The sequence below is a fragment of the Gracilinanus agilis genome, chromosome X (assembly GCF_016433145.1).
Source record: "Gracilinanus agilis isolate LMUSP501 chromosome X, AgileGrace, whole genome shotgun sequence".
NCBI classification, from domain to species: Eukaryota; Metazoa; Chordata; class Mammalia; order Didelphimorphia; family Didelphidae; genus Gracilinanus; species Gracilinanus agilis.
Genome location: NC_058136.1, coordinates 66,190,267 through 66,262,355, shown reverse-complemented (window position 1 = coordinate 66,262,355; position 72,089 = coordinate 66,190,267). Strand labels below are relative to the sequence as shown.

Sequence of the window (72,089 nt, the reverse complement as noted above, 5' to 3'; positions counted from 1 at the left end):
AGAAGGTGATGAAAGAGGAATTGAAATTGAATTGAATAATTGAAACTGTTTCTACTTTGCTTCCCTACTTTCTTCCTTTTATTCTCTCCCCATCATAGATTTTTACCTTTTTTCCCTTTTAATCTCCCTCTTGCACCCTCTGACACTGATGTTTGTTTTGCTTATGACTAATCTCTCACCAATTAGACCCCCACTCCTTATCCTCGCCTTGTCCCCACCTATTTCCTTGTCAAGTTTAATATAATTCTACACCAAAATCTGTGTTCAATCCTCTTTTGACTAGTTCACATAAAAATGAGGTTCACATGAAGCTCATTCCCCTACCTCCTCACTTTATCCGAGGAACTCCACTTCTGTGAGATTATACATTCTCTCATCTTTTTCCTCCTTTATTTCATAGTACCCTTATTCTCTTCCTTTTCTTTCTTCCCTCAAGACCATCGAAACACAACAAAACAACTCCTTGGCCCTCTTTCTTAGTTAATTTCAGGACGTTCGAAAACATTAGTGTTCTGAAGGGACATTTGTTTCTTCTTCCCTTTATTAGACTATAAGCACTTCATCATCCTAATAGAGCTCCTTCCAAATGCTCAAATCTGTTTTCCTTTCCAGGCTTTGGCTACTTACTATGTTTGCATTTCAAAGTTTGGTCTTTGAACAACTCTGGTCTCTTTACAAGGAATTCTTGAAAGTCTTCTATTACATTAAAAATCCATTTCTACTCCTTCACCCCACCTCCACCCTCCCACACCTATATGATTATGCTCATTTTCTCAAAGAAAGTTATTCTTGATTGAAATCTTGATTGTATGCCTTTTAGAATGTCGTTCCAAGAGCTCTTTTCCTTTCCTGGAATAGTTGTCAAATCTTGCGTGATCCTTACTGTGTTTCCTTGTTACTTGAACTCTTTTTGAGGACTGTTTTACCTATTTTATTTTACCTGGCTGCTCTCGATTTTGCCCATGAAATCCCTGGGAATTTTCATTTGAGGGTTTCTTTCAGGCTACAGTGAGATCAGGTAGAATTCAATTCTAGTGATTTCCCCAACCCCTCTCCACTCAGGGCTTTTACTGAGGAAATCTCTGAGTTCTAAAAGTTGCCCAATTCATTCCTTTTCATCACCATCTCCTTTTACTGACTGGGAGGAATTATGGGGTGGGAGAGGGAAGAAGGAGAGTGTCCAAGAGGTATAATGGATCCTATAGCTTGCTATTTGAGAGACTTAAAAAAAAACAACCTCACCTTCTGTCTTAGACTCAGTCCTTTGCCTTTTGTTCTAAGACAAAAGAATGGTAAGGGTAGGCAATGGGGGTCAAGTGACTTGCCCAGGGTCACCCAGCTGGGAAGTGTCTGAGGTCAGATTTGAACCTAGGACCTCCTGTCTCTAGGCCTGGCTCTCCATCCACTGAGCTACCCAGCTGTCCCCTAAAATGGGAATTATAATAGCACTTAACTTCCAGGATTATTGTGAGACTCAAATGAGATAATTTTTATAAAAGTGCTTAGCCCAGAGCCTGATACATGATAGGCACTATATAAATAATTCTTTTGCCCTACTCTTCATTCCAAGGTAGCAGGTGAGGTGGCCAAATCTCATTATCTCTCACCCTCTCCTGGTTCTCCTTCTACTTGCATTCATGGGAAATCAATTTACAAATGAATTCGAGGGGAGATGTGATGGGAAACACACAGTATTCTTGGGGGCAGGAGATGGGAAGGTGGCCATTCATCCAACTGGCTGCTAACAAGTATTTATAGTGACTCCCTGGAGGGAGGATTCTAGGCTAAGTGAGAGAAAGGATGACTACTTTCCACTGATCAATTAGTTTAAGAAATAAATGGAGCCAGACTCTAAAGTCAGAGGACATGGGTTCAAAATTATGTCTTTGCCACTGAATATCTGTATGAACTTAGGCAAGATGTTTTATCTTCCTAGCTTCTGTTTTCTCCTCTGAAATGAGGGAGTTCAATTAGATGGCCTCTGTAGCTGTTTCCAGCCCCAAATCTGTGACCCTATATATGGCCTCTGTGGCTGTTTCCAGGCCAAAATCTATGACCCTATATATTTCTGGGCCTCAGTTTCCTCCTTTGTTAATAATAATAGCTAACATTTGTATAGCACTTTCTATGTGTTTAACAATTATTTACTTAAGGCTTTACAATTATTATCTAATTTGATCCTCACGACAACCCTAGAAAGTCGCTGCCATTATTATCCCCATTTTAGATGAGAAAATTGAGGCATCCAGAGGTTAAGTATCTTTTCCAAGGTCACACAGCTAGAAAGAATTTGAGACCAGATTTGAATTTGAATCTCCCCGACTCTATAGATCCAGAGCTTTTGGAATGGATGATCCCCAAAGGCCTTTCACCTCTGGAACTGTAATTGTATCTATGGCTTTGGAAAACCCTTCCTTTCTGGGGCTCAATTTCCTCTTCTGTAATTCAGAGGGGTTGGATTCAGTGACCTTTGAGAACCCTTTCATCTCTAGCTCCAAGAGCCCAGGGTCTCTGTCCACAGAGGAAGGGTGACAGATTGACTCAATGTAGTTCTAAAATCGTGTCTTTTTTCCCATGTGGGAACACATTAAAATATCTGAATTGTTTTCATACTAGCTTCCTTGAGATTCAGCTTCATCCATTTTGGGTGAGACCAGGGCAGAAAAGCAGAGGAGGGGGTGGGTAACCAGTCCAGACAAAGACATGAAATATATAATCAGGACTTTGTGGGGATAAACAAGAAAGAAGAGTTCCCTCCCTTTGTGTTCTGAGAGCAGTTTATAAACAGGCACTAGCCTTGAATGTCAAGGGAGCTGGTGATGGATGGGCTGCTGGGAGGAGCAGACCCAGAAGGCATTTCATCTGAAGAGTCATTGCTGACCTCTCCAGGTAACTGCATTTGGGAATATGTGGGTGAAAACTAGATGAGGCTGGCTTAGGGAGATTGAGGAGGAGGAGGAGGAAGGACAGGAAGAGGAGGAGGAGGAGGAAACACCAAAGGAGCTCCAGAAAATCAAGCCCATGCAATAACCCAGGTGAATTAACAAAAACCAAATGAAAGACCAGTGTTTGTTTGGCTTTTGTTGCTAGAAACCCCAACCAGAGTGTGTGAAAGTGGCTTAGCCAGAGTTATTTGGCACTTTTAATTTTTCTTTGTTCCACATTTTCACTTGGATTTCATATGATTTCCACATTTTCACTTTGATTACATTTTCATGAGACCATCATATGAAATCCAGAGCATTTCTGAACCAGGTCAGAATTGAGCACATAAAACAGCAGTGTTTGAGAAAGAGCCATTCAGAGGGGATGATAGTCATGTAAATGAGCCTTAGGGACAGCAAGAAGCTTTAGAACATACCTCTTAGATTAGTGATGGCAAACCTTTTAGACACTGAGTGCCCAGACTGCATCCTCGTGCTGCATGTGAGCCTCCTCCTTACCCCATACAAGGGAGAGAGAAAGTGCTCCCATTGGGCTGCTGGGCACAGGGGTGGGTGATGGGAGAAATGTCCTCAGGCTCATGTGGAGAGGGGGAGGGGAGCAGCCCCCTGTCTTAGATCCTAGGAAGGTGTACGCTGGCTACCTCCATAATATGTTCTGGTGGTAGTTACCATTTGTTAGTACAGCCCCTTAGATATTACAAGGACTGTTGACAGACAGGATAGATAGCTTCTCGTACTATTCATAGATTTATAGCTGGAAGAAACCTCAGAGGACATATGGTCTCATTGTACAGAGAAGAAACTGAGGCCCCAGAAGGGGAAGGGACTTACTTTAGGACATCCAAAAGTGCATTTCTAGAACTGAAATGATGCCAGAGTCTAACTAGTTCAACCCTCTCATTTTATAGAGGAGGAAACTAAGCCCTCCCCCACCCCCGGGCTGGGGTGGGGGGCAACGGGGAAGGAATGGAAGTTGTCCAAAATCACAGAGGTAGACAAGATTTGAATCCAGAGCCAGTGTTTCTATCACTGTGCCACCCTGACTCACTATCCCATAAATATCCGCAATTGACCAACCCTTTGTCCCCCAAGTGTCCCCAAAGCCGTAACTACTACCCTGCTTCAGTTTGTTATTTCTTAGTCAATCCAGCAGGGCCATTTAAAAAATGCGGTTATTTCCCAAGAGGGCTGCTTTATGAAAGGAAAAGGTACCAAATGTTTCCCCCCTCTCTTTGCTTATACCCAGCTTTATATTTCACACATGGGGCTTTTGAGGTATCTGGGCAAGGACGTTGGCTCTTGGGCCAGAGAATTTATGACTTTTCTGATGTATGTCTGTATGACCTAATGTATGACTTGGGCTTAGCTTTTTTGGCCTTCATCGTTAATGAGTCAGGCAACTCTGTCTGATTCTGCTATATTAAGCATTTTATCCTTTCTCTATCCGGAAGTAAAACTTGGTTCTGCTTTCTTTGCGAAGACAAAGTGGCTATTAAATAATTTATCTGACTCTCCCTTAGTGGCCTTTTCTCAAAAAAAAAAAAAAAAGAGCCTGCATATCCAAGGCCAGTAGGCTTAGACCCTCCTTTGATTTCATCAACTTTGAGAAGGTGGGAGGAGATATTGCTGTGCTGGCCTTGGTCAAAACTGAAAAATAGGCTGTGTGTGTCCTTGGGCAACTCACTGCCTACTTTGTTTAGAGGGCTGTTGGGAAGAAAGGCCATGCCACTATATAAATGGCAGTCAGTTTCTATCCCAGCAATTCTCCTTCTCGCATCTTCCTGTTCCTCCTTTGTCAGTTGATTCCCCCAAAGGAATGGCAGGTAATGAATGGCTTAAGAGGCTTTCACTCTCAGAGGTATTTATACTTTTTAAAAATTCTTTTTTTGTTATTATGAACTTGGCCAACATCAGCTATTAGGAGAATTTCTATCTACAGACAAGAACAGAAAAAGAAGGTTATGTATGAAACTTAGACTAATATATATAAAGAGCTTATTTTTAAATTTTAAATTTTAAGTCGATGACAATTTAACATGGCAGTTTCTAGACTGTCCTACTTGGCTGTCTTTTTTCTGAATCTCTTGTTTTCTTCTTTGTATTTTTGGAGATGTTTTATTGATACTCTTTCCTCCCCCCCCCCTTCTCTTTTTTTGAGTATCACTGTCCCTTCTTCCTCTCCCATTCTATAACTTGCCTCCCCCAATTAAATTCCTCTCTTTTAATGAATAACTATAGCTAAGCAAAACAAATCCACATGTTGGCTCTGTCTGCAAATGTGTATCTCAGTCACTTCTCCATCTTCTGGAGCCCTTCTGAGGAGATGGCTACAAATATAGTTTTCAATAAGCTTACTTCGCTTTTTTTTGAGAACTTCCTGTTCATATACTTTGACTACTTCTTATACATTTGAATTCATTCTTTATATATCTTGGTCAGACAAGTTTAGTTTGCTGCAAGAATTTCTTCCCTCTCCCCACATTTAACTGTTTGTCTACTAATGTTAACTGCATTGATTTTGTTTGTATAAAAATGTTCCAGTTTTATATAATCACATTTTTGTATGTTCTTTCCAGTGATCTTCTCTATCCCTTGCTTGGTCAAGAATTCTTCCCCTATCCCTAGTTTCATTTATTTATGATATAACCTTTTATATCCAGGTTATGTATCCATTTGGAGCTTAGGGTGATATATGGTGTGAAATGTTGGTTGAAACCTAATTTCTGGCAGTTTTTCTAGTTGTTTTTTTTCCAGCATGTTTCATTAAATAGTGAGTCCTTACCCCGGTAGTTGGTGTCATTGTCTTTATTGAATATTGTACTACTATCATGATTTGTTTTGGCATGTCGCATACCTAACTTGTTCTATTGAAGAACTTTTCTATTTTTTTAAAAGCAGAACCAAATGCAGACGATGATTGTTGCTTTGTAGCTAGCTAGGCTCCTTTCCTTTCCTCTTTTCATTATTTCCCCTGACCTTTTATTCCTCCTGATGAATCATTATTTATTCTAGAGCTATAAAGGAGTCCTTTGATGCCTGGCATTGAATCTGTAAGCTCATTTACATGGTATTGTCATCTTTAATCTCTCTAGTTATTTAAGTCTGTCTTTATTTGTGTCAAGATTGTGTTGTAGTTCTATACCTAGAATTTCTCTGTGTTTCTTGGGAGGTGACCTTCCAAAGGCAGAATGTCCCCAAAGCTTAAAACTATGCTGAGGCTTTGGGTGCATCCTATTTATATTTATATATGCTCTCCTTTTAAATAGAATTTCTTTCTCTTTCTGTGGCATTTAGTTGATAATATGAGGGAAGGCTAATGGCTTCTGTGGATTTGTTTTATAGCCTCCTACTTTGTTGAAATGATTGTTTCAATTAATTTTTAGTTGATTCTCTAGGGTCATCTAAGTAAGCTATCATGTTATCTACAAAAATCAATAGATGATTCGAGAATTTCTAAAGCCTTTCTGACTCAAAGGATTGTATTCTCATACTACAGGAGATCAATGAAAAAGAAAAGGCTCCTCTATAACAAAGTATTCCAAACAATGCCCTGTGGAAATTTTAAAAAAACCAACAAAGTGTGGAGACTGAGAGAAAGTGGCCATTACATAGGGTACCATGAGGCAAAAAAAAAAAAAAAGAATCACAAACCAAACCAAACTGGGTAAATCCACTCTCAGCAGCTTTCTAGCTCATTCTCTTATATATGTCTGTCTGTCTGTCTGTCTGTCTCTCTCTCTCAAAATTCAGAAGGAAAGGGCCTAAGGTCTGACCTGAACTGGGCACATTCTGGAAAATTATTCCAATAACAGATATTCACTCATTAGCTCTGCTCCCACCTCAGCTTTCTCTATGGAATTCTCCTGTCTTTTTTGGGGGATTAAGTTCCTCTCTCTTAATCCTATTCCGTATATTCACTAACTCATAGTAGAAGGCTTTATGGTTTTAGTAGCAGTTTAAAATAACATAGCAATGTGAATAACCAATTAAAAAAATCAAACTTCCAAATGCCAACTGTGTTGGCTGCTGCCAATGGGGAACAAATGGCTTTTCTTCACTTTTCTCCTCCCGCTGGGTCTGAGGGGAAATAGGAAGCGAGTGGCCAGACAGGTAAACAGACAGTGGCTTCCCCCATCTAGGGAATAACATGCCTTCTGTTCTGCCTGGTCTCACCACCTCAGTCCGCTCCCAATTGCCACTGTTCCACTGTCCTCAACTTGTGGTTGTCAAGTGAGCCATGACAACCGGCCATCACTCGGTTCCCTGCTCTGTCAGCCACAATGGAGTCCCAGATCCTCGTCCAATTCTCCTCCTGGCTGCTTCAGCGTCACTAAGGAGGTCCCTTTCAAAGCCAGCCAAATTTGGAAATACCTGCAGGTTTCTGAGTGGCCCGTGATCTCTCTAGCCAGTGGGCCCTTTCTCTGTCTCAGTGGCATGTCTCTAAGGGCAGGGCTATAATTTCAACCTAATAAATAATGAATCTGAGGACCTCAGAACAAAATGGGAAGACTTCAGTGAACTTCCCTGGGCTTCTGTTTTCTCCTCTGTAAAATGAGGGGCTTGAGTTCGGTGTCTTGTGAGGACGCTCCCAACCCTAGATTCCCAAGCTTAAGAGCTTTTCCACAAAGAAAGTGGTTATAATAACATAAATTAAAACCCCACTAAAAGGGGGCAGCTGGGTAGCTCAGTGGATGGAGAACCAGGCCTAGAGACGGGAGGTCCTGGGTTCAAATCTGGCCTCAGACACTTCCCAGCTGCGTGACCCTGGGCAAGTCACTTGACCCCCATGGCCTACCCTTCCCACTCTTCTGCCTTGGAGCTAATACACAGTATTGATTGCAGGAGAAGATTTAGTGATTTGGAGAGGGAGTGTATTGGGAAATGATGAATTTAAAACCCCCGCAATAAAAATGAGTGGGAGGGTGGGGGGGACCTGCAATGGGAGGATTCAAGGCGTCTATTAAGTGAATTCAGAGAAGATATATTTAAATCTACCTTGCTAGTGCCGCCCTCTCCACTCCCCAAATCATTAGCCATTATATTGTTGCATAAGAGAAAGTCTAGGAGACTTAGTCTGGCTCTGCTTGGCTCAAGTCCTAGCTGCTCCATTTATTAACTATATGACTTTAGCCAAGTCATTTCACTTTCCTGGGCCTCAGTTTCTTTGCTTATAAAAGGAGAGGAGTGGATAAAGTAGTCCCTTGTGACCCTTTGTGCGAATGACCTTAGACAAGTCCCTTTGCCTTCTCGGACCTCAGTTTCCTCCTTTGTAAAATGGGGGTGGGGTGGAATAGCTGCCCTCGGAGGTCCATTTCTAGCTCTAGGTCTATGATGTTTTTTGTGACCTTCCCCACTCTGGGCCTCAGTCGAACCAGATGGCCTCTGAATCCCTTCTCGCTCAAAAGATATGATATTATGGTACCAGGATTTTGTTCCACATATTGTTTTTTTCCAAGTCGATTTACACAAAGCCAGGATGGCTTTAGTGGTATTTCCAGGGAGGATAGATTTCATGAGGCTGCTTAATTGTACCCGCTACATCCACGTGTAAAAGGTACAGGTAAGACTGTAACAGACCAGATATGGAAAAAGAGATAAAAAAGGCCATCAAGGTAAGCCTTGCTGCCCTTCAGCCAGCAGGTAAAACATCTGTGCAAACAAAGAAACTGGAGACGGGCAAAATCCTATAGCTTATATGTACCCAGAAATGTTCTATTCAGGCCATGGAAACAACCTTTCCTTTGATAATCTCTCTATCAGAAAACATTGCAGACTAATCTCAAGGTCTCTGGTCCTTTGGTCTGGCTCATCACTTAGAAAGATTTTTTGATCTTTTTTTTTTTTATTATGAACTTGGCACAGATCAGCAACTTTGTGCATTTCTACATGCAAGGAACAGAAAAAGGGGATGGAAGGTGAACCTCTGAATCTCTATTATGTATAGGGTTTTTTTAAGTGTCTTAAGACGGTAGTATCAGTTGTGGCACTTGACCATGACATCGTCTGAAATGTGGGAGAAGGTTTTAATTTTAAGGTGTATCTTCGGGTTGCAGTTTTCTCTTTTCCAGCTCTACTAAATCTATATCATTTGGTTCTTTCCCCCATCCCATATAGATATAGCAGTTTCCCAAAGTGCTACCCAAGAGCCTTCCCAGCTTTGGGTTCAAAACGACTCATAGGGGGCAGCTGGGTAGCTCAGGGGAGTGAGAGTCAGGCCTAGAGACAGGAGGTCCTGGGTTCAAATCCGGCCTCAGCCACTTCCCAGCTGTGTGACCCTGGGCAAGTCACTTGACCCCCATTGCCCACCCTTACCAATCTTCCACCTATGAGACAATACACCAAAGTACAAGGGTTAAAAAAAAAACTACTCATAGTAGGACGCTAGAGCTCTGATCCACTGAGTTTTCTATCTCATGATTTCAAATCAGGATGAAAGCAAAGATAGTTTCCTTTAAATAGGACACGTAGTATGGGATGGAAGGTGGCGAGCCAGGGCACTCCTCCGGTTTCCCTGAAATGTCAGTAGAAAGAAAGGGAGGAAGGCCTCGGGCACATTGAGTGGAATTTCTATAATGCACTTTTGGAAACACATAGACCAGAATCACAAAGGCCGGAGAAGCATGGCTGGATTGTATTCTGCGCCATTGGGAAGAACTTCCAAATTGACGGGATCACAGATCCATTTGGGTATTTTAGTATGTGAAGAAGTACCCAAAGGATCTGTGATTTCGTAAGTTTGGACAGCCCTACGTGGGGAATCCTTTTCAGTCAACACCCGTGTCTTCGGAAGGAAGCTCCTTAAGAGGTGAGTGGCTTGCCTAGGGTTATGAAGCTCTCTCCTAAGTGTCAGAAGAAATGTTTGAATCCACAGGCTTCCCGATTCCCAAGACCAGCAATCAATGCACTGTGCCAGGCTGCTTCTGGAATGCCAAGTAAATATTTGACAAATTCATTGACAGAGAACACTCCCAACACGAGTACTCCCCAAACAAAACCTCAGGCATAGAAAGTGTTAGTCTCGAGAGACTGTATGTTGAAAGGACCCTGGGCTTCCTCCTTGATGCGGCACTAGGCAAAGAGCCCGCCGAGGTCATCTCTTCGGTGGCCTTTCTTCTCAATGAATTCTTTCTCCGTAGACCTTAGATTCCTAGAGCAGCTACCAACTAGAATCTCCCCAGTATCTCACAGGATTGCCAGAGCCCAACTCTGCCAGAGTTCACATTCGAAAATAGTCGAAGGGAAAGAATAGTAGTGATGGCAACACCTTGGGTCAACGGGATATGGTTTGTCAAGGGCCCCTAAGGTGATCGTTCTTTTTTTTTTCTTCTCTGCTGCTCCCATCTTCTCTTCCTGCTCGTTAATTTTTTTTTAACTTTATTTTTTATAAGCCCTTATCTTCCTGAGCATCCACACTGTGTATTGGTTCCGAGGCAGAAGAGTGGTGAGGGCAGGCAACGGGGGTCAAGTGACTTGCCCAGGGTCACACAGATGGGAAGTGTCTGAGGCCAGATTGGAACCCGGGACCTCCCATCTCTAGGCCTGGCTCTCTATCCACTGAGCCACCTAGCTGTCTCTTCCTGTTCAGTTTCAAAGCTGGTGCTTCTCCTCTTGAATCTTCTACCCCTGCCCCCTTTGTTTGGATTTCAAAGTGCTTCCATCCACCTTGCCACTGAATAGTCTCCAATGATAGCGTGAGTTCAGTGAGAACAAGGCCTGGCTCCTTTTTTCCTAGTTATGGTCTAATCACTTAGCACAGTGCTTGGCACATAGTAAATATTCAATAAGTGCTTTATCACTCACCGATTCATTCTTTCAGGAGTTTGGCCAACAGGTCAACACTGAGGCTGCATCGGAGGCATCCATTAATGGTAACCGCTGAAACACGTAACCCCAAGATCTTCGGGGCTTGATCTCTTTTTCTCACATCATCTTATCACAGTGGAAACTTAAATAAACACCAAATATGTTTCCTATAGCCTTCCTCTCCCAACTTAGGGGTGTTCGATGTTGCTTTTTCCCTTGATATTTGGGAAAATGTTCGTTGAGTAATTCTTGATGCCCAGTGGAACATGGAATAGCAGGGCATTTAGTCGGCTTTTTTACGTGCTAAGCACTGAGAGGTAATACCAGCATCCTAAGTAGTGGAGACAGCATATGTAACAGGAAGATTGTGCTAAAGAGTGGCTCATGTGCTCCTTAGGGCCCAGTGGCCCAGCCGATGGTCCTTGCTGTGGGGAAGGAAAGGTCCTGGTTGGATTTGGGGGAGTAGAGTTCAGGGCGGAACTATTGGAGCAGGTTACCTCGCTTGTCCAGTAGGCTCTGCCTTTCAGTCTTTCACGTTGGTCTGTGCGTGGGTAGGGTTCAAGGTAGGGCAATGGTGAACACTTAAGTAGGTACTATAAGAAACACGCGGCCCCTCTCTTCAGTGAATCTAGTTGGAAAACCAAAAATGCCCACATAGAAACGTTAGCCAATAAAAGAGTGCACGGCACGGGGTCAGAAAGTAAATCGTCCAGGAATTCTGAGTTCTCTCTGGGGATTGGGAGTGGGGAGCCCCCTCCAGGGTTATGATCCTTGAGCTGAGTAGGCAGACAGTAGATGTGACGCGTCAGGGGTTGAGGAAGGAGTGGAATTGAGACATTCAAGGCGAGAGGAATGTAGGAATGGTTTGGAGGTAGGAATTCACCAGGAATGTCCCAGAGAGTTACCAGAAGTTGGGTTTGGATATTCTGTGGAAGGTAAGGTCAGAAAGGTAAGTTGGGGCTTGAAGGTAATGGAGAGCCCTTGAGTACGTGCACGGTGATGCTACTTAGCTGAATCACATGATTTTTATGCCCAATAAACCAGCCCAGTGGGATCTCGTATTTACACCTTGGGTCAATCGTGTGCCTCTCCAGATGCCTGCTGTAAAATATAATTTGCAAAAGCCAAATGTCCCTACTCATTGGCATTAAAGATGTCCTTGGCACACAAGTAAATGGTTGTTATAAATATTTTACAGAGTTAATAAAATTCGGCATACGAATCAATAGCTTTTCCTATATTCTTAATCATATTTCGGGGTAGTAATAACATCACCCCCCCCATCATTTCCTGTCTTCCCAAGGGAAATGGCAGGTGTGAATGGACTAGAGTGTATTCAATTCAATTCAACCAAGACTTGAGCCCCAGAAGCATTGTAAAAGAGGTTATCCAAGAAAAGAAGGTCTCTAAGATTTGTGCAGATTAGACTGAAAGACCACATGTTGGTTGGGATGGTGGAGAGGAGAGAGAAGAGGAGGGAGGACGGGGTGAGCAGCGGAGTCAGTGAGTTGATAGGGATGAGGACTGAAAGCTCCCCAACACATCTGGTGATTGGGAGATCATCAGTACCTTTGGAGAGATTGATTCTGATTGAATGATGAAGTCAGAAGCCACGTTGAAAATGATAAATGAGCAAAAGAGATGTGAAGACAATGATAATGGATGACTTTGGCTTAGAGAGGGGGAAAAAGAGAGATGGTGGATCTTTTTTTTAAACTTTCGATATTAGTAACAGTTCATAAGACGGGAGGGCAAGGGCTAGGCAAATGGTTTAGTGACTTGCCCAAGGTCACACAGCTAGGAAGTGTCTGAGACCCGATCCTAAACTCTTAAACCATCGCAAACCATTATCCAAAACTGAACTCCTAATCATTTCCCCCCAACCTTCCTCTTCCACATTTCCCAATTCCCGTTGAAGGTGCCCACCATCTTTTTAATTTCCAGATTCATAACCTTAGCATTGTTCCCAACAATTGCCACCATCCAGTCGGTCCATCTGATTGGATGCTGCATCTTGTCATTCCATCTCTTCCATCTGAGCTCTTCTCTGCTCACACAGCTATCATCTCATTTCAGGCCTTCATCATTCTTGTCTAGATTATTCTGATTGGCCTCTCTGCCTCATCTCTCTCCAAACTCCGGCCTCTCACATATATTGCTGCTAAAATAATTCCCCCTAAGCACAGATCTGGCCCCGTGACTCCCCTACTCGATTAACGATGGTAGTTCCCTATCACCTCTAGGAACTCTTCTGTTTTACTATCTGTCCCTAACCTCTCTCCAACCTCATTAGATTTTACTCCCCCTCTTGTACTATTCTTTCCCTGTGACTTACATCCCATCTCTGCAACCTTCAGATACTTCAGTTTATCTCTTTAGCCTTGTTTCTCCCATCTAGAAAATGAGGGGGATGGCCCTCCAGGGTCCTTTCCAGCTAAAAATCTGTGATCCCCTGATAGGATATGACCTTCCATCTCCCATCTCTCTGCCTTTGCACTGGTCATTCCCTCTGCCTGGAATGCTCTCCCTCCTTAGCTCTTTTCCGTAGAATCACTCTCTTCTTTCAAGAAAGCTTAAGAAACCTTGAACATGAAGCTTTTCCCCTGACCCCTTCCACCCCAACTAGTAGTACCCTCCCTCCCAAAACGATTTCACTATTTTGTTATTTATTTCTGTTTATACTTTGAATTCATTCATCTTTTTTTTCTCTTTACGTATGTATTCGGCATATATTATAGATATACTTGTCTACCAAATTAAAATATGCCTTCTTTGAGAGTAGGGATTGTTTTGTTATTTGTCTTTGTGTCGCCAGCACCTGGCACTTAGTTGGTGCCTAAGAAAGGCTCGTTGATTGATTTATGGCCCCTTCAGCCTCTTTGAACCCTGAGGTTCTTTTTTTCCCCTTAAACTCTTACCTTTCATATTAGAATCAATACTGATCAATACTGTGTATTGGTTCCAAGGCAGAAGAGTGGTAAGGGCTAGGCAATGGGGGTTAAGTGACTTACCCAGGGCCACCCGGCTAGGAAGTATCTGAAGATAGATTTGAACCTAGGACATCCCATCTCTAGACCTGGCTCTCAATCCATTGAACCCTCGAGCCCTGAGATCCTGAGATGCGTCTGAGAAGCAATGTGGGATGGTGGGAAGATTGTTGGATTTGGAATCAGAAAACCTGAGTTCAAATCCCAACTTGGCCACTTAACCTCTGCAACCTTCAGATACTTCACTTTCTCTCTTTAGCCTTGTTTCTCCCATCTAGAAAATGAGGGGGATGGCCCTCCAGGGTCCTTTCCAGCTAAAAATCAGTGATCCCCTGATAGCTGTCAAGAATGAGAGATGACAGATGGACTACCGTACCCTGCATTGATAACCATATAATGTGAAGACACATACAAGAAGGCCCCTGCTTTGTTGGATGGAGTCCTTATGATAGATTTCCCTAAAACCATGGGCAAGAGTTGCATAGGGTGAGCCAACATGGATGGGTTGGGACCCGTGCTACTGGCTGTTCCTTAATGAATGAAAGCAGAGATCTCCTGGCGTATTTCCAGCATGGTGCTACTTTACACATGATGGGCATTTAGTAAATGGTCGTCGAAATACTCAGAGAAGGAATGAATGGACAGCTGGGAATTCTCTAGCCCGTTTCCTAGCAGTTCTCCCATGTGAAGCCCGTACTTCCGCCACAAGGTATTAGATACATATACAGTGAGAAAGAAACGAGATGACGCATCACATCAAGAACTTTGCAATAAATGCTAGCTAACATTTGTTGTGGTTCAGTCATTTCAGTCACGTCCGACTCTTGGTGGTCCCATTTGGGAGACTGGAGTGGTCTTTCTCCAGGTTTGAGGTAACTGAGACCAGCGGGGTTAAGTGACTTACCCAGGCAGAGTCACACAGCTAGGAAGTGTCCGAGGCGGGATTTGAACTCATGAAGATGGTGAGTCTTCCTGATTTCAAACCCAGAGCTCCATCCACCATGCCATCTAGCTGTCCCAGTAGCTAGCATTATTATTAGCTCATTTCCAGAATTTCCTATATGATTGATCATGGTCGTAAACCCTTCTAAGCATCTTTTTCATTGTTTTAAGGGGATCTGGGCACTGTAGCAGTTCAGAGGTAACATGGAAACTCTGGTAGACTCAGACTTAGAAGATTCAGATGCAAATCCCTATTCTGTGATAATATATGTATAACCCCATGGAATTGCTTATCAGCTTCAGGAGGGGGAAGGGAGACAATATGAACCGTGGAACCATGGGAAAAAAATCTTAAAAAACCAAAATATGTTTTTAAAAATCCTATCTGACCCAGCTGTGTGACCCTGAGCAAGTCACTTGACCCCCATTGCCCACCCTTACCACTCTTCCACCTAGGAGCCAACACACAGAAGTTAAGAGTTTTTTAAAAAAAAAATCCTATCTGAGTGATCCTCAACCAAGTCACATGAACTCTCTTAGCCTTAGTTTTCCCAGCTATAAAATGGGAATAATAATAGTGGCACCAATTACTTTCTGGAAAGCCCATTTTGAACCAGTAAAGTGATACTGAAACGTGGACTAGTTCAGCCTCTACCCGATTACTTTTCCATAGGAGCCCACCACTCTAACTAAATGTCTTCTTAAGATGGTACCTGGCACACTTATTCAATGCTTAGAATTGATCGTCTTCCCAAAGTTCCTTGAACATTGGAACCTCTGTAGCTTTGATTGTGACCTTCCCAGAATGCCTTCTTCCTCCTTCCTCCCTATCTAAATTCCATAACTCATTCAAGATTCTGCTCAAGTCGTCTCTCCGCCATGAATCACAGAGCCATCCCCAGAATGCTAAAGCTGAAAACGATCACGGGGAGAGGGTGGTACAGCTTCTTCATCTTATAGATGAGCAAACGAAAGCCTAGAGGAGAAAGTGATTTTTGCAATGTTACGTGTTGATTTGTGACAGAGGACAAAATCGATGCCGTTAGGATAAGAAGAACATTGTCCACGGGAGGGAATAACCCCCCCACCTTGGTACCAAATCTCTCTGTTATTAGAGGTATAGAGGGAATGAATACATATGTAAGATCAAAAGCCATCCTCAAAAGGTGTGGTCAAAGGATGTCAAGAAACGTTTTTCAGACGAATTGCAAGTTATCAATAACTCTGAAATCATGTTCCAAATCCCTAATAATAAAAGAACTGGAAGTAACAACAACTCTAAGGTCTCACGCCCAGCCAATGAACAGAGTTGATAATGATGGAACTAGTCAGCGTTCGAGGGGTCTTGGGACACACCGACACACTTGGTGGAACCAAACCGTTTTGGGAAAGAATTTAGGATTACCGTTAAAGGGAGGGAAAGACTAATATAGCTATTCCATTTTTTAAAAACCCCTTTACCTTCTGTCTTGGAATCAATACACATATTGAGGCAGAAGAGCAACGGTAATTGCTAGGCAATTGGGATTGTGATTTGCCCAGGGCCATGCAACCAGGAAGTGTCCAAGGTCAGATTTGGACTCGGGTCCTCCTGACTCCAGGTCTGGCACTTTATCCACTGAGCCTCCTAGCCGCCCAAATATCTATTCCCTTTGACTCAAAGATTCCACTTCTGAGCATATTCCCCAGAGAGATCCAAGACAAAGGAAAGACCCCACGTTCACCAAAATAAATATGGCAGCCCATTTCGTGGAATTAAAGAACTCCAGATGTTTTGTGGAATTAAAGAACTAGATGTCCATTGATTGAATGGCTAAGGAAATAGTGGTACATGAATGTAATAGAGGAGTAGCATGTTGAAAGACCCAGTGAAAGTGATGATCATAGAGAGGAATGGAAAGATTTAGATGAAGTGAGGCAAAGCGAAGTAAACAGAACCAGGAAAGCATTATGCCCGATGGCTGTCACATCGAAACAAAACTGAACACTATGTCGTTATAAAGACGGATGTGGGCCCCGGAGCAAAGACGAGGAAAGGTATTCCATTGCAGAGGTGGGAACTCTGGGTGTGAAATTTCCCCCATATTGGCAGACATCGCTGCCTGTAAAAATTACAAGGTAAAACCAGACAGAACACGGAGGCTCCGGATGCCAGACGGGATTCAGACCCTGCTCAGAGCTAGCAGATCAATCCTTCATGAGGAAGCGGGCTTGGGTCGGGGGCGGGGGGGGGGGAAGCAATAACTTTGGTCATGGACAATTGAGTTTGAGTCGTTTGCGGGTTATCTAAGAGGATGTAGCTCACAGGCGTTTGGAGATGCTCTGATCCATCTTCCTGACTTCTTCCCCAGCGGGAAAGGGAAGCGCAAACTGAAATGGAGAGCGACAAAGAGCAGGGCCCTAAACGGAGAGATTCTGCTGCTTCACTTGAGGGCTAAATCACAACAGGAAGCATAATCACGAGAGTTTGGGCCTCCGTGGTATCAGCCTCATCCAGAGAGAAGTAAGGGGAAGGCTTGGAATGTGGATCCAGCCTAGGAAAAGGGTATAAAACCACAAAGGAGATGATTAGGACTAGAGAGGGGGTGGGCAATAAAGAACTCATCCTGTGAACATCACCTGGAATGTGCCCATCCAATCATGTCACAGTGTTCTAAGTAGAACGATAGAACAGAGAATTGAAGAGGTGGGAGAGACCTTAGCTATGTCTTTTCTGGCTCCCTTATGGTATGGTTGGAGCAAAACCAAGGGCCAGAGAAGGGAAGGGACTCATCAAAGGTTGTATAGCTAGAACCAAGGTATCTGGACTCAACAATTCAGGGCTTTCCCACTCTAGTAATAAGACTCTGGGGGCAGCTGGGTAGCTCAGTGGATTGAGAGCCAGGCTTTGTGACAGGAGGTCCTGGGTTCCAATCTGGCCTCAGACACTTCCCAGCTGTGTGATCCTGGGCAAGTCACTTGACCCCCATTGCCTACCCTTACCACTCTTCTGCCTTGTAGCCAATAAATACACAGTATTGGCTCCAAGATGGAAGGTGAGGGTTTTTTAAAACATAAATAAATAAAAATAAGACTCTGAATGAACAAGGAAAAGAACGTGAGAAATTAGAGTAGATGGAAGGGAACAGGACCCAGTGGGGGACAATACTGAGTCAAGGGTGAGGTATAGAAGACAGAATACGTATGATCCTAGAACTAGAAGAGACTCCTTTTTTAAAAAATCAATTTTTATCGTCATGAAAAACCTACTTCCATATTGGTCTTTGTTGTAAAAGCACACTCATACACAACCAGAACCCCAAAATAAAACCCTAAATACACTGATGGGAAAGGCGACTCCGACGGTTCTTTCTCTGAAGGCAATAGCATTCCCGGTCAGAAGCTTTTCAGGATCGTCCTGGATCGTTGCATTGCTGAGAGGAGCCAGGCTTTCACAGTGGATCATCGAGCAATATTGCGATGATTATGTACAGTCTTCTCCCAGTTCTGCTTACTTCACTCTGCATCAGTTCTAGAAGAGATTTCAAAGACCATCTAGTCCAGCCCCCTCACTTCAGAGTAAGGAAACTAAGGCAGAAGGAGGGAGGGTAAGTGACTTGCCCAAGATCTCACAGGTAGTAGGCATTAGAGGTGGGATTGGGACCCTGGTTCTCTGACATTAGAGATGATATTTTTTGAGAAAGGATTGAGGATTAAAATTCATGTTTATCTTACCTAATACAGGAAATCCTGCTCCCAAAGCCCAGGGCTGGTTAGATTCATTTAAGCCCAGGATTTTTGAGATTCTGCCCTTTTTTAAAACTCTCACCTTCTGTCTTAGAATCAATGCTGTATATTAGTTCCAAGGCGGAAGAGCAGTGAGGGCTAGGCAGTGGAGGTTAAGTGACTTGCCCAGGATCACACAGCTGGGAAATGTCTGAGGCCAGATTGGAACCCAGGACCTCCTGTCTCCAGGCCTGACTGTTCAGTGAGTCACCTAGTTGGCCCCAGATATCTACCCTTTTGAACTTAGAGTTAACTCTTCAAGTGGTCATCCTTGCCTGTGTAACTACCCTCCCTGCTTCTAAATGGAACAGAGCCTCCTCAACTACTTCTTGCCCCTTTCCCTTCCTTTCTACATCCACCAAACTCTTCTTCTGAATCTTCTACTTGATTAGCCAAAGGACCTGCTATTATTGTACGCCCCTTACCCAGGGACTTTATGCCGCACTGTAGAGTTAACAACAGCAGTGGGTGGGAAGGAGGTATTATGGTACAGAGGAAAGAGTGGTGGAGTTGGAGGACTTGGATTCAAATCCCACCTTTGCTTCTTACTACCTTTGTGATCTTGGGTAAATCATTTCTCCTCTTTAGATCCTAGTTTCCTCCTCTGTAAAATGAGAGTTGGACTAGATGGACACTGAGATCCCTTCCACTTGATCCTAAAACACTTAGCCTCTCTGGGCCTCAGTTTCCCCCCTCTGTCCAATGAAAAGGTTGAACTAGATAGTCTCTGAGGTCTTTTCCACTTCTAGGTCTATAATCCTATGCACTACTTTGGCAATTTACTTGACATTCTTGGCCTCGATTTCCTCCTTTGTAAAAGGAGGGGAATTGGACTAGATGGTCTCCAAGATTCCTTCCAACTTTGGGACCATGTGTGCGACATTGAGCAAATCATTTCACTTCTCTAGGCTTTAGTTTCCTTATCTGGAAGTGAGAAGGTGGGCTTGATGGGACTTCTGAGGTTCTTTGCAGCTTGGATCCTATAAGAATTGTGGGAATTGTGAGGTGAGTCTAAGAAGAAAGATGGGGACAGTAATTGAAAGAAAATCAGCTGAACGGTTAGAAGAGTCTAGAAAATCTGGTGGGTGTAACCTAGTAGAATAGAAGACATGAGTGGAAAGGAGGCCAAGTGAGTGATCTGATTACTTAGCAAGAGCTCCAGGGCCATGGGATTTCCAAGTTGTTGCCCATGGTGAACCACAGTGGGACCATCAAGGAACAGCCTTGGGAACCATCATAGGGATGGCTTCTACCTTCGGCTTGGTCTAATAAGATAGTGCATAGGGGGCAGCTGGGTAGCTCAGTGGATTGAGAGCCAGGCCTAGAGACGGGAGGTCCTAGGTTCAAATCCGGCCTCAGACACTTCCCAGCTGTGTGACCCTGGGCAAGTCACTTGACCCCCATTGTCTACCCTTACCACTCTTCCACCTATAAGTCAATACACAGAAGTTAAGGGTTTAAAATAAAAAAAAATTAAAAAGAAAGAAGATAGTGCATATCTTACGCATATACCACGGGATGGACCCATCCTAGAAGGATGCTATGAAGTAGCATCCCTTCCCTTACCCTTGGCAGGAGTGGTATGATTTTATTATATGTAGTCTCGGAAACCTAGAGGAATATTTTCCAGCTCCCTTGGAAACCAACACATGTAGAGGAGGAGAAAAAGACCCTAAGAACAGGATTGGGCTGGGTTCCTTTCTGCCTAGGGTCCTACTGCCTCCCTGATCTCTGACCTATACATTCTCATATTATTCCCTTGGCCCGCCTCCATTCTATATACTCCCTCCCCTGTGTTATGGTAAAGGAAGTAAAAGAAGAAAGCAGGAAGAGCAGGGCAGAATGCCAGTTCCTTCTTGCTTACTTCCCTTCTCCCACCCCCTTGACTCTTGACTCTTGACGAGACTGAGACATTTTGATGTAGAAGTTTCCCTACCTCCAAACCCTGGTATATCCAAATGGGGGTCGTCCTCCTGCAACATGGCTTCACCTAGAAAAGGTGTAGGAAAGACAAGGTAGCAGGAGTTGACCCCTGGAAATAGCATCTCCCCATCTCATCCATTCCTCTCTCCAGCCATTCATGAGCCATCATGACCTAACAGTGATGTTCTAAATGCTCGAACCCATTGATGTTCACATCTTTCACCCTTCTTCGAGGAGCAGACCTGCACGTGCCCCTAACCATCAGTCCAAATTGTTCGGAGACAGCAGGGCACCCATTGCTGACTCCCTGTGGCTCACAGTGTAATATCGTGGACTTTCTTGGCAGGTAAATACTGCAATGCACGAGGCCAAGCTCATGGAAGAGTGTGATGAGCTGATGGAAATCATCCAGCAGAGGAAACAGGCGATTGCAGTCAAGATAAAAGAGACCAAGGTGAAGGATGACATTTCACTGAGTTGGCAAGGGATGCCAACCTTGCAAATGTCATTTGCTATAAGTAGTAGGTGATGGACTGTAGTGCCGGGACCTCAGAGTAGCAGTTCTTTGGATGATGCCATGCCCCGCAGAGAATGCTCAAGCCTAGAATATGTGTTCTCCACCTCTTTTATTTTTTTTTGTGAGACATAGGATCCCCCCAAATTGGAGAATAAGTTCTGATCTGATTAGAATACTCAAATTTCATTGGTTCACAGATTCTGGAAGAGGGGCAGAGGACGAAAGGGAATGGGAGAAGTGGCCAACTGGGAGGGCCAAGAGGATATTAAAGCGCCAACCAAGTCTGCAATCTTCTCAGTTGTTATAAACGTGGAAGTACCAGAGAGGCTTATGTTAGTATTTATTTCTTGTTCTCATTTTTTACAAGGGTTCAGTGGATAGAGTTGCTGGAGTCGGAGTCAGGAAGACCTTGGGTTCAAATCCTACCTTTGGCACATACCACAGGAAAGTCACTTTGTTGTTTGGTCATTTTTCAGTCATCTATGACTCTTTGTGACTCCATTTGGAGTTAGTTTTTTTGGCAAAGATACTGAAGTGGGTTGCTATTTCCTTCTCTAGCCCATTGTACAGATAAGGAAACTGAGGCAAACAACATTAAGTGACTTGCCCAGGGTCACATAGCTGGTAATTGTCTGAAGTCATATTTGAACTCGGGCAGAGGAGTCTTTTGGACTCCAGACCCAGCACTATATCCACTGCAGAACCATCTAGCTGCCCATGAAGTCACTTTTACCTCTTTGTAAAATGAAGTGGTTGTTCTAGTTCTAAGTCAATAATTCTATGAAACCGTCCTAGGACAAGTTACTATCTACTGTTCTTCTTTTAGAGGTACTATTCTACAGAGTATTGCAATAATAGGACAATTATTATTAACGATAGCCTATGAGTTTGATGATCGAGTATTGCTGCCACAGTGGGATAATGTGGTCTTTCTTCACAAGTTGAAGGTAACCAGGTCCCCTCTCCCAGTTTAATTAGAACGGTATTTATTATGTGTCTCCTGCGAGCCTAGCGGTGACATGGACTGTGGGACACAGAAGAGAAATTTCTTACGTAGTCTGCTCTCTAGGAGACAAAAGCCTAAACCACAGGAAAGTTAGAAACCAAGTGTAAGGTAGCATATAACAGAGGGTTTAATAAAATGTAATCAGATGCTAAACTGTCTGATCCAGCCGACAAGGGATAGCAGCTAGTTCTTTGATTTCATTAGAGGGAGCTCCCGCACGAAGAAGTTCTCTATCGACACAGGTCAGCACCTTCTTTGAAACTTATAGACTTCCAAGCCCTTGGTAGGTTAAATGACTTGCCCCAAGTCACCCAATCAGTATGTCCGAGGTAGGAGAATATCAGGAAGCAAAGAGAAAACTAGAAATTGTTTTGGGAAGGTTTTCTGGTAGACTTGGGAAGGACCTTTGGACTGGTGGGAAAAAATGAGAGAGATCATTTTTAGCAGGGGAAATAGCATGAGCAAAGGTGAAGGGGGGACGGGAATGAGAATGGTGTATATGGGGAACAGTAAGAGACTGGCCTAACTAATGGAAGGTACCAGTTGAGAAGCAGTGAATGGTTCTGTTGGGTAGGTAAGGTGAGGAATGATTATAGAGAGCTGTGAATGCCAATGGTGGAGTTTCGACTTGATCCTATAGGCAGTGAGGAACCACGGTCAGTCTTTGAGCAAAAGAGTTTACAGTTTTTTTACAGTGTGTGAGATGCTTTCATCAGGGAGACCATTTAGGAAACTATTTTAGGATTCTGTGCATGAGGATGAGAGCCTGAAATAAGTTCATGGTCGTAACAGAAAGAAAAAGAGAGAGAAAGAGATAGGAGAGACCTAAAAATGGAAAAAGAAGAGTCAAAAATGATTTCCAGGTGTTTAGCCCAGAGTCTATGTGATTTTATTCTTCTCACTCTGACAATAACAACATAGGTGATTCTATGTTCATACTGTGCATATAGTGAGAGAAGCCATATGGTAATGAAATGTTCCTTTCTGATGGAAGATGACTCTGTCCCATGGGGAGCGGATCTAACCCTCATAGGCATGAAGTTGCTAGAAGCACAGATATATGAACATACAGATATTATACACACTATGCACTCACATAAAGGAGTAAATAGGTGAGAATGCATGGCATGCTGAATGAACACTTGACTGGGTAGGTTGATGGGAGAAGTAGGGGGCTGGCTGAGAGAGCAGGAGGCAAGAGGATGATGGAGAAATTTACTGGATTAAAAGTTTGATCACAGGAGTCATATTTTGGGGATCCCCCAGACATTAAGTTTCATCTGGGTTGTTTTCAATGGAAGACTTTGTGTTTTTACACTTTTCACTTGACTCGTTTTTTGAAGGTGATGAAGCTGAGGAAGTTGGCACAGCAGGTTGCCAATTGCCGACAATGTCTAGAACGTTCAACAGTCCTCATCAACCAAGCAGAGCGCATCCTGAAAGAAAATGACCAGGCACGATTCCTACAATCTGCAAAAAATGTCGTGGAGAGGTGAGTGAGTCAGTCAGTCTGTCTGTCTGTCTGTCTGTCTGTCTGTCTCTCTCTCTCTTTCTCTCTTTCATTCTCTGTCTCTTTCTCTGTCTCTGTTTCTCTGTCTCCGTGTCTCTGTGTCTTTGTCTATCTCTCTCACATTCTCTGTGTGTGTGTCTCTCTCTCTCATTCTCTCTCTCTAGCTTATTTGATCCTATTCAGACATGTCTGTTAGCAGCTGCCACCTGGGCATCTCACCAAATCCACTGAGAGCAAGTAACAGTGCCGTTCCTTGTTCCCAGTTGCTTGTAACTGTACAAGTAACAGTGCTGTTCCTTGTTCCCAGTGGTGAGCCCTGTGAGTCACTGGAGGCCTCTTGTCCAACACCATCTGCCATTCCTCTGCTCCCCAGCCCAGCATTTGTCTGCCTCCACCAGCCACTGCCATAGCTCCCCAATGCTGGTCTATGGTTGGAGTTGCCTGAGCTGGTTGGTTTCAGAGTAGGGCCCGGAGGAACAGTTGGCTTCGACTTTACCTAACTAAGCCTTCTTATCTTCATTTAGGTAATCCCCACAATAATCCTTCCTGATGAAGCAGGGTCCCTTGTATTTACTTAGAACAGCATGGCAGATAACACTGGACGTCTGTCTTGAGTGCTAGTGTCTTCTTATCAGCTGCGTGAATCTGGGCATGCCAGTCTTCTCTGGCCTTTACTTCCTTATCTCTTGAACAAAGATGACATTATTTACACTTTGGGCCTCACAGAGGTACCATGAAATGCTGGAGGAATGCCAGCCATTTTTCTAGTGCCCGAGACTCAAAAAGACCAAAGCAACTTGCCCAAGGATAAGTCGGTGGCAAAGCTGGGAGAGATCATTAGATGTATTTCCAACTTAGCCACAGCAGCGAGGAAGATGATTCTCTTCTTAGTCGCCAAACGTTGCATGGAAGACGGTGAGATGACAAATGAGGCTACTAGATAACGGAGCCACAGTCTTTGATTGCAGCCCTTTAGGCATCTGCTTATATCCACAGCTCTGCCCACTTAGGGGACCAGCTCAAGGAAGCTGAGCCATGCAGTATTTGTGTTTTGCCTCTGTGAAACATGGTATAAGGAAGGGTGTGAGCGTATAGACCTCTCCAGACACTTGTCTCACTCTCCCAGGATTGATGCGGCAGCATTCTGACAATTCTCTTTCCAAGTTCTCGACACTTTGGCAAGTATTTATTGTGTCTTCTATGCCAGCCATTGTCCTAGCTATGAAAAGGGATAATGATGATATGAGAGCAACAGTGGGGTGTGTACGGTAGTGATGTGACGGTGATGGTGATGTGACAGTGAGAATGGGGCCAATGACACATAGCGATGGTGATGGACAGTCCTGCCATTGATGGCCGAGTTGGTGTTAACAGGAATGCTGGTTTGGTTGTAACAGTGAGAGCAGCATTGGCGGTGGTATTGATGTGACAGTGACGATGGTGTCAATATGACAGGAACAGCGGTGCTGATGTTGAAAGGGATACTGATGTGGTAGCGTGGGGCTGCTGATGTCACACACACAGTGATGGCAGTCATACCAGCAATGATTGTGTCAACATAACAGCGAAGGTAGTACTGATGATGGTGCATTGAATTGATGGTGGTGGTGCCAATGTTGCCATAATGGTATTCATAGAATAACGGTATTCTGGTTGACGGGGATGCCGATATGATAGTTTATGTAATTCTGATGCCATATGGCAGTGGCAATGGGGATCAGTGTAGAAGCTTTGGCGGTTCTCGTGCCAAACCGATGTTGCTCCTCTTGATTAGCATGGATTCGCATTAGGATAGTGGTAGTGATGAGAGAGCAATGGCGGTACCAATTCCTGATGGTGATGTGACGGTCATGATGAAAGTGGTGAAAGTAGTGGGAATATTGTTGATAGTGGCGATGTTACAGTCATGGCGGATGTTGACTGTGGCACTAGTGACAGCATTACGATGGGGGTGGTGATGGTAATGAGAGAGCGATGGCAATGCTGCTCCCTGATAGTGATGATGGTGCTTAGGTGAAGTGGTGAGGGTATTGTTGATGCCATTGTCACCAGGGTGGGAATGTTACAAGATGGAAGTGGTGATGGGACATTAATTGTGGCACTATTGAAAGCATTGTGATGATGGTGGTGATGCTTCAGTGATGACGGTGACATTTAGAGCATTGTGGCGGTGGTGGTGTTCTAGATAGCACTGTTACAGAGGTCATGATATCACAGTGATATTGGTGCCAATGTGACCGTTATTGTGGTGATGATATGATAGTAATAGTGCTGCTGACAGTGAAGTTGCTACTTGCAGCCAGTGTCCTCATTAGCCAACCAAAACGCATCCCAAAAGATTCTTTACTCCAGTTGCCTCGCCCTTACCACTCTTCTGCCTTAGAAACACTTTAAAACTGAATAAAAGAGCAGCTGGGTGGTTCAATGGATAGAGCACCATCCTTGGAGTTAGAAGGTCCTGGGTTCAAATATGGCCTCATACATTCCTACTTGTGTGATCCTGGGCAAGTCATTTAACCCTCATTGCTTAGCCCATACCACTCTTCTGTCTTAGAATCAATACCAAATATTGGTTCCAAGGTAGAATTGTGGTAACGGCTAGGCAATGAGGGTTAAGTGACTTGCCCAGGGTTACTCAGCTGGAAGTATCTGAAACCACATTTGAACCCAGGACCTCCCATCTCTCAGCCTGGCTCTCATTCCACTGAGCCACCTAGCTGCCCCCTGCTGGTATTGTTCTTAAGAGAGAAGGTAAGGGTTTAAAAAGAAAGAAAGAAAATGACTAGGCAAGATTCCTATAGTCTGCAAAAAATGCTGTGGAAAGGTGTGTTCTCTCTCTCTCTCTCTCTCTCTCTCTCTCTCTCTCTCTCTCTCTCTCTCTCTCTCTCTCTCCCTCTTTCCCTCTCTCCCTCTCTCCCTCTCTCCTTCTCTCCTTCTCTCTTTCTTTCATTCTCTCAAAGCAGATGTCTGGTCTTGTGAAAAGAGGCCAGTTTGTGAGCTATTTGATCCTATTCAGACATGTCTGTTAGCAGCTGCCACCTGGGCATCTCACCAAATCCACTGAGAGCAAGTAACAGTGCCGTTCCTTGTTCCCAGTTGCTTGTAACTGTACAAGTAACAGTGCTGTTCCTTGTTCCCAGTGGTGAGCCCTGTGAGTCACTGGAGGCCTCTTGTCCAGCACCATCTGCCATTCCTCTGCTCCCCAGCCCAGGGAAACTGAACCCTGTTATGTTTGTGTTTGTCTTTGTGGAACATGGTAGAGTGGTTTGAGCCTCTCCATTTCAAACAGATCAATTCAGCAAACGTTTATTAAGCACCAGGCTCTATGTTAGGTGGTAGATATAAAGAAAACTGTCCCTGCCCTCATGAAACCTGTATTCTATTGGTGGAAAATACACATACAGATAACTTAATATAAAACCTATACATGATAAAATTAGTTTTTATAATGGGGAAGGTACAAGCATCTGGAGAGATCAGTAAAAGCCTTATGTTCCAGGTGGTGCTTGAGCTGAGCCTTGAATGAAGTAGTCATTTCAAAAGGTGGATGAAATATATTCTAGGCTTGGGTCATGGAAATAAGGACATGAGAGGGTAACTTGTAGGTCAACAAGATGGAAGACTAGCCACTTTATCCAATATTCACAATCTCTCCAATCTCTCCAAAGTAGTAATTGTATGAGAGAGATAAAGGAATTTCACCTGTTGACACGGTCTAAGATCCCAAGAATCCTAACTAGATAAAACTCAGTTCTGCACCATTCACCTCATCCTATCTCCATTTCCTTCCAACAAGGAAAATCAAAAGCCAGAAGCTTGTTCTGGCTGGGACTGCAGTGTTTCAGGACTTTGTATTGCAACAGTCTTTAGCTAGAGGGACAGAGGGAACTAGAGCAGGATGTCAGCATGTGTTTGGCTCCATCAGGTCTGAAGCAAAGGAGAAAGGCATGCAGCTGCAGCCAGTTCTGCCTCCCTAGAAGTCCCTTGGGACAGAGATCAAGACCATTGATCCCTGAATTGCATAGCATGGAAGAAGGCTGAGACTTAAGGTTCGGTCCCCAGGGAAGCTGCCATCAAAGAGGAAGGAGTCAAAAAGGGAGTAATAGGAGAATATAAGGAAAAAAGACTGAAATTACCAAAGATCTCAAGATGAAGAAAACTTATTTAAAGACTTAGAATTGGAGGTTTTCCAAAAGTACATGACTAGTCAAAAAAACTTAATGCACTGATCTGAGAAATAATGCAAAAAACCTGCCCAGAACTTCTGAACATAGAAAGCAAAGTGCCAGTTGAAAGAAGCCACAGATCACCTCCCAAAAAACCCTGTGAGGCAGTCTCCAAGACTCCAACATTTTCAATGATAAAGAATGAATTTTGCAAGTGAACAGGAGAAACACTTTTGAATAAGAAGGAAAGAGAATTAGAATAACACAAGACTATTCTAAACCCACCAGAAACCACTGAAGGAAGTGGAATAAGGTGTTCCCAACAGCAAAAAATGCTCCAGAAGTAACCCAAGGAGCCCCATTCTGCAAATTGTTCAGTGAAAAAGCATTTGCAGTATTCCTGCAAATTCCTACAAAGAAAACTATACCTCAGCAGACTACTTTGCAGGCATCCCAGACAACAGAACTGTAAGAAAGGTAAACAAATACAGTGACCAGGGAAGGCACAGGTGATGAAATAAATTGTTCCAGAAAAAAGGGGAAAGACATCTATGGAGTTAGCAACAATGACAAAGTAACAAGAGAAAATAGCGAATGATTTCTACCTTAAAAGTGTAACGGGCAATATGAGTAAAGGCAGAAGGCAAATATAAGTACCGGTGGCAAACAAAAAATAGAAGCATTTTGGCTGAATCATCTAATTTATTCTCCACAGTGACTTTTTCAAACCTTCTTTTCTCTTTTTTTAGGCTTCCCATGGCACTCCCTTTCCCTACCCTCTCAATTGAGGCCCTTAGCTAAATCTTTACTGAGAAAACCAAAGCCATTTGCCTTTAGCTCCATCTTGTCCCATCATAGTCTTCTTACATCCTTCTTTTATTCCCCACTATCTCCTCTTTTACTCCAGTCTCTCATGAAGAGGCAATCTTTCTCTTTACCATCATCAACCACTTATATGTTCCTTTAATTCCATCTTCTCCAGCAGATTATCTGGCCCTGTTATTATACTCCCTTTCTCATTAGCAATGTGTTCCATCCATGATGCCTACAGTGAAATTTCCTCCATCCTTGAAAATTACTTGAAAAATCCATCTGCATTCAATTCCTCCCCCTACTCTCCTTCCATTCTCTTCTAAATCCTTTGCAATCTGGCTTCTCACCTCATCATTCAACTGATGCTATTCTCTCTAGTTACCTAATTGTCTAATCTAATGGCTTCTCCTCAATCCTCATCCTTTGGGACCTCTCTACAGCATTGAACATTGTTGATAGCCCTCTTGTTTTCAATATTCTCTCTTGTCTGAGTTTTATGGCACTGCCTTCTTGGTTCTGCTCTTGCTTGTCTCCTCTTCCTCAGTATCCTTTGCTGATTCATAATAGGCGTATGCCCTAAGGCTCTGGCCTAGGCCCTCTTTTCTTTTCTCACTTGGTAACTTCATCAAATCCCATTGGTTTAATCACTGTCTCTATGGAGGTCACACATGTACATGTATACATATTACATGTATATGCATATATGCACACACATATATTATTAATAATAATAATAATAATAATAGCCAACATGTATATAGCATATACTGTGTGCCAGGCACTGTGCTAAATGCTTGACAATTACCATCTCTTTTGATTCTCACAATAACCCTGGAAGCCTAGAGATGGGACGTCCTGGGTTCAAATCTGGCCTCAGACACTTCCTAGCTGTGTGACCCTGGGCAAGTCACTTGATCCCCATCGCCTAGCCCTTACCACTCTTCTGCCTTGGAGCCAATACACAGTATTGACTCCAAGACGGAAGGTGAGGGTTTCATTTATTTTTATTTATTTATTTTTATTTTTATTTTGAATACTTTCTCCTGGTTACATATTTCATGTTCTTTCTCTCTCCCCCAAACCCCCAGAAGGTAAGGGTTTTAAAACAAAATGAAACGAAACGAAACCCCAATAACCCTGGAAGGTAGGTACTGTTATTATCCACATTTTACACATCAGGAAATATGGAGGCAGGCAGAGGTAAAGTGACTTGCCCAGGGTCACACATCTAGTAATGATCTGAGGAAGAATTTGAACTCGTCAATCTCTTAGGCTTCGGTCCTATATTATCACCTGGAACGTTTCGGATTGGATGTACCAAAGGCATCTCAAAATCAACATACTGAGAACAAACTTGCCCGTTATCTAGCCACTGAACCTATTCCTCATCTAAACTTCCTTATTTCTGCCAGGGGCTTTACCATCTCTCTATTCTAGTTTTTTTTACCTTATCCTCCTTCACTCCTCATTGTCTGAACTTATCCAACATATCTGAAATGTTGCCAAATCTCGTCATTTCTCTTTCAATAATATCTCATCCCTACATCCCCTTCTCTCCAGTCACACAGCCGGCTGCCTAATAAAGGCCCTTATCTCCTGTCTGGTCTGTCACAGTAGCCTTATATTTGGATTACCTACCTCAAAATTCTCCCCAGTCCATCTTCCACATAAATGCTGAATTAATATTCTGGAAGCCTAGCCTTTACCATGACCCATACACACACATATGCATACTCAGGAAACTCCAGTGACTCACTTTTACCACTAGGATCAAATCCAAACACCTCTTTTCACATTTGTTCAGTTGTTGCTATTCAGTTGTTGTTCAGTCATTCAATTACGTTCGATTCTTTGTGACCCCATGGACCATAGTACACCAGGTCCTTCTATCTTCAATTTTGGCATTTAACTCTCTTAAAAAAATTAGCTTCTTCCTATCTATTTAACCTTTTAACACATCATTCCCCACGATGTATCCTATTGTCTAACCCTGTGTTGGTGAATCTATGGCACGTGTGCTAGAGGGGCCACTCAGAGCCATCTCTGTGGGCACATGCGCCATCGCTCCAGCACAAAGTTCACCAGAGTTCATCCCTAGAAAGCCGGAGGGACATGAGGCTGGGCTGCTCCCCTCCCCCTCTCCATAGGCACCTAAAAACATTTCTCACATCACTTGCCTAAACCTAAAAGGTTTGCCATCACTGGTCTAGCCATACTTACCTTCTTGCTATTTCCTCATGTACAGTATACCATACCCGTGCCTTTGTACAAGCTACCCCCAATTCCTGAGATAGTCTCTTGCCTCAGTTCATTTCTTTGAATCCTTGGTTTCCTTTAGTACTTAGCTCAAGGACCACCTTCTCATGAAACCTTGGCTGGTTCCCCTAGCCTTCCCATCTGAGGTTGCCTTATTTCTACCTTGTATGTATTTTTGTATGTATACATGTTGTCTCCCCACTAGAAAGTCAGTTTCTCGAGGACAGTGACAGTATTTGCTTTTGTCTTTTTATCTCCAAAGATCAGGGCCATGGCTGATAAACAGTAGGAGTTTAATAAATGTTTGCTTCATTGGCTTTAACTGCCAGATGAAGAAGTCTGTATTTTTTTAAACCCTTATCTTCCATCTTGGAGTTAATACTGCGCATTGGCTCCAAGGCAGAAGAAGGGTAAGGCCTAGGCCATGGGGGTCAAGTGACTTGCCCAGGGTCACCCAGCTGGGAAGTGTCTGAGGCCAGATTTGAACCCAGGACTTCCCGTCTCTAGGCCCGGCTCTCAATCCACTGAAATACCCAGCTGCCCCTAGAAGTCTGTATTTTATCATAGAGGCAGTAGGGAGCCTGTGAAAATTAAGTAGGAGTGACATGGTCAGCCTTGGACTTTCCAAATATCAATTTGGCAGCTATACAGAGGAGGGATTGGAGAATAGAGAAACTAAAAGCAGGTAGAACAATTAAGAGACTATCACGATATTACTAGTATTTGATGATACAGGCTTGAACTTGGGTGGTGTCCCATGTGAATGGAGAAAAGAGAATGGGAATAAGAGATGTAGTAGAGAGAGAATCAAAAAGATTTGGCAGCTGATTAGATAAACAGGGTGAATGAGAATGAGGAGTTGAATATGGCACTGAGGTTTTGAACCTTGGTAACCGTAAGGATGATGATGCCCTTGACAGGAAAAGGCAAGTTCTTATTAAGAGTGTGTTTGGGAGAAAAGATGAGTTCTATTTCGGAAATGTTGAATTTCAGATATTTTATGGGGCATCCAATTTGAGATATTCGGTAGCTAGTTATGATACCAAAGTAGAAAGACTGGGGCTAGATGTGTAAATGGATGGATGGACAGATGGATAGATAGATAGAGACATACATACATACATAGATACATACATAGATAGATGGATGGACAGATGGATAGATACACAGATACACAGATAGATGGATGGATGGATGGATAGATAGATAGATAGATACATACATACATACATACATACATACACAGATACATAGATAGATGGATGGATGGACAGATGATGGATAGATGGATGGATGGATAGATAGACAGATAGATAGATGAATGGACAGATGGATAGATACACAGATATACAGATACATAGATGGATGGATACATACATACATACACAGATACATAGATAGATGGATGGACAGATGGATAGATAGATAGACAGACAGACAGATACATAGATAGATAGATTGGATGGACAGATGGATAGATACACAGATATACAGATAGATAGATGGATGGATACATACATACATACACAGATACATAGATAGATGGATGGACAGATGGATAGATGGATGGATAGATAGATGGATAGATAGACAGACAGATACATAGATAGATGTATGGACAGATGGATGGATAGATAGATACATACCTATATAGTTTTCTGTAGAGGGATGGTAATTGAATTCAAGAGAGCTGATAAGATCACTGAGAGAAATGGTGTGCAGAAAGAAAAGGGATGCTAGGCAGAACCTTGTGGTATACTCACAAAGAAAACTGATAAATAGTGACCAGACAGGCAGAAGAAGAGAGACAGCAGTGTCGTGAAAAGCCATGGTGAGACTATCCAGGAGGAGAGAGTAGACGACAATGTCAAATGCTGAAGAGAGGACCGAAAGAATAAGGACTGAGAAAAGGCCGTTGGATTTAGCAATTACAGAATCATTGATAACCTTGAAAAGAACAGCTTTTATTGATTGATGAGATTGGAAGCCAGATTGCAAGGGTTTGAGAAATGAGTGAGAGCCAAGGAATAATTCATTATCACCAAGTTGGATTTATACCAGGAATGCAAGGATAGTTCAGCATTGAGAAAACAATATAATTAATCATCTTAAAAACAAAAACATTCAAAACTATGATTATCTCACTAGATGCAGAAGAAAGCCTTTTCAAAATACAGCACTCAGTTTATGCTAAAAAAAACCCCAACAACATATGGGCATAGAGGGATCTTTTTTTTAACAACATAAAAAGTCTCTAAAGCCAAAAATCAAGCATAATATACAATGACAGCATACTAGGAAGTTTCCCAATAAATATAATCATAGAGCAAAGATGGCTACTCTCCCTACTTCTATTTCATTTCATTCTAGGCATTCCATCAGAAAGAATTTAAAGGTATAAAGAAAAGGAAAACTATACGATGATCATTATTTGCTGATGACCAGTTGGCCTAGATAGAAAATCAGGAAATATACTTTGAGATAATCACTTCAGCAAAGTTGCAAGTTACAAAATAAACCCATAAAAATCAGTAGTATTTCTATATAGTAATAACAAAATTTAAGAAGTAACAATAGAATGGTAAGTACAAAATATTTGGGGAGTGGGACAGTTAGGTGGCCTAGTGGATAGAGCCCTAGGCCTGGAGTCGGGAAGACCTGGGTTCAAATTTTACATCAGATACTTCCCAGCTATATGACTCTGGGCAAGTCACTTAACCCCAGTTGCCTAGCCCTTACCTCTCTTCTTCCTTGGAACTGATACTTAGTATCTATTCAAAGACAGAAGGTGAGGGTTTTTTAAAAAATTAAATAAAATATTTTGGGAGTCAGTTTACCAAAGCACACTCAATAATTGTTGCGATTCCATTCCAAAGTGTTCCATAAACAGCTTAAGTGGCTTGGAGCAACATTCAGTGTACATAGCTGGGGCATGCCGATATAATAAAAATGATAGTCCTACTAAAGGCAATTTACAATTTTAATGCTATGCTAACCATCAAAGGAATACTTTATGGAACTCTATAATAATAGTAATAAAATATTCAATTGGAGAAACAAGAGGGATGAAGAGACATTAGCACTTCCAGACTTTTTCCAAACTCTATTATAAAGTGGCAGTCATCAAAACCATTTGGTAGTGGTTAAAAAATACAAAATTAGATCAACGAGACAGACTAGATGAGAGAGGATCAGAAACAATGGAACTCTAACCCATTGTTTGATTATTTCTGCCAGACTGCTTTCTAGTTTTCCCAGCCTTTTTTTTTTAACCAAACAGGGAGTCCTTTCCCAAGTAATTTATATTTTCAAGTTTATGGGAAGCTGAAATTAGGAGAGTGATGGGTGCGGTAACATCAGAAGAGCGTTGACACAGATTATAGAAATGTGGCAGTAAGAGATCAGTGATGCTTCTGATTGTAGAGACGGCGACGTAGATGATGGTAAGGTGGCAATGTCTGCAAGATGATGGGACTGAAGGTGGGGATGATATCGTGGTGGTGGTAAGGAGATGGTGCTGCTGATGGTAGTGTGATGGTGATGTTGGTAGTAATGTGATACTGATGATGCTGATGACCTTTTGTTGTTATTTAGTCCTTTCAGTCACATCCATGACTCCATGACCCCATTAGGAATTTTCTTGGCAGAGATACTGTAGCGGTTTGCCATTTCCTTCTCCAGCTCATTTTATAGATAAAGAAACTGAGGCATACAAGGTGAAGTGACTTGTCCAGAGTCACACAGTTAGTAAGTGTCTGAAGCCAGATTGAAACTCAGGAAGATGAGTCTTCCTGACTCCAGACCTGGCACTCTATCCACTTGCAGAGCCACCTAGTTGTCCTTGTATTGACAATATTGTTATAATAACAATGGTGGCTTGGCAGTGATGAGATTAACGATGGTAGTATCCTAGGGGCAGCTCGTTGGTACTGTGGCGATTAAAGCACCAGACCTAGAGTCAGGAAACTGAGACAAACAGAGATTAAGTGACCTGCCCATGGTCATACAGCTAGGAAGTATCCGAGACCAGACTTGAACCCAGAACCTCCCATCTCCAGGCCTGGCTCTATCCAAAGAGCCACCTAGCTGCCCCTATATCCATCTCCTTAGGCAACATTTTTTCCCTCCTTGTTGGATTTGTTTCTCTTTAGTCTTCCAAATTTCCTTCATCAGAGTTTTCCATCCTTCCTAGACCTGTTCAAGTTTTAACTATGGGATCCTGTCTAGCCTTCCCCTGAACACTTCACAATCTGCTCTCCCCAAATGGTAGGGGAAAGAACATATCTGGTGACTCCCAACATTCCTTTCCTCTTTTCCGAACTTCGAAATCGAATCTCTCCATGAGATGCAAACTGCGTGCTCTAGAACAGAAAAGGTAGAGCCCAGTATGAACTAGATTATTGACGTAATGAGAAGCCAGTAGTAAAAAGGGCCCTTGGCTTGGAGTCAGGAGACCTTTGACAACTGGCTTGCATGTTGACTTTCTGTGTTACGTTAGACAAGTCCCTTAAACTCTCTGAGCCTTTTTCCTCACCTGGAAAAGAGGGACAACATTTGTTTCACTTTGCTTATTAGAATTCTTGTGAGAAAGGTGCTTTAGGCATTAACTTAAAAGCAGGAGAGAAACGTAAGCTGCTATCTCAGGCGAGGCTTTTACTTGCTGAGCTAGGCTATGGTGGATTTCTTTTTTTATAGAATCGCTATGGTTGCTCTTATCAATCCTTCCGTGGTTTCACTGGACTGGCTCTGTTGACAATGGCAACCTGACAAATTAGGAAAGGGGAGGAGGAGGAAGAGGAGGAGGAGGAGGAGGAGGAAGAAAAGAATCTATTTGCTTCTTAGAAATGAAGCTTGGGGGAAGGGTATAGATGAGCCAGAGAATCTCAGAGCTGGGACGGTCTTCACCCTATTTGGTCCAACCCCCCTCTCAAACGCGTGTCCTCTCTCCAACCTCTCTTACAGGATGTCATCCCTTGATGACAATATAAGAGGAAATGTGGTGTGTGCCCTAATTGACCTCTGCTAATTAAAACAAAAATTGTTGGGCTACCTCAAGAAAATCATTTGTCTTAAGGGTTATGATGTGTTAAGCAGGCAGAACATCTAGCTAAGAGGGTTTTGTTATTGCCTTTTTTCCTACCTTGCTAAATGAAAAGTCAAATAGATGAAAGTCGCAAACCCCTTCTGATGTATGTTGATATACTTTCCTCTCTTTCAGGGTTGCTATGGCAACTGCATCCTCTCAAGTTCTCATCCCAGACATCAATTTTAATGATGCTTTTGAAAACTTTGCTTTAGATTTTTCCAGAGAAAAGAAACTGCTGGAGGGGCTAGATTACTTAACAGGTATGGAAATATTGTTTTTATTTCCTATTTTCCTCTTGTCTTTTAAGGGTTGTTTTCCTTTGAATTAAGGGTGGGAGGAGGTAATGTTTAATGTGGACAAAAATCTGCTCTGCCCTACTTTTTTAGTGCCTGAATTGTTCCTGAAGATAAATTGGGTTTAAAAACTTTACAAAGTTAAATTGGGTTTCGTCTGAGTAGAAGAGAAAGATGCCTGGAACGCTGTCAGCTTAGAACAGTGATGGTGAACCTTTTAGAGATCAAGTGTCCAAATTGTACCCTCATGCTGCATGTGAGCCCACCCCCTTACCCCACACAGGAGAGGGAAGAAGCATTTCCATTGGGCTGTTGGCCAGAGGGGCAGGCGATATGAGAAATGTCCTCAGGCTTAGTGGAGAGGGGGAAGGGAGCAGCCCCCTCTGGCACGCATGCCATAGGTTTGCCAACATGGCTTAGAACATCTCCAATCAAATCATCAAACTTGAGTTTAACACTCACAATGTGTCGGGCACTCTGCTAATGGCAGGGATACAAGGGAAGGTTAAAAACAATCTTGGTTCACATTGTAATGGAGGAGACAACCTTGTTGAGCAAGCAGTAAAATTCTGAACTGTAATGAGATTGTGTTTTCCTTTGGATCATCCAAAGTTGGGAAGAGGATAGAATCTTAATAGGAAGAGAGGGTGGAAGGGTTATGGGGCATAAAGCAATTGTAATAGATTTAGAAAATGCTGTTAAGATAATTAATTTAGGTTTTGTATCCCAGATTAAGTTGAAGGGCACCCTAATTGGACTAGACGGCTCCTGAGGTCCCTTCTAACTCTAGATTTAGCATCCTATATATGACCTTGGACAAGTCACTTCAGCTTGATGGGCCTCAGTTTCCCCCTCTGTAAAATGAGAGGGTTAGACTAGTTGGCCTCGAAAATCTCTTCTAGCCTTAGATCGCGTAGCCTATGCTTGCCAAATATTTTTAGTCTCCTTTCTCTGGAAGGAAAAATACCAGCTGGGTGTCTTCTTACCCGGCTAGCAGTGACATTCTGCTGTTTTCATAATGATAGCTTAATTAAAGGCTTGCCTGTGAAGACAACTCTATTAGACTTTGAACATAATTAGACCAAGAGCCCTGGTCCCTAGACTCAGAGGATGAGAGGATCAAAGATTGAGAGCTGGATGAGATTTTGAAGGCCATCGAGTCCAATACCTTCATCCTACAGATAACAAAGTTGAGGTCTGGAAAAGTAACTGACTTGACCAGGGTCACACAGGTACTAAGTGGGAGGTCCCTTGACTCTAACTCCAATTCCATTTCCTCTGGACCACGTGGGGTTGGGATGAGGCGTTTGGATGAGGCTAAAGCAATGATAAAGTAAATGCAAGTACGGAAGTAATACTTATGTAGAAATTGGGCTTCTGGTGACTTGAGGCATTCAGAATGTAGCTAAGAGCCCAAGATGCCAGTGAGAAATAGGGGCTCCACGTGGCTTCTTAGCAGCCAAAATCCATGTCGCAGAGCCCACGTGCTTTATTTGACCAACGTCAATGAGCTCTCTTCACTCGGCCTTCATTCAGGGTCTCTTTACTCATGTGTCGCTTCCAGTTCTAAGAAGCTTAGTTATATGGTTGTCTAGTCCATGGCCTAAAATGGCAAATTAGAAGGGAAGCTTTCAAAGGCCATCTATGAGAAGTGAGAAGTGACAAATGATGGACACAACAAAGGAGGAAATTTAGAAATATCGAAAGAAGCCCCGGGTGGCCAGGTGCTTCAGGGGATTGAGAACCAGGCCTGGAGATGGGAGGTCCTGGGTTCCAGTCTGACCTCAGATACTTTCTAGTGGTATGACCCTGGGCAAGCCACTTAACTCCCATTGCCTAGCCCTTACCACTCTTCTGTCTTGTATTAATTCTGAGACAGAAGGTAAAGGTTTAAAAAATGGAAGGGGTCAGCTAGGTGGCTCAGTGGATTTGAGAGCCAGGCCTGGAGTTGGAACGTCCTGGGTTCAAATCTGGCCTCAGATACTTCTTACCCTGGGCAAATCACCTAACCCCAAATGCCTAGTCCTTACCGCTCTTCTGCCTTAAAACCAGCACACAGTATCAATTCCAAGACAGAGAGCAAGGATCTTAAAAAGAAAAAGCCCATGGGGCAGCTGGGTAGCTCAGTGGATGGAGAGTCAGGCCTAGAGACAGGAGGTCCTAGGTTCAAATCTGGCCTCAGACACTTCCCAGCTGGGTGACCCTGGGCAAGTCACTTGACCCCCATGGCCCACCCTTACCACTCTTCCACCAAGGAGCCAATACACAGAAATTAAGGGTTTTATAAAAAAAAAAAGAAAAAGCCCCCCAAACTCAAAAAGAACAACCAGTCCAGGGCTATTCAGTGTTAGGTCAGAGACCCAACTAGTACCTCAGTAGCCTAGATAGGGAATCTCACTGTATTACAGCCCAGTGTAATAATTAAGGCTAATTAGGACAGCCCTGAGTCATCAAGAAAAGGTTAAATGATATTCATTGTGCTCTCTCTGAGAAAGAGTACAATTTTGTAGATTTTAATTAAAAATGGCCAAATGAATCAAGAACAGTCATATAGCTGAAAGGGCAAGAAGCTCTCTTCATCTAGGAAATTCACTCATGTCAATTTCATCCCTGAGGATGCTCATGGGTACTCTATAACTGCAAATGATGTGCCTTCTCTGCATTATGGGGAGAAATTGGAGGGGACAGTGGGCTGTTTGCTTGGAAAACAAGGGAAATGGGCAGAACTACTGAATGGTTCAAAACAGGGTTTTTTTTAATACTTGATTTTTATTTATTTATTTTTAAATTTTAAATATTTTATTTTTTTAGAAAAATTTCCCATGGTTACATGTTTTTACTTTCCCCTTTCCACCCCCCCCCCATAGCCTACGCACATTTCCACTGGCAAAACCGTTTTTTAAAATGAGAAGGATGAAATGAGAAAGATAGAGTCAGGAGTTTTAGAGGAGAGCCCCCGAAAAGGCTCAAATGTTTTAGTCAAAGCTAGTTTGGAGGAAATTGAGTTTCAGGGAGAAATTAGGAGCTGGGTGGCAGATGATTGTAGAAAACAAAGGGGTGCCTACACTAGACGGTGCCTATGACATCTCCCTGCAGAGTTGCAGGGAAGGCAGGTAATGGGAAGATCAAGAATTCTCCCTGGGTTTATATTTATTCATTTAGGTTTGAGGTAATGCCAGTAAGGGAAACCAGTGGAATGAGGGCTGATCTTAGAGTCAGGAAGATCTGAATTCGAGTCCTGCTTCTGACATACTATCCGTGTGACCCTGGGCAAGTCTCAGCCTCTCAAAGAACTCAAACAACTGTAAGAAGACTCGTTGCCGGGCAGGTGTTAATTTGCACTGGTAGAGGACATTTCCTCACTAGGAGGCCCAGAGGCCAGTGAAATCCCAAGTGTGGACTGTGATTTTGAGAGAAAGGCAAAACAAAGCTTTCTTCTCAAATAGGGAAAAATCTCGGCTGTTTTCTTTCCTCCAGTATCTGTGTCCGTCAGACCTCCTCGTGTAGAGGAGGCATCTGAGACAGTCCATTCATTCGGGGCCCAAAGACACTTTTGCCTGAAATTGCCAGGCAGTGGGAGCAAAACTTTTGGGGGGAGGTGGAGAAGAGGGAGAGAGGTAGATTGAAGTCTCATTTTTCAGTTTCAAGTTGTACAGGTAGATGCGCCCTAAGCATTCTCCATAAAGAAAACATATTCATTAAGAAGATGAAAGCCTGAATGGCACTGAAGAAAGAGCGTTGGCTCTGGAGTTAAAGGATCTGAGTTCAAATCCCAGGTCTCCCATTCACTACATGTATGAAATTGAGCAAATTACTTAGCCTCCTTGGGCCTCAGTTTCCTCCTTTTTAAAATGAAAGGGTTGGGGGGCAGCTGGGGAGCTCAGTGGATTGACAGTCAGACCTAGAGACGGGAGGTCCTGGGTTCCAATCCGGCCTCAGACACTTCCCAGCTGTGTGACCCTGGGCGAGTCACTTGACCCCCATGGCCCACCCTTACCACTCTTCCACCAAGGAGCCAATACACAGAAGTTAAGGGTTTAAAAAATTTTTTTAAAAAAAATGAAAGGGTTGGACTTGGTGGCCACTGAGGGTCCTTCTAGTTCTAGATCTAGGATCCTATGTGTGACCTTGGGCAAGTCACTGGCCTTCAGTTTCCTGCTCTGTAAAATAAGGGGATTGGGCTAGCTGGGCCCCCGAGTTCCCTTCCAGCTTGAGCGCTGGGCCATACGTTAGCAAAGGCAGCGGGAAGAACTACCATAACGACCCCAAGCTCAGAGCCCCCTCCCCCTGCCCTCATTGTTTGTTCTTTCTCTACAGCCCCCAACCCACCGTCTATACAAGAAGAACTCTGTACTGCTTCCCATGACACTATCACCGTCCACTGGCTCTCGGAAGATGAATTCAGCATCAGTTCCTATGAGCTGCAGTACACCATATTCACTGGCCAGGCTAACTTCATCAGTAAGTCATGGTGTGGTTGGGGCCTGTGGCCAGAGATAAGAAAATGTAAGGAAGCAGTAAGCTGCTCAAGATTGACCGGGGCTGCACGAGGCAAGTGTTTCCAAACCGTCCTGTGTCGCTGAGCCCGGTGTTTCCCAGGCAGTGGCGGCCCCAGCAGTGCGCCTCTGAGCACTGGGAGGCTCCCACTGATGTATATCATTGCACCTTCAGCTCCCGCCCTCCCTCTCCAATCCATGTCCTGCCACCTTCCCTAACGGGGACTCAGCTTGGAGCCTGTCTCCAAAGTAGGCAGCCTGTGACCCCTCAGATCATGGGGGGACATTTCTGGGTTGGGGGTGCATGTGTGGCTTTCTCACTCGGACCCTTCCTTTCCATCGTTGTGGTCAAACATGCTTCGCAAAGCCCTACTTCTCCCGGTCACTGGTTGTCATGGGTGGACATGACAGTTACCCCTTCCCCCCTGTCACTTTTCTTCCTCCCTCCCTCCCTCCCTCCCTCCCTTCCCTCTCCCCCTTGTGAATCGGGAGGAGTTTACAAGTGGGCCACAGGATGTGAAGCAGTGCTTTAGCCCCAAATGTGTCCGTCCCTGGCTCAGACCTCGAGCTTGTTAAAACAATATGGCGCCAGGACCCATCAGCCATCAATTAGGGATGTTGGAAATAACAACAAAGGGGAATTAAAGTGTGTGTGTTGTGGGGAGGGGGGTGGATCCAATTTCCATGCAGAGGCAGTCCTCATGGGACACCAGCATTGTTTTCACCATTGTTTCCATCTTTATGTTTCTGCCTTCTTGGCCAATGTTGAGGGGAGTTTCCCAGACAAGAGTCATTCAGTGGGCTGCCAACCTTGGGGAATCCTGCAGATCAAGCTGAAGGCACTCAGCCCAGGCAACCCCCCAAGAAGGGACCAGGCAGCTTTTAAATAGGTCAAAGGTATTTTTGCTTTTGCTTTAAGGGTTCTTTGTATAGGAAGCTTTAGAGACTAGCACTAAAGCAGTCACTAAGCACCTACTGTGTGCTAGGCATCGTGCTGAGTATGGGGCTACAAGTACAGAAAGTGAAGCCCATGCTCCTCCCGGGGAGCTCACAGCCCGAAGGGAGAGACAACATGTACAGATGTGAGTGCGTTCAGAATAAATGCAAAAAGAAACACAAGACAGGGAAAGACGGTACTAGCACTTGGCACGGGATAGGGCTCGATGTAGAAGGTACAGTGCTAAAGCCGTGCCTTGAAGAAGAGAAGGAAACTATGAGGTGGCAGGGAGAAGGGACTGGATTCCAAATGGAAGGCACAGCCAATACAAAGGCCTGGAGATAGGAAATAGATAGGAGGAGCATGCTGGCCTACAGCTTGCTATAATACTAGGAATTGATTGTGAAAGTGGCCACTGTGGTTTAATGGACACGCAACCAGGGAAAGATGAAACGACCAAGGAAACAAAGGTTTGGCCTTCTGGGCATATCAGTTTATTAAGCAGCGAGTGCCAGTTGCCCGACAAATCGGGACTAAGCCCCTTCCTCAGTTTAGGGCTGGACCCAGAATACCGAGGAGGACAGACTTTCAACACAACGAATCAAATAAGATCAGTTAATTAAAAGGAAACAATACAATATTAATCTGATTTCTAATTGGGTGAAAGATTAGGGACCTCCCAAGTTGGGAGGTAACTCCCTTAATTTTCTTACAGAGAGAAGGCAAAACTTGAGCCCCGACTCTGCCGCTTCTTAGCTACGTGACTTTAGGTCCAATCACCTAATTTCTTTGATTCAAGTGAGGTTTGCCCCAACTGTCTAATGTGAGAATTAAATGATGGAGTATGTACATGAAAATACTTCCTAAAGCCTGTTTGCAGGGTGGTTCTTGAAAGCTGGTCATTCACACCACCTCCAATTTTCTCCTGGCATCTAACCTTGTCCCAGAGCTACCACTAAGTGGCCCCGTAGACTGGTGGAAGTTTCTTCCCCTTACCTTGGCACTGCCCAAATTTTGGTAGAGTTCACAAATAATGCGATCATCCAAAAGGCAGATGGCTGGAGAGAGAAAGGGAGACTGGCTGACTTTATCTCTCCAGTGTAGGCCCTTCCTTTCAGAGGAGTAAATCGAGACCCATCTACACCTTTTCGTCCTCTTGACAAGTCGCTCCTTGTCTACATCCTCCTACCCAATGTTCTAGTGATCTTCTCTAGATCTTCAACCATATCCTCAGCCCGCTTTTCCAATTATGCCATTCACAGAAGAATTGACTCCCAGAGTTAGAGGGAACCTCAGCAGCTATCTAAGTCTACCCCATTTCTCGAAAAAGAATGTCCTCCTTGACATCCCTAATAAGTGACTCTCCACCTTGTCTTCTAAGACCTCCAGGGAAAGGGAATCTACCACCTTCCATAGCAGCCCATTCTACTTTGGGAGATGTTGTCTTGGTCAGAAGTTCTACTTGACACCTTGTCCGAAGCCCCATCCACCCATCGCCTCTTGCCTCTAATTCTACTTTCTGTGTCGAAACAATAAGTTCACTTCTTCTCCTATATGAGAGTCTTTCAGATACTTCAGATGATAGATTTAGAGCTGGAAGAGACCTCAGAGATCACCTAAATCAACCTCCTTATTTTACAGATGAGGAAACTGAGGCATAGAAAGATTAAATGACTTGTCCACAGTGACACAGCTAGTAAGTAGTAGTCAGGCTTGAAGACATCTACATTATCTTCTCCAGGTCAACTATCCTCATTCTCTTCAGTCAGTTCTGACATGGCATGGTCTTAAGGCCCTCCCTTTACATCCTAGATGCCTCCTCTGGACCCTTTCCAGCTTAGCAGTGGCCTTCCTAAGACGTGGCTTCTAATACTGAACTGAGCACCCCAGATAAAGCCCAATCTAGGCAAGAGCACATTAGGGCTATCATCATTTCTCTCATCCTGGACACTATGGCTCTCTTAATCCAATCTAAGATCACATTCACACTTTGAGTAGTCATATCCCACTGTTGGCTTATATTAAGCTTGCAGATCATTCATGCCCCCCAGATCTTTTTTATAAAAGGAATGTCTAGCTTCATCTCACCATCTGTATTCAGGAAGTTGATTTTTTTGAAGCATAAGACTCTATTTGCCCCTATTAAATGTCATCTTCAATTTGGGCCAAATTTCTAGCCTGTTAAATTCTTTTTTAGTCCAGCCTCTGTCATCCAGTGTGTTAGCTGGGCCTCTAGGCTTTGTGTCATTTCAAAATCTGATAAGCACGCCACTTCACCTATCTGTTCCATGACATCACTAATCAAAATGACAAACAATCCAAATTGCAGATCTTTTGTCACACACACACACACACACACACACACACACACACACACACTTGAGGGTATAGTGGATAGAGCTGGACCTGGAGTCAGGAAGACCTGAATTTCAATCTTACCTCTCTAACTTTGTGACCCTGAACAAGTCACTTACATCAGTTTCTTCATCTATAAAAATGAGGATCAGAGTAACACCTACTTCCCTGGCTTGTTGTAAGGATTCAATGAGATAATATTGGTAAAGTGCTTAGCAAGCCTTAAAGTGCTATAAATCTTGTCTCTAAGAATAGGATGAGAAATTTTGTCAATTTTATGCCACTTCTTTTGTGCAAGTCCCCTTTGGGACCACACTGAAACCAGCTAGATCCATAAACATTTCTCCATTGCTATCTGGATCACCCACAATTTTTATTCTACTGAAATTATGGCATTCTGTGGTTTGTAGCCATATAGCATGACTGTTGGCTTCGGAAGTACAAGAGTAACATAGAATTGTTTAAACTACTATGGAGTTTCCCATAATTCAATTCACCCTGCTGTCTTTCTCAGCTTTGTCTTGGCTAAGTTCACTGACTATCTGCAATGTATCTAAATTTCTTGATAAACTCATTCTGTGGGCTACCCATCCTGCTGCATTTCATAATTTAGCCAAATAGGTATTTGCCATCCACTTGGTTTGTCCTGTGTGGATAGTTAGGCTGAATCATTTTGAGTGATTATGGACTCATTTAGGAGAGTCTACAATACTTTGAGTACTGATGCAATTAACATAATGTCATCTGCAAATGGGAGCATTTGAAGGGACTCACTATCCGTAGTGAACCTTTCTATTTGGATTCTGTATAGGATCTCCTCCGTGATAGTGGTAAACACCTTTGGTGAGTATCCATCCCCCTGTTTCATGCCTTGCTTGATATAAATAATTAAAAAAATCATTGAACAGTTTTTTGCCATGGTTGTCACGTATCAAGAAATCTTATATGACCATAAGAGATGTTTGGGAGGTATCCTCTTGAAGGAGAGCCTCTAAGGTGGCATCTTGCTCCACTAAATCATTTGATTGTTGTTGTTTTTTTTAACGATCAAACAACAAACAGATCTTGTATTCTTGGTACCTTTCATTTGTGTGACTGAAAACCCAAAATTGTTCTAGAGATTCTTCTACAAAATCCTTCCTGTTCCCTTCTCATCTTTTCAACAATGATATCCTTGATAGAGGCATTACGATGTAGTGGATAGATATATCCGTCCTTGAAGGCACGAAGAGCCTAGTTCAGGTCTTGTTTTTGTGTAGTCCAGGCTGTGTGACCCTGCCCAAGTAACTTATCCTCTGAGTGCTCTGGGCAACTCTTTAAGACTCCTAAGGTGCAGAGGAGGTGATGACCTATGTTGGTAGAGACATTTCCCTTTCTAAGAACTCTCTAAATAAACCAATGAAATCATAGGTCTAGAGCTTCCCACTCTCCTTGATACCTACATAAGTCATTCTCATAAAGATTCCATAGACAGGAAGAAGGCGCATGTGTTCTCAGTTTCTTCCTGATTTCTCTCTCTTGTATATAGTATGCCATGTTAATATGTTAAATATTTAACATCAATACATTTGCGATATTAATTTTTACATAGTATACTGTATTAATACTATATGTCTCTGATTTTTTTTACTTGTTTGCTCTATTTCCTTTTTGCCAGCTGTCTTGATAATCAGTTCCTCCATGTTTGAAAAATTGTATTGCTTCCAGCCCTGACTTTTTCTGGCTATAATCAGTATCGTCTGACTGAGTTCTTCCATTTCTTAATCCCGAATCCTATCTTCCAGGGCTATTTTGCCCTCCTTCCATCTGCTATTCCCTTCTTCTGCATCTATGCTGCTGAGTTTCAAGGTATCTGTTAACTTGATTTGGAGGGTCTTGTCGAGATTTTCAGAGAATTCCTCTATCTCGTAGGCTGCTATTATCCTCATGGTAGCCTTTTTGCTTCTGCTCATTATAAGCACTGCCAGATGAAGTGACCCAAGTATCCCAAGAGATGGTGTTTCTTGCCACCTTTGAGTACACAGTGAAATCAGGCCCGACAATTCCTTTGCTTGTCACTCCAAGGAGGGAGGACCTGGGACCTGTCCTCCCACTCAGTTAAAGCTTTCTTATGTCTTCTGAATTCATTATAGCCAGAACACCATATCAATATGGCTCAGATCCTCTAATATGTCACTTTGTCGTTGAACAAAGAGTTTATATTTACAACATCAACAGTGAATTTAGGGTTGACAGATGATTCCAAACCAGTAGGATATTTAGCATACTTCGCCATCTTTTCTTCTACCCTCCCTGAAGGAGTCAGAGGGGATTATGGAGAAAGTGGTACCATTTTGCATTTTTTCTTCTAGCTAATCCAACTAACTAAACCACTCATAGCCTAGAGCCCCCAACAACTCTGGGTTCATACATATTGGGTTCTACCCTAGGGTCTAGTCCCAGGCAATGAATTTCTCTCTAGGTGACATCTGGCTGGTACAGTTATCAGAGTGCTGGCCCTGGAATCAGGAAGACTCTAGTTCATATCTGACCTCAGACACTTACTATAGCCGAGTGACCCTGAGCAAGTCACTTAACCTCTTTTTTCATTTGTAAAATTAAGAAAACATTAGCATCTAGCCTCCCAGTATTGTTGGGAGGATTAAGTGAGATCACAATTATAAAGTGCGTAGCACAGTACCGGGCACATACTAAATGCCACATAAACTTTAGCTGTGATGATGACGGTTCCCCTACCCCAGAGAAAAACTCCACAGCAGTCTCCAAAATATGGAATTTAGGTATAGCTCATAGGTGGGTGGCAGGATCCTTTCCCACAAAGGTACTCAATGTACAGATCAGGTATGGGATGGCATTTACTTCACCCATTACAGAAAATGTGTGTCACAAAAGGCACCCAGTTATGCAGTAGAAACAAAAAGCATTCAAGTAGCCCATTATACTCATTAAACTACCTCCCCAAAAGGTCCTTGTGGGACTGCTAAACAAAGATTTTTCTCAGCCTTTACATTGGAGCCACTTACAGCAGCATCACAGAAGGTTGTCAAGGCCTAGATCACCTGGCCCATTATTGTATGGCTTTAGTCCTTAAGCTTCCACGGCCTTCTGATTCTTCATTGTCCCTCTTCTCCATCTTCTTGCTGAGGGCAGTTACTTCACAGCTCAAGGACTCTTGAGTTCAGGGTATGCTACCCACCCCACTCCAGGATGGAACTACCCATTCTCAAGCTCACATCTCTCTAATCTATGCCCAGAAGAGGAAGCAGAAGGATAGAAGAAGATATCCAGGACTTGGAGGCCCAGAAATTTCAGTCTTAGGTTTGCCTGAGCAAGCATTGGGATGGGATAAGGAGACAATCCCCTTTCCTCCCTTTCTACACTTGAGTCGGGAAGTCCAAGGGAGAGAAAGTCTATAAAAAGACAAAAGGTAAAGAGGAGACAAAGGGGTAGTTCTTCCAGCCAAAGTCTAACTTCCTGAATCTCAGGCAAGCAGTAATCAGGCACGACCCCATTCACTGGAGACCAATCGGAGACATTCCCTGTGTCTTTTCAGCGGGGTGCTAGGATACACGTGCGTTTCATGGGAGAGGTCCCCTTCTAGAGATGGTTCTAGCCCTGTCATCCCATCAGATGGATTGAGGGGCTGGGAGGAAGACAGAGAAATTCAGACCAATCAAAGACAACTCTCAGTATACCTTCTCTGTTTCAATATTGGCTTACCGATAAATCATACAGGGGTGCTTTTGAAAACATCAGGCCATATTCCCAATTCTCAGAAGTTCTCCAGGGAACGGAGGTGGCCCAAGCATCATCCTCTTCCTCGTTGTCTCCCTGAGCACCTTTCACCAAAGAATCTCAGCAAAGTCCACAAGGCACAGTCCGTCATTGCCCCTTGAGAGCCATGAGCCAAGGAAAGCACACGCAACACAGATTTTAGGCACCCCACAAAGTGAAGTGTCTTGTGAGTGGCCAGGCCTTCTCGGGCCTCAAAGTTACACTCACCTGCCAAACACCGTTCTGTATATTCTACAAACAAAGGATATTTCATAGCCGTGGTGCTTCTTAGGAGCTTGTCCCGACCTCAAACAATCAGGAAAGCACACAAAAGAAGGCAGACGGCTGAAGAACACTTCACCACCCCCACCAAATAAGGAGGAAAACAAGCTTTGGACCTCTTTCCCCATTAGAGTGGAAAGGCTAGTCTCAGATGAGCTCCCAAGGAACAAAGGGTTCTCCAAACAGGGATTAGGACCTGGGCATAACGGGAAATCAGCTCTGGAAAGTGGCAGGGAGGAATGGGTACTTGCATAGGTTCAAGGCAGCTGGGGGGGAGGTAAGACAGTCCAGAGAGTAACAAGTTGAAGTAGGAGTGAAGTGAGTAGCACCTCACACTAGAGACAGAAGGCTAGCTCAAAAATTAAACTTGGATGAGCCCCAGAGATATGGGGTCCCTCCCAAAAAGGGATTAAGTACTTCAGAGAAATTAGAAATCAACTTCTAAACCCCTGAAATATACTCCAGGCCCAGCCCCCTCTAAGACTAAGAGCTTACAATGACAGGGTTCAGCATTGGGGGCCTCCCAGAATAAAACTTCACTGAAGTCTCTAGAATACGACTTAGAAATGGCGCGTATTTAAGGTTTCTTCGTATGTGGGTAGCAAAGTCCCTTTCTAGAAAGGTATTCAATGCATTAAAACATTCCAGTAGTTCATTAGACTGCCCCTAGGAGGTTTTGGCCCTTTGTGGGACTGCCAAATGGATATCATTCATTTACCTCAGATTTGCATTGTCTAAGCATTTCACAGCACTTTTATGGAGGGGTGGCAAGGCCTAGATCTGCTACCCTCCCATAGTAGGACTTTTGATCCTTTGGCCTCAGGATCCTCTACTTGAAAATCCTCTTCTCCTCTGAGAAGCATGCTATTAAGGAATTCTCCCTTTCGATGACCTGCATCTGACTCAGAAACTCTTGAACTAAGGATTGCCCATGAGACATATTCCTGAAGCCTAGATAAATCCTCAGGATCTTTAGTCTCTGATCAATGACAAGCAAAAGAAAGTCAAGAACTGCTTCTAGTCATAGACCGATGCCATGTACTTCTCTTCCCGTAAATTGCCATTTTCTCGTGGGCACTGGGGATGGGCAGCACAGGCAGCAGAAGCCACCCCCACACTCTGTGTTCTCAGGTCAAGAATGCCCTGGAGGAAAGAAAAAGCGAGAAAGTATTAAATAGGGACGGCCTATTCCACAGCTTGATCTTCCGGACCACAGAGTGGGCAGCATCTTTGACCAAAGCCTGTCCTCCTCACCCTGAGTTAGGAGGCAGCCCCAGTCACTGGGAGTCAGTTAAAGGAGTTCTCTGCATCCTTTCACCAAGGAGCTAGAGCTCATGTTTAGTTGCCACCTCTGATAGGGTTTCTGGAATGGTCTAAAAAGGGTGGCCTTTTTAGCACACTGTCTCGCTTTTCCACCATCACCAATAAAGTGGAAGAGAGCCACACAGGACTGCGGGACTATTTTGCATTTTTCTTCTGGATAATAAGCTGTCAACCATCCCCCAAGGTTCTCCAAGCACTGTGATTATGGGTAGAGACTCATCAAATTGATGAAGGGCTCCCTTGGTCAATTCCCATTACAAGTAGAAAATCAGTCCCTGGCTCTCTGAAACTTAGCTGCACATGTTTTCTTTTCTTTCTAATTCAATTCAATAAGCACTTATTTATTTTTCCACATTTTTCCAATTATGGGCATTTTCTAAAAGTCCGATTCTGTGTTATTATTGTTCTATTCTACTAGCTTAGACGGTCTTAGGGTGGAGAAATGCTTTCCCATAAGCTCAAAGGCTCTCACTAGTTGTGTGGCTCTGGGTTTCTGGGCTCTGCAACACTCAATGGGGCTCAGGTTCAGTCTGGGGCAGCCATAGAGAAAGCTATGGTGGGGAGTAAGGAAATTGGCATATTGCCATCATCATTGGACTAACTCTTGGATTTTCCTACAATAATGATCCTGGAGCCCACCTGTCCATGCAGGTAGGAATGACGATGTAACGGGAGGAAAATATATCTTGAAGATATATAATCTTTATAATCCCAAAGAGGGGTTGGCCCTCCTCAATTTGGCACGGCCAGAACCGACCTGTTCTTTATCCATACAGCATGACAGAGCAGAAAGTCAGAAGATCTGAATTTGAGTCCCAGTTGTATGATGTTGGGCAGGGCATCTGGTTTTCCCGGACCTCAGTTTTCTCTGCTGTGAAATGGGGAAGGTTGGGCTTGAGGACCTCCATGGTCCTTTCCCTGCCCTGAAAGCTCTGTGATTTTCTGAACAGGGTGCCTAGACAGGGCTACTTCTCCTGCATGTGGCCCAGGCCCCATGGTTTCCAAATGGGATCTAACTAGCGAGACCCAGGATGAAATGCTGATTCAACCACTTAGATAGTGGTCCCTGATATGTTCTTGGGTGACCATTTATGAGTCCAGCATTTAGGTCACAAAACTTTCTTGCAGCTGTATTGGGTTTTTGCAGCAAGGAGCCTGGCATAGCCCAGACCCCAGGGAACAAAAAAAAAGGGTACCCAGGGGGATGTTCTCTCATTGGGCCTTCTAGGATGCAGAGGGGAAAACTGAGTTCCCATAGCCATCTGCAGGCTTGTGATATGTTTGCCATGTGACTTTGTTTTCCCCTGTCTTGATTATTTACTGGTTAATATGCTTATTTCCCCCCCTCCCCTTCCTCAGGCCTGTATAACTCTGTGGATAGCTGGATGATTGTGCCCAACATTAAACAGAACCATTACACAGTGCACGGACTCCAGAGTGGGACTCGTTACATCTTTCTCGTCAAAGCCATAAACCAGGCAGGCAGCCGGAACAGTGAACCGACCCGACTGAAAACAAACAGTACGTCCTAGGGGCCTGGCTGGCTTTCTCTCATCCTTAGCCGTTGTTCATTGGTCACTCTCGCTACCAAACTGCCCGATTATATGCTCTTTGCTCTGCAGATGAGAGAGTGGGGCAAAGTGGAGAGACTTAAGAGGAAAATTGCTCAATAGCTGAGTTCTAAGTCCTTTTGTTCTATCAGCAGACAATGTTCATCATCGTTACCCTTATTTTTTCCTATGAGGAAAATTCCAGGCTCGCTTCTCTCCCAACCAAATATCCAACTGGATCCCAACCCAGAGCAATGTTGGATAGAAAAAAAAGGTCAAGAAATACTAAACGGGGCGTATAAAGTGGGAATCTTCCCGTACTGGGTTCCTTTTCCTTTTTTTTTTTTTCATTTGTCAATTCAGCATTGAGAAGGCAATCATCGCTTGTAGTGTTCACCTTTGGCTCTTGGACACTGGCAATGGGATTTTTTTGAGCGATGTACTTACTGCTATAGGGTTGTTGGTGGGCAGGGATCTTCTTTTGGGGGAAGGATATCTAGACCCATGGTTTCATTGGTATAAGGCGACCTCCTCTGAGGCAGCTCTCTCTAGAAATGCAGGTTAACCCCTGCTCTGCAACTTCTAATCTTAAAGGCCTCAGGATTCCTCAGCCAGTATGTGTCAGAGGAAGGGCCCTGACTCTAAGGCCAGCTCTCTGGCTGCCTCTCGTGACAACTGAAAACTCTTAAAAATATGGCGGTCCCTGAAGCTCATTATGGCAGATCTAGTGCTCTGTTTTCATGAATGTAAGCTCTCTGCTAGTAGGGATTGCTTCATTTTTCGAATCTGTACCCCTAGGCCAGTGCCTGGCACATAGTAGGTACATAGTAAATGCTTGTTTTTTTTCATTTGTACCTTCTGGTCTACTCTCTTATGATCATTTAGCAATCCGAAAAATGGCCAATTTAGGCACTTAGTAAAGCAATGTGGTATAATGGAAAGAGTTTTGGGCCTGGAGTGGGTAGAGCTCTAAGCTTGAATCCCACCTCTGACACTCAACTAGCTGTGCTCCCTTGGGCAAGGCACTTTTTGTCTTTGGGCCTTGGTTTACTCATCTGTTGTATTTGATGACCTTTGAGAACCCTTCCAGCTGATGAACCTATCAATCCCACCCCTGGTGCCTAGCTGGGTCACTTTGCTTCTGAGCCATAGTTTCATCACCCATAAAATGGGGATAATAATACCTCCCGTGGATGTTGCCAATGGGCTAATGTATGTATTCAACTCATTGACTGCAAAGAATGAGGCAACCTGACAAATTATTCCTTGGGGATTAAGACACCAGACTGGCTTGCTTGGCATCCTTAACTGTTTGATTGTGCTTGTCCTCCTCTTCCATTGGCAGGCCAGCCCTTTAAGCTGGACCCAAAAATGACTCACAAGAAGTTGAAGATCTCTAATGATGGCTTACAAATGGAGAAAGATGAAAGCTCTTTGAAGAAGAGCCACACCCCAGAAAGGTTCAGTGGCACCGGCTGCTATGGAGCCACAGGGAATGTATTCCTTGACAGTGGCTGCCATTACTGGGAGATAGTCATGGGGTCCTCAACCTGGTGAGTAGCTCTGTCTGACTGCCTTCCTTCCTCTCTGTGCCCTTATTGTCAGATTCCTGGCAGGTGGGATAATAGTTGTATGTCCTAGGGCAGTGCTGGGCCAACTTTTGAAAGAAGGGGCCAAAGGAAAGGAAACGCTCCTCTGTCAGTCTGTTTCTAAGGCGACTCTTTCCAAGTTTCATTGTAGTGTCTCCTACTCACTGCATTTGTCAGATTAGGAAGAATGTCCAGCGGCTGGATAGAACATTTCAGGGGGCCGCATCTGGCCTGCGGGCTACAGTTTGCCCATCACTGTCCTAGGGGCATAATAATAATAACAATAATAATAGTCCCCTAATAAGGGGCAAAGAAGGACAGAATCCAAGAAATGTTATAAAAACAACTTCAGAAACTATTTTCCAGCTTTTTCTCAACTCTGAGAACAAACATGGTATGTAAATAACCAGATGGCAGCGTAGTACCATGGAAAGTGCCCTGGATTTGGACTCCAAGGCCCTGGTGAACGTGAGGTTAAGAATCCCGCCTCTGTTGTTTACTACTTGGCTGTACTCGGGCACATCATTTCTACTCTCTGGGCCTTGGTTTCTCCTTCTATAAAATAAAGAATTTAAAGTAGGTGGCCTTTGAGCTGAGTTCTAGTCCCAACCCTGCCATGTACTACCTCACAGTGTGACCTGGAATAAGTAATTTTCCCACTCTGGGCTTTAGTTTTCATCTGTAAAATGGGCATCGGATTCCTACTCTTTATGAGCATCTATAAGACCATAGAATCTAAGAGTTGGCAGGGCCATCAGAGGCCATCTTAGTTCAACTTGTACCTGAACGAGGATTTCTTCTACAAACCTGCCTGCCAGACTAGTGGTCACTCAGCCTCTGCTTGGAGAAACCCACGAACTCCCAAGGCAGACTTTCCCTCTTCGGGATAGCTCAAATCGGGATGTTTTTCCCAACCTCAGTTTGCCTCTTTGCACCTTTTACCTCTTCGGCCAGATTCTTTCCTCTGGGACCAAACAAAATAAGTCTCGTCCCTCCTCCATGTGATAGCCCTTGAAATAAATACTTGCTGAAGGCCATCTGGTCAGCCAAATCCTGTTCTAAAACAGTCCCTTTTTAACCAACTGTTCACTTCCCAAATCTGTCTCTTCCGGAGCCCCTGCCTTCAATCAGCAACAGTGATGAAAACACCACCTGTGTCCCTAATGTCTCTTTGCCAGCGATTTCATCATTTTAAACAGAGCTTTCTAGGTTCTTTCTGGAGGGGTTATTTATCTCTATATTAGTCACCAGAAGTGGGTGATCATCCAGTTAATACCGAATGGGTGTGCTGAACCAAAGCAGACTTTGGGGAGACGGTGGTGGGGGCAAACAAGATTCAGAGCAGAGAATGGCTGGAGGTGGATTTTTCTTACCTTTCTCTGTGCCCCTTTGTCAGTCTGATAAGGCCTGTGGACCCTTTCTCAAGAGAGCATTTTACAATGTATAAAAGTTGTAAAATTACCAAGGAAATCAATCGCATTGACACATGCCTATCAAAATGCTCTCTAAAAAAATGTATACACCTCAAGTTAGGAATACCTGCACTGGAGAATTGAATGCCAACCTACTTCTCTGGTGGCCTGATTTAAGGCAGCTTTCAAAAAGGTAATCTCCAATTTCTTTTTTTAATCCCTTACCTTCTGTCTTAGTATCGCATCGAAAATAGGAGAGCAACAAAGGCGAGGTGATTGGGGTTACGTGACTTGCCCAGGGTCACACACACAGCTAGAAAGTGTCTGAGACCAGATTTGTACCAGGTCCGCCTGATTCCATACCTGGCATTGTATCCACTGAGCTATCTAGCTGCCCCTCCAGTTATTTTCTCTCGAATTGATATGGAGTAGTAATGTTTTGGGGGTTCATCTTTGTCCTTCATTTCCCAAAGAACTTTTTGGAGTCTTAAGCTAGCCAAAATGAGCTCACGCCTCATTCTCTGGTTTCTTGTAAGTTAGGAACGTTGACTCTCTTTACGCAAAGAGCAATGGCTTTATTTCTTTAATCAGAACAAATACGATAATACCCATTAAACATTTTGGAAACCTTAAAGTACCTTGTGAATGAATCAGTCAGTCAATCAGCAAGCATTTATTATGGACCAGGCACCGAGCATACAAAGAAGAAGAAAAAACACAATCTCTACTCTCAAGGAGTTTACCATTTTAATGGATGATGGTAGTGGGGAGACATGTGGATGAATTAGCATATTATTCACCCAACAAACTGAAGCCATAAGGGTGATAGCTGATATTTTGTGAACAAAATCACCCAGGGAATATAGAAAGAAGAGAGAACTCAGAATGGAATTTGAGGGATATTTGCATTAAGAAGGCAACAGGGGAAGAAGACCTAACAAAGAAGAAAATGAAAAAATAAAGACACTGGGTCTATTTTTCCCTCAGTAGGGGAGATAAGCTAGATAAAGATAACTATGATATCAAGTAACAGATTCATAAAGTAAGTTCAAAGTGCCTGGCATTTCAAAATAAGAGGAGAGATTATATCAGTCTGGAGGAAATCAGAAAGGAAGCTGCATTTATTCTGGGCTTTGAAGGATATCTAATCAGCCAATCAAATGACAGTCATTTGCTAAGACCTGTGATATGCCAGGCATTGCATGGGCTGTTATTAACAGGCATAGATCGAGGTGGAGTAGGCATTCCAGGCATAGAAAATGTTCTGAGGAAAAGCACAGAGTTGGGAATGGATATGTTTGAGGGATGCTGGGTAGACAGTTTGACCCAAATTTAGAGTTCATGAAGAAGGAAAGGTATGGGAGAAGGCTGGAGAGAAAACTTGGAGCCAGATCATAGAAGGCTTTGAATGGCAAACTAATAAGGCAGGTATTATTTAGTTAGAAATGGGAAGCCATTGAAAGTTTTTGAGGATAAGAGTGAAACCAGTTTGAGCTGCGTGTTAGAATGTCCGTGAGATGGATCGGAAAGATCAGAGCCTGGAATTGGGAAGATTAGTTAGGAAACTATTGAAGTAATTCAGAGAATTAGGTGATGAGAGCCTGAACTAGCATACAAGCAATTGATAAGAGCTGGTTCTCTCCAGAGATTCCATTTTATTGAGCATATAGGTCCAATATTTATACAGTTTCTACACTTTATGATCAAAAGAAAATAATATATCAAGAGCATATGTCCTTGGTGCCAGTTAGGGTACACACGTGTCACCTGCATTGAGGAGTACATGCACTTCATCACTAGTAATCTTCAAAGCTTCTTTTGGTCTGTCATCGCTGACATAAGGATTCCTTTAGAAGTACAAAAGTACCAAGGCCACTTGTCACAGAGATAGAGCTCAAGGTTTGTGACAGTAAGTTAGCTGGTCAGGATGTTCTGAGCCAATTTAGAAAGCAGATTTGTAGACCTGCAAGGTCAGACTGGTCCTTGCCAGAGTCTTGAGGTAGATCTGCAAATATGTCTTTTCTGGCTGCTTTTGCCTCAGTGGGCCCAGAATGTCCTTATGGACTTGCCAAGCAGTAGTAGTGGAAAGGAAAGAACAGATGTGAGAGAGAAATTGCAGAGGCAGAATCTCTACAACTTGGTGACTTGATTGGATGTCGAGGTCAATGGAGGAGGGAGGAACCCAGCATCGTTGCATGAACCCAAGGTGACCGGTTAACCTTTCTGATTTAACTGATAGAAATTGAGAAGTTAGGGAGAGTGGCTTTGGGGAAAAGGTGATCGGGTCAGTTTGGGGGTATGTTGAGTTTGGTGTCAATGAGACATTCAGATGGAGATATACACTAGGCAAATAAAAGTGCAGAACTAGGGAAGGAAGGAAATCAGTATTTATTAAGGGCCTACTATGTGCCAGGCACCGGGCCAAGTACTTTATAAATATCATCTCATTTGATCATCATAACTACCCTGGGAAGTAGATGCTATTATTATTCCAGTTTTACTATTAAGGAAAGTGAGGCTGTCAACAGAGGCCACGTGATTTACCGAGTCAGACAGTTAGCAAGGAGCTGAGATGGGAGTTGAACTCAGGACTTCCCAACTTCAGCCCCAGCCCTCTATCCACTACACCACCTACATGCCTAGAAGAGTCAGAGTTGCAGACACAGATTTGAGAGTTAAATATGTAGAGGTTATAATTGAAGCCATGGAAAGTAGATGAGATCACCAAGAAAAATGACAGTGAGGGAAGAAAAGAGGCCCTAGGACAGTCATGGGGAACAGTACCACTTAGGGTATAGACAGAGTAAGAGAAGCCAGTGAAGGAGACTGAGAATCACAGGATCTAAGAATTAGAAGGCACCTAGTCTCGTTTTGGTGAACCTATGGCACATGTGCCTGTGTCTGCTGGAGGGGGCTGCTCTCCTCCCCTTCTCCACCACACCTGAGGATATTCCTCACATCACCTGCCCCTCTGCCTGGCAGTCCAATGGGAGCACTTCCTCCCTCCCCTATCTGGGGTAAGGGGTCGGCTCAGATGTGGCGGAAAGTTGCAGTTTGGGCACTCGGTCTCTAAAAGGTTTGTCATCAATGAGTCCATCTCCAACCAAGAATTCCTTCTAGAATACTCCTGAACTCAAGCCTTTGCTTGAAGGGATTTCTTCCTGTCAGGCGCAGATACTTGATCTCGTTTGTGTTGGCCTGTGAGTTCCTGAATTGAGTGTGAGGCACAGACATACTCCCCATACCCCAGTTGGCTTTCTGTAGCCTTGTAGGCTGGACTGGCCAAGGCCTCTTTAAAGTAGGGCCTCTCACTACAGCAGTTGGAATGAGCACCCTTTGAGTCTGAGCTTAAAAATGAGATTTGATCCGTTTCATTTCATTCGTTTGGCAACAAATACTTCCCCAAATAAATGACTGTGTGGTAAGGTAGGAAGAGGAAAAGGAAACTAAGGCCAAGGTGCACGTGTGCAAAGATTTATTAAAGGATATTCTGGACAACTAACTGAGACCTCAAGAGGGCTGGAGAGGGGAGTGGGATGCTTTAGTCCATCAAAAACACATCTGAATTGGGGCGGTAGTCTGGCACTGCCCAAGATTGCCACCTAACTTGCTTTTTTAAATACAGGAAAAAGTCCCAGCTCTGGCATTTGGTAATGAGGCTCTCTCCTTGTCAAGGGTTCTGGGATTTGATTGGTTATTTGCCACCTTAGCTTTTTGGGTCTTTGCCTTGGGGTCGTTGAGTACAATAATCAGTTGAGAGAGATGGGACCGTAATGTTTCCCGAGTTCCTCAACGGTGGCTAGGAAGGAGGGTCTTATTAATGCTCAGGGCTGTCTAAATCCAGAGAGACTCTTAACCTATGAGGTTATTATGAAAAGAGAGGGAGACCTTGGCTGGTTTTAGGGGGAAAGCAAGGAAAAGCAAACACTTTAGGGATACACGCCAATTATCTGGCAGGTGCCCAGAGGACAACCTTAGGTTGTTCTCTCAAGTGAGAAATCAAAGCAAGGCCTTACAGAAATGCCCACAGGGTTTTCCCTCCTGGGATTTTATAGGGGGAATGCTAATTCAGAAAAGGAATTCGCTTCCCAGAACACCAAGATGCTCACGTGGCCTTGCATATTAATTCAGTATACACACACACACACACACACATGTATCTGTGTATACGGTTGGTCCGTAGCAAGTCATATTAAGTCATCTGTGCTCTTCAGAGTGAGCAAGGCTAGCATTTGCAAGTACAAAATTCTACAAAGTGAAACCTCTTTCCTTCTTCACATCATGAGAGAGGGTTAGAGAAAACTCTAGAGAGCAGACATTATGTTAAGCACACTGCAGCAGATTTATTGGCCCTGCCATAGCCATTCATTGAAGGTCATATTTTCCCATTATTCACTAGGCTCAGTGCTGGGGGTGGGGAAAGAAGAGAGACAGGCAGGAGAGAATAGCTGCTCCCTCCCCCACCTTAACCCCTCATGGCTGAATCTCAGCATTGGAAAGTGATTAAATGCACCCCTGACATTTCACAGGCTAGTGAAACTAAGATCCAGAGAGGGAAAGGTACTTGCCCAAGGTCATACACAAACTCAGAGGTCTGGAGCTGGGAGGGACATCTTTTATAGATGAGTAAACCAAGGCACCGGCATCTCCCAGTGAATATCCATGTAAGGATATGCTTCACTTGAGAGACTAGGAAGACCCCTTATTGGGCACTGACCCTTAAGTAACGATTATATCAGTATCAGCTTCTCAGAATTTTGATTGGAAATTCCTTGAGGGCGATGTATTTCCTGTGTATTTCTTGTAGTGCTTACCTCAAGGTTGGCCACATAATTGGAGTTCAATGAAAATTACTGAATGAACGAATAGGGGCAGAGAGGTAGCTCAGTAGATAGCCAGGCCTTAAGTTGGGAGGTCCTGAGTTCAAATGTAGCTTCAGGCACTTCCTAGCTGTGTGACCCTAGGCAAGTCACTTAACCCTGATTGCCTAGAGCAGTGATAGCGAATTTTTGAGACTGAGTGCCCAAACTGCGACCCTCACATGCACGTGAGCCCTGCACCTTATCCCAGGCAGGGGAGGGAGGAAGCGGTCCCATTGGGCTGCTGGGCAGAGAGGCGAGTGATGAAAGAAATGTCCTCAGGCATGGTGGAGAGGGGGAGAAGAGCAACTGCCTCCGGCACGTGTTTCCATAGGTTCGCCATTACTGGCCTAGACCATGCCCTTCTGTCTTCAAGTTGCTACTAAGACAGAAAGTGAGTGTTTTTTTAAAAAAAGAATGAATGAATAAATGAATATACCTCTTTCTCCCTTCCATTGCCCTTAGGTATGCTGTTGGTGTTGCCTACAAGTCAGCACCAAAGAATGAATGGATTGGCAAAAACTCATCATCGTGGGTCTTCTCCCGATGCAGCAGTAACTTTGTTGTGAGGCACAACAACAAGGAAATGCTGGTGGATGTACCCCCTCAGCTGAAACGGGTTGGAGTCCTCCTAGACTATGACAACAATATGCTCTCCTTCTATGACCCAGCTAACTCTCTCCACCTTCATACCTTCAATGTCTCTTTCATCCTCCCAGTTTGTCCAACATTCACCATCTGGAACAAATCCCTGATGATCCTATCTGGCTTACCTGTCCCAGACTTTATCGATTACCCAGAACGCCATGAATGCAACTGCAGGCCCCAAGAGTCCCCATATGTATCTGGGATGAAAGCTTGCCATTAAGTCCCAAATGAGCACGTGTTTCTGTGGCCGCTCCCCAAGGCAGAGAATAGAACATTCTGCCAGCAAGCAATCTGTCCCCACCTCATCTTCAGCTAATCTTCACAAAAATAATGAAATAAAGTCCTTTCAAAACAACCCAAATCACTCGGCATACTGAGTTTGATGGTGGGGAGGAGGGGGTTTGCAAAACGAAGCTTCCATGAACCTTGATTTAGTGCAGTGATTCCCAGAGTGGGCGCCACCGCCCCCTGGTGGGTGCTGCGGTGATCCAGGAGGGCGGTGATGGCCACGGATGCATTTAGCTTTCCTATTCATTGCTATGAAAATTTAAAAACAATTAATTTCCAGGGGGCTGAGGAATATTTTTTCTGGAAAGGGGGCGGTAGGCCAAAAACGTTTGGGAACCCCTGGTTTAGTGCATTGAGTTTCTCAAGACAGATCCTAACCTGGGAAGAGTCTGAGTTCAAGTCACATTGTAGAGAAATCAAGAGAATGATTTTCTCCTGCCGTTAGACCATAATTAAGCGGGAATCTGAATGGCTCTCCATTGATTTAGCTCAGGCATGATGCTGAGAGGGCCTCCCCAACTCTGGAAGAATGTGGTAACCAAACAGCCAAAGGTGGTCAAGCCCCTTAGCACGATTGGGCCTAGATGTTTTGTTAAGTGGAAATTTGAACACGAGCAAATCCTCAAACACTAGGTTTATGACTGCGGAAAGAATGGGAAAAGAAAAAATATGGAATCGACTTCATCTCTCTTGTAAAGCCAGAGACAGATTGATCTGAGAAAGAGTCAGGAAGAATTTCTTCCAGTTCTGTTGACTTAGATGCTTTTACTTTTATTTTTATTTTGAAACCCTCACCTTCCATCTTGGAGTCAATACTATGTATTGGCTCCAAGGCAGAAGAGCGGTGAGGGTAGGCAATGGGGTCAAGTGACTCGCCCAGGGTCACCCAGCTGGGAAGTGTCTGAGGCCGGATTTGAATCCAGGACCTCCCGTCTCTAGGCCTGGCTCTCCATCCACTGAGCTACCCAGCTGCTCCCGACTTAGACGCTTTTATAAATAAATGTGATCCTCGTTTTATATGACAGAAAGAAGAAAATCGATTGCGTTATTTCTTTTTTTTTTAACCCTTAACTTCTGTGTATTGGCTCCAAGGCAGAAGAGTGGTAAGGGTGGGCCATGAGGGTCAAGTGACTTGCCCAGGGTCACACAGCTAGGAAATGTCTGAGGCCAGATTTGAACCCAGGACCTCCTGTCTCTAGGCCTGGCTCTCCATCCACTGAGCTACCCAGCTGCTCCTGACTTAGATGCTTTTATAAATAAATGTGATCCTCGTTTTATATGATAGAAAGAAGAAAACCAATTGCGTTATTTCTTTTTTTTTTAAACCCTTAACTTCTGTGTATTGGCTCCAAGGCAGAAGAGTGGTAAGGGTGGGCCATGAGGGTCAAGTGACTTGCCCAGGGTCACACGGCTGGGAAGTGTCCGAGGCTGGCTTTGAACCCAGGACCTCCCATCTCTAGGCCTGACTCTCAATCCACTGAGCTACCCAGCTGCCCCCTGATTGTGTTATTTCTAGTTGCGCATCCTATAGGGATTCATTCTGCCATCCCACCCCTACAGCTCTGTTCTCTGGCCCTCCCACCCTACCTGTGTCTTTGCTAGTTTTCCCTCTGGTTCTGCGTATCTCTGCCCCTACTCTTGCTTCTCTCCTCCATCTGCTTCTCTCCGTCCTCCCCCCGTTTCTCCCTTCCCTCTTCTGCCTCTCTGTCCCTCTGTCCCTCTCCCCTTCCGTTCCTCTCTTCCTATCTCTTTGTCTTTCTGTCACACTGGGCTAGAACTGGAGCGATTCATTGGTAAGAGCACCAGATCGGGAAAGGAAAAATATGAATTCATTAGTTAAAACTAACTGGGGAGAAGTCTAGCAGGAATTAATAAAAAGACTGGGTCAAATCGCTTTCCAAGCATTGAAGTTCTATTGCTTGAAGGTACAGTGACTAATTAGAATTAGGCTAACAAAGTGTTGTCTTGTAGAGGTCCCTGGGGAGCCTGCTTTAATGAATATGTAAGCACCGAATTATAATTAACAGCAGTTCTTCCTGGAAGGCTTTTTCATTGTGTAAAGATGAGTCTGGGCTCCCCAAGGCCTTACCAACAGAATATAGGATTTGGAAGGCTGTAAAGGCTGCCTACCAATTCTGGAAGGCTGAAATTAAGGGCCCAGCAAGGGACTGCCTTTCATAAGAATCTCCCACCCTCAGACTCTCCGGGACACTGACGGGACTAGGGATACCAGATGGCTGTCTGCCGTTTAATAAATGAAACCAGCTCTGAGGTTCTGCTCTTCGATGGTGGACGTACGGCATCCTGAAATAGAACAAAGCCGTTGTTTGGGTGGGAATCTATTTGCGTTATCCACTTCCCAAGTATTCAAGAACAACACCTGAGAAGGGGATGCTCCCTTCAATAGGTTAGACATCAAGCAAGCAAGTATTTATTAAATGCCTACTGTGTGCAAATTCAGCCAATTCCTCGTATGCTCGTGAAGGAGCCAACCCTCGGCGTCTGTCGGTGTCTATATGAGATAGAGAAGCGATGGAAGGTGACCTGGGGCGGGGATTGGCACTAGCAGCTGGAGGGGCTCATTTTAAGAGTTGGACTTGAGGAAGGAGAGAATTCTGGGTGTTGGGGATAGCCAGGCCTGCGAGGAAAAGCAAGTCAATGCATCAAATTGTAGGATGCATGGAGGGGAGTAAGTCTAGGAAGGGGCCAGTTGGGAAGGGCTTCGAACATCCAACAGAGCCATCACTGGAGTGGTCAGAGCAAGGGAATGACGTCGATGGTCCCGTGCTCGAAGAAAATCTCTTCGGAGGCCCAATGGAAGCCGGTTCCAAGTGGAGAGAGACTTGAAGCAGGAAGACCAGGCAGGGGGCTGCCATGATAGGCCAGGGAGAGATGATGAGATGCTCCCCAGCAGCCAATGTTGACTTAGGTAGCAAAGCTTCTACTTGCCCAGAAATTCCATTCTTCACATATTGTGAAATTCAGAGACTCTGGGCACAATCCTTTGGCCTGGAGACCAGCCTCTCTTACCCCAACTCCATTTGACTACAAAACAGTCAGATTAGCCTTTACAAAGGAACCAACTCCACCATGCTTCCCCTTAAAACCCGGGGTGGGGAATAATGTACCCCAAATCTCTGAGTCAAGGAGGGGGGTTAGTGTCCCAAATAGTTCTGTGATCGAGAGACAGTGAGCAAATGCCCATTAAGTACCTACTATGTGCTAGGCACTGGAAGTACAAAGAAGAAAATTCTCCCCGCCCTTAAGGAGTTTCCATTCTAACAGGGATACAACATGTACATATATGTACATGTATAATAAAGAAAAGATAAAGAAATTGATTTTTGTGGGAGAAGGCATAGTAGCTGAGGATCAGAAAGGGGGTCCTGTGAGAGGTCTCACTTAAGCTAGGAAGCAAGGAACTCTTAGATCAGTGATGGGCCAGATTCGGCCCCCTAAAATGTTCTATCCGGTGACATTCTTCCTAATCTGACAAATACGATGAGTAGGACACGATACAATGGAACTTGGAAAGAGTCGCCTTAGAAACAGACCGACAGAGGAGCATTTCCTTTCCTTTGGCCCCCTCTGTAAAAAGTTGGCCCAGCACTGTCTTAGATGTAAGGATGTGTATTCTGGGCAAGGAGAACTCTACAAAGACCTGGAGGTGGGAGATGGAATGGGAAGATGTGGGAAGAAGAACAACAAAGTGATTAGTTTGGAATATAGAGTTCATGAAGAGGAGCCATGCGATAAGGCTGGCAAGGTAGCCTGGAAGCAAGATTATGAAGGACTTTGAATGCCAAATAAAAGTGTATTTTGGGGCAGCTGGGTAGCTCAGTGGATTGAGAGCCAGGCCTAGAGACGGGAGGTCCTGGGTTCAAATCTGACCTCAGACACTTCCCAGCTGGGTGACCCTGGGCAAGTCACTTGACCCCCATGGCCCACCCTTACCACTCTTCTGCCTTGGAGCCAAAACACAGTGTTGACTCCAAGATGGAAGGTGAGGGGTTAAAAAAAAGAAAAAAATAGTCATCCAACCTTTCTAGGCAGCTCATTCCACTCCTAAGACATTTCCCCCCTCAGACAAAGCTGAAATTTCTACCATTTGCTTATTTTTCCTAGTTTTCTGGGGCCAAGCAGAGCAAGTATAAAGAAATCCCTTTTCACATGTGCTTCAGTTCTTTTTCAGTTGTATCCCAATTCTCTGTGTCTCCATTTGGGGTTTTCTTGGCAGAGACACTGGAGTGGCTTGCCATTTCCGTTTCCAGCTGATTTTACAGATGAAGAAACTGAGGAAAACAGGGTTGAATGATTTACCCAGGGTCACATAGCTAGTAAGTGTCTGATGCTGGATTTGAACTCACAGAGTTGAGTCTTCCTGACACAACATCCAACTGTCCATGCAGCTCCTCTCTTTCTTTTTTCACACAAGAGATCATTAAATATTTAGAGTCTGCTTCCTACCATGTCCTCCTTCTTCAAGCTAAATATTCCCGGCTCCTTCTGCTAATCTGCATAGAGCATAGCTCGGAGGCCCTCTCCTGTAAGATCATCCTCTTCCACACACAAATCTGGCTTACGTAGCTAGGTAGCATTTCTACAGAGCTTTGCAAACTCCCTGGGACAGTGAGGGGCAAAATACAGCCGCAGGCCAGATGCGCCCCCTGAAATGTTCTATCAGGCCCAGCGACATTCTTCCTAATCTGATGAACACAACGAGTAGGTGACAATACAATGAAACTTGGAAAGAGTCGCCTTAGAAACAGACTGACAGAGGAGCATTGCCTTTCCTTTGGCCCCCTCTGTAAAAAGTTGACCCATCATTGCCCTGGGAGATAGATGCTATTATTATCCCCATTTCAGAGATGTGGAAACTGAGGTTAAGTGACTTGCCCATGATCACAACTTGTAAGGCCACATTTGAACTTGGATCTTTCTGACTCCAGAGGCAGCAATCTATGCAGTGAGCCACCAACCTAGACACAGTGTGTACCTTGTTTGTGTTTCTGTGTTATTAAATCTCCTGACAGTAGGGCCTGGGTCCGTGGGGTTTATTTTACACTGAAGCCAACACCAGGTCACACAAAATGACGTTACTGCTGCTACTGACTTCAGAGCCACTCCGAATGCCTCAGAGGGTCAGAAGCCCAGAGCTGAGTTTGCTGGCAGCCGAGCCTGGTGAGGGCTCAGTGACCTGCTTGAAGAAGAGCCACCAGGGGGCAGCTGGGTGGCTCAGTGGATTGAGAGTCAGGCCTAGAGATGGGAGGTCCTGGGTTCCAATCTGGCCTCAGACACTTCCCAGCTGTGTGACCCTGGGCAAGTCACTTGACCCCCATTGCCCACCCTTACCACTCTTCCACCTAGGAGCCAATACACAGAAGTTAAGGGTTTAAAACAAAAATAAAAAATAAAATGGAAGGTGAAGGGGGACAGCTGGGTAGCTCAGTGGATGGAGAGTCAGGCCTAGAGACAGGAGGTCCTGGGTTCAAATCCGGCCTCAGACACTTCCCAGCTGCTTGACCCTGGGCAAGTCACTTGACCCCCATGGCCCACCCTGACCACTCTTCCACCAAGGAGCCCATACACAGAAGTTAAGGGTTTAAAAAAAATAAAAAAGAAGAAGAGCCACCAGAGGTCCAGAAACAAATTCCTGTAGAGTCTGAGGGCAGCCGAGCCTGGCGAGGAGTGGCCTGTTGGCCACTCGGTAGCAGCTGATGAATCAAACTCAATGGGGTGACTATGTTATAGCAAACATTGAGGTTTGCGCCCACTCTCCACAGAGGGGTGTTTTACGTGTCCATTCTTGCTATATCTTTTCAGTAAATTGAATATAATTGGTGCTAAGTAATTAAATGACACCGAGGCAAGCTGGGATATGGGGTGGGGTATGAAGAAAAACACCTCCTCTGATGTCTACTCGCCCCCTCCAACCCTCCCCTCTGACTCCAAGGAGCCATGGCATATACAGCAGCCACCCCCTGGCAAACCATCTTGGTGGGCTCGACCAGGCTGAAGGTAACTGGTGGGCCTCAAACCATCCGTCAGTGAGTTAGGAGAGCGGATCGGGTGGACAAGAACCATTTGTTTTAGTGGCCGTGAAGGTGTGACTGAAACGGGCGCCCTTGGAGTGCTTAGAGCTTGATCGGCCATCGAAGGATGCAAAGGTCCACCGCATCCCGGACGATGCATCAACCACCTGCCTTGCCATTGGACTTTGGGATGACTCTGCAAGAGAGGGTGAGCCTGATGGCTTTGTGCAGCTCTGCCTCACTCATGCACGGGCTGAAAGGCATCACCAGAGAGGTCATTTGGGTCCTCTGCAGGCAGTAAGGACAATGACCCACTGGAATGGGGGCTGGAGCCCAAAGCATCCTTTCGGAGCACCCCTCGAACCCTGAGGGAGATGTGAGTGGGAGCTGGGAGAAGGACCCCGGGAGTTTCTATGGCCGCCATGATTTTTCTGCTCCTTTGAACTTCTTCCCAAATTCTCCTACACAAATTTGCTCGCTGGCCTTCTTCATACCTTTAAACCCCTCCAAATCACTTGTATCGTTTCCTTCTCTTTCTTCAGCTCAATTCCTTCTCCTGGCAGACCGCTAAGACCTCGAATCTGGGGAAGATTAGCCAGAGAGACCATCACAGGAGACGAGAGGGCGGATGGTCGAGGTCCTTTGATTCCCCTCCCTTTCACCTCTTCTCCATAGCCTAGTGGAGCCTTTCGTCCCTCCAAGTCTCTGCAGAAATAGCAGCTTTTCTCAGGGGAGAGGATCAAATTCTCCAAAGTACTACAATGGCTATTTAAAAAAAAATAACTGACCCCTTACCTTCTATCTCAGAATCAAAATGAAATATCTGTCCAAGGGCAGAAGAGCAGAAAGGGCTAGGCATGCTTGCCCAGGGTCACATAGCTAGGAAGCATCTAAGGTCAGATTGGAACCCAGGACTTCCTATCTCTATCCATTGAGCCGCCTAGTTTCCCCTCCAATGGCTTTTTTTAATCCCTCATCTTCTGTCTTGGAGTCAATACTGTGTATTGGCTCATAGGTGGAAGATTGGTAAGGGTGGGCAATGGGGGTCAAGTGACTTGCCCAGGGTCACCCAGCTGGGAAGTGTCTGAGGCCGGATTTGAACCCAGGACCTCCCGTCTCTAGGCCTGGCTCTCAATCCACTGAGCTACCCAGCTGCCCCCACCTCCAATGGCTTTTTAGAAAGTATGAAGAAGACGTCATGGGAGAATGGCAAGGATTTTGCCCAATTGTTCACTTTCCCGCTCCCTTACCTATCCTCTGCCCCTCCGCCACTCATTCAGCCGGCCCCATACTTCACAGGTATGGGCACGCTCACACGTCCTCACACATACACGGTGGGTGTAACTCTGTGGGAAATGATGGCGGCATGCTTTGTCCGTTCCTATCCTTAATGTATGTGTACTTTATTACACACCTACTTTATTCATTGGATGTATTTGCCATTCCATGGGAGTGCCTCTGTGTCTACACCTCTGTTTGTACATAGGTGTAGATCTGTGGGTGTATCTATTAGAGTTTGCCACCAACAACGGCCTCTTGGACATTTGCCCATTCACTTCTACAACCCTTTATTACCTGCTCTGTACGAGGCCATGTGCCCAATGCTGAGGATACAAAGAAGAAAACAATGACCTCCCTGCTCTCAAGGAGCTCACATTCTGTGGGGAGCTAATTCAGTGTGTCCACAAATAGTAGGAGGAAAAACTGAGGAAAGACGGAGGGAGCATTAACAGCTAGTGGGAGGGGGGTCACGTGAGGAGGAGGGAATCTGAGAAGGCTTCACAGAGAAGGCGTCGCATAAACTAAGCCCTGAAGGAAGCCATTTATTTAGAGAGCCAGATGACACCAGGGAGGACATTCTAAGCATAGAGAGCAACTTTTCTGACTGCACAAACGAAGGCAATGCAGTATCGGGCTTGAAGAATTGGAAGGTAGTCTAGTTTGTATGAGAAGTAGTGTCAATAAGGCTAGCAAACTTGGGGGCAGGGGAGCAGGGAGCCTTCGGTGCTAGTGGGGTCCGCATTTAATCCTAGATTCACTGGGGAGCCATTGATGGATCTTGAGCAAAGGAGTAGCACAGAAGACTTGTGGCTAAGAAAACAATTATTTTGTCAACTAGCTGCTTGAAGGAGAGGTTAGAAATGAGAAGGAAGACCAGTTAAGAGACCATTGCCATGAGAGGGGATGGGTACGTGAACTCAGGTAGTCGCTATGTGAATAGCAATGGAAATAGAAATAGAATCGCTAGAAATAGAAATAGATAATGGGATAGAAATAGAAAATGATAAGCAATGGGGAGAGAAATGATATGACTTGACCACTTAATGCCCAACATTAGCAGCTACTATTTGATGGCAAAACCAAGCCACCAAAGAGCACTCATTTAAGGTACGAGTGAACAAAAGATGTCAAAATCCAATATATCCTATTTGACCTTCTAACTTGAGTTGTTCACACCACGGGAATGTGTGTCCGTATGCTCTCACACACAGAGACATTAGCTCTAAGATGCCTATGTAGCCAGGTGGGGTGTTGGTTTGTGTTTGGGTGGTTACCTGAGCAAACACACCAACTCATACCTCTTCCTGGCTTGTTTCTTTGTTAAGTTATCAGACAGTATTTGGAACCACTCTCACTCCCTTGCCCCGTGTGTCCAATTAGTTGCCAAATTTTACTGTTTCTCTCTCTACAATAGCTCTTAATCTATACCATCCTCTCCTTTCATATGGCCACCACCTTGGTCTAGTCCCTTGTCAACGCTTGCCTAAAACTATTGCAATGGCCTCCCAAATGGCCTCACTGCCTCTCTGTTCCAGTCTACCCTCTGAACAGCTACAAAAGTGATTTGTGAGGCAGATAAGGTGGCTCGGTGAATATAAAGCAAGGTCTGAAGATGGGAGGTCCTGGGTTCAAATCTGACCTCAAGACATTTCCTAAGTGTGTGATTCTGGGCAAGTCACTTAACTCCCATTGCCCTTACCACTCTTCTGCCTTTGAGCTGATATTTAGTGTCAGTTCTAAGACAGAAGGTGAGGCAGCTAGGTGGCTCAGTGGATAGAAAACCAGGCCTAGAGATGAATGGTTCTGGGTTCAAATATTGCCTCACACTTTCTAGCTGTGTGACTCTGGGCAAGTTACTTAAAGCTCCTTGGGCTTTAGTTTTCTCCTCTGTCAAATGAGAGTTTATGGGGCAGCTAGGTGACTCAGTGGAAGAGAGCCAGACCTGGGGAGATGGGAGGTCCTGGGTTCAAATATAGCCTCAGATACTTCCTAGCTGGGCGACCCTGGGAAAGTCACTTAACAAAACACTTAACTAGATCTTTCTGCTCTTCTGCCTTGAGACTGATACTTGATATCAATTCTATTTGACAGAAGGCAAGAATTTAAAAAAAGGTATTTGCCCTAGATATGGATTTGGCCATATCAACCCCCCCCCCCCCACCACCACCACAATAAGCTCCAGTGAATGCCTACTATTTCTAAGATGAAACAGAAAATGTGTTGTTCGGCTTTTTTTTTTAAACCCTCACCTTCTGTCTTGGAATCAATACTATGTATTGGCTCAAAGGCGGAAGAGTGGTAAGGGCTAGGCAATGGGGGTCAAGTGGCTTGCCCAGGGTCACCCAGCTGGGAAGTGTCTGAGGCCGGATTTGAACCCAGGACCTCCCGTCTCTAGGCCTGGCTCTCCATCCACTGAGCCACCCAGCTTCCCCCTATTGTTTGGCTTTTAAAATGTTTTATAGCCTGGCCTCAGTCTACCTTTCCATTCTCATTTTCCATTACTCTCCTTCCTATTCGCTATGGTTCTTCTCTCAATCCCCCATGTGGGATTCCATCTCCTATCTGTGTGCCTTTGCGTTCGGGGTCCCACATACTTGGAGCGTGCTCCTTTCTCACCTTCCCACCATGGAATCCCTCACTTTCTTCAAGACTTCCTTTCCTGATCCCTCCCCTGCTGATGCCCTCCCTAGCCAAGAGCTTCAGATTTGTTGTGTATTTTGTTGGCATGTATTCTGCATGTATGTGCACATTTTGAACCACCCTAGACTGTAGATGATAAACTGTCCTAGAAGAGAACAATGGCGGATTTCGATGGAGCCATTCGTTAAAGGAAGCGGCCATTTATTTATGTGAAAACCCAAACCAAAGTCTACTTGTAGAAAATAGTCCTCTTAGAATATGGCTAACTAGTTCTGCATAAAAGGTATGATGCATGCTCAGATCACCTAAGCTAGAAGCACCCACGTGAGAAGCCCCAGGGGTCTGCTGGGATACAGGAGGGCTGGAGCATGGGTGGACATTCCACATTGGCCTAACATGGGGTTGGCAGCAGCCTCTTTCTATTGGCTACATAGTTGGAACATTTTAATACTGCCTGACCAGGACAGTCTTATTTTCTTTTTTGCCGAGTCCAGGAGTAAGGGATTCCCTCAAACAGAGGAGCCACCAGGTAGTAAAGCAGGAGAAAGGCCTATGGGCCACCCCGCTCCAAGCCACATGGCCTCAAAAAGCAGGTTCAGGATTTTGATGTTTCATTTGTCATTTTCCATTCTAGGCGCCCCTGACTTGGGAGTTCTAGCCATGAGGATCTTGGAGTCCAAGATTGCAGGCTAGATGTTACATCCAGCTTAGCAGGGTAGTCCTGAGAAGCCAAGGTCCTGGGAGCAAGCTTGTGACTTGAATTTTCTGTGTCCAAGGCTACGTATAACCCGAGTTAAGGTATTGGCTGCTTCCATGTGGTAGGTCAATGCAAAATGTCTGTGCTCAGGTCAGTCTTCTTGTCTCCCATGAGCAGGTCCCAAAGGGTCTCCTATAGATTTGCCTCCATCTTAGGTGGAAACCCCTTTCTCTGTCTCTCTCTGTCTCTGTCTCTCTGTCTCTCTCTGTCTCTGTCTCTCTTTCTCCCTCTCCCTCTTGCCTTCTCCATCTCTCTATCTCCCCCTCTATCTCTCTCTATCTCTCACTTTCTCTTTCTCTGTCTTTCTCTCTGTCTCTGTCTGTCTCCAGATAAATTTTATATAAGTGCTTAGCATGGTGTCCGGCACATAGTAAGCACTATAAAAAGACTTGTCATCTCCTCTGGTAGAATACAAGTTCCCTGAGGGCAGGGTCTATTCATTTTTGTCTTCGATTCGCCAGTGTCTAGCACAACGCCTGGCTTTTACTAAACAGGGGTGCTTAGTTAATGTTTTGTAAATGAATTGGTGATGGTTCCATCTAGTATCTCATTGACTTGATTTCACCTTTGTTTTTATGTCTTCAAGGTGGTTCATAGCATCTGGCACTTAGCAGGTACTTAATAAATGCTGTCATTTGATTGATTGATTGATTAAGAGTCCCCCCTGTGATCACAAGCAGGCTGATGAGCAAACATCCCAGTGATCACCAAGTCTGAAGAAATTCTCCAATTAGCTTGGCCCCCATCCTGGCCTGAGCTAAGGAAAACCCTCTTGGTCCCAAACCATGCTTTTTTAATGTGAGACACAAATTATTGCAAATATGCATGCACATTATAATAGTTTCAAGGAACATAGAAGATACAAATAAGCCTCTTAAGGATCAGGGTCCCACTTGTAGGACACGATGGCCTCAATGGAGGGGTCGAGTATCTTCTGCCCTACCCCGAATCAAAAGACAAACCGAAACTGTGATTGGATTGGATTGCGGGGGGCTGCCTACCCCCACGCCAGGGAAGCAAGAGGAAGAAAGGCACTATGGATCGGATTTCAGTAGTCTAACCAAAGGCCACAGCTGGTGGCCCAGCCCATCCTTCTCTCCCCAACTTCTTATGAAACCATGAAGTTTTAGTCCCATTTATTCCGCTCACTTTCTGTTGTAGAAACAGCAGCCAAGCACTAGGTTGCCTCCTACCTTGGGAAGAAAAGCATGGAGCGGGGCCAGTAGAATCCAAGGTTAAACAACAGGACCACATCCCTCTCTCCTGTCTCTCCATGAGACTTCTCTCTATCTTCTCTGCTGTGTGGTTTTGGGGCAGAAGCAACTAAAGTTCTCTGCCCCCTCCAACTTAAGGAAATCTGAGCAAAATGCATACTTACCTGTGGAGGAAATTCCCTCTCCCCAGCACTCCCAAGTCTTCATGGTCATTTCCCTGAGGAGGTGATGTTATTTGGGTGAGAATAAGTGGAAAAAGAACAATTATATGTGAAAATTCTGCATGAATAACTCTGTATGTGTCATTCAGTTAGCAATAGTACTTACTATGTGTCAGGCATCCTGCTAAGCACTGAAGCTACAAAGAGGGAAAGGCAAAAACAGACCCTGACCTGAAGAAACTCACATTCTCATGGGGAACATGCAAACAACTATTGACAAGATGTGTGTGTGTGTGTGTGTGTGTGTGTGTCTATACACATATACATATACAGAAACAGAAACATACGTGTTCAATTGGAGGTAATCTCCGAGGGGAGGCACTAGCATCAAGGTGGCTTAAGGGATAGGATGTGAAGGCATAGGTCTATACCTGTATATATTTTACAAACTATTTCCAAATTGGCCCCCAAAGCCCATA

At 44.3% G+C, this 72,089-nt stretch overlaps 1 protein-coding gene across 1 annotated transcript; it reads left to right on the top strand.

Annotated features, from left to right (window-relative positions):
- Window positions 1-20,698: 20,698 nt before the first annotated feature.
- On the top strand, window positions 20,699-59,592 carry MID2 (midline 2). Its single transcript, XM_044682560.1, has 7 exons — window positions 20,699-20,819; window positions 23,232-23,380; window positions 35,852-35,979; window positions 40,330-40,473; window positions 50,539-50,700; window positions 52,075-52,282; window positions 59,055-59,592. Exons 1-7 carry the CDS (start codon window positions 20,724-20,726, stop codon window positions 59,455-59,457), a joined length of 1,290 nt encoding a protein of 429 aa, XP_044538495.1. The 5' UTR covers window positions 20,699-20,723; the 3' UTR covers window positions 59,458-59,592.
- The last annotated feature ends 12,497 nt before the right edge of the window (window positions 59,593-72,089 follow it).

Bases quoted from the DNA above. Each gene is read 5' to 3' on its own strand.
- MID2 (XM_044682560.1), top strand. From the start codon at position 20,724: ATGCACGAGGCCAAGCTCATGGAAGAGTGTGATGAGCTGATGGAAATC. The intron at 50,701-52,074 runs GTACGTCCTAGG...TTCCATTGGCAG, and splicing joins GACCCGACTGAAAACAAACA to GCCAGCCCTTTAAGCTGGAC. The intron at 52,283-59,054 runs GTGAGTAGCTCT...CATTGCCCTTAG, and splicing joins GTCATGGGGTCCTCAACCTG to GTATGCTGTTGGTGTTGCCT.